The 72,089-nt window shown below is 46.4% G+C and overlaps 1 protein-coding gene across 1 annotated transcript; it reads right to left on the reverse strand.

Moving 5' to 3' along the window:
- Positions 1–24,367: 24,367 nt before the first annotated feature.
- Positions 24,368–57,268, reverse strand: HS3ST6 (heparan sulfate-glucosamine 3-sulfotransferase 6). The gene is given in 6 exon segments (XM_043979274.1): positions 24,368–24,802; positions 24,804–24,828; positions 24,830–24,980; positions 24,983–25,178; positions 25,180–25,270; positions 56,609–57,268. Coding segments are annotated over 6 exon segments (1,353 nt in total). The 5' UTR covers positions 57,148–57,268; the 3' UTR covers positions 24,368–24,451.
- Between the last annotated feature and the right edge of the window lie 14,821 nt (positions 57,269–72,089).

The raw sequence follows: 72,089 nt of genomic DNA on the forward strand, positions 1-72,089 counted from the left end.
TGGTATCTTAGCATACAGTGGCAAAGCAGATGGTGATGCCTCTTCTTTAATTTAGATTAATGTCTGTGTCTGACTTTGAACCGTTTGACACGGCCAAGGACTTTGATGTCAAAAATTTTATTTTCTGAGTCTTCAGTAGCTGTGGTTACTAAGGAGGTGGAGGCTTTGGCACCTGCAGAAGCAGTTGCCAGGTTGTATCTCCATCAGAGGCCTATATTACTAGGGCCTTCACTTGCCCTTCAGAGGCAGTCAGTGGTTAGTGCAAGTAGTGGTGGCCAGGCAGAAAGGAAGCAGGGCTGGGGAGTATGGGTGGGGAAGAGAGGATGCTCCCATTCCCAGCCTTGGGCTCAGGGTCCTGAGCTGTTTCCACGAAAGGTGTGAAGGGAGGTGGTGGCAGGGATTTGACTTGCAAGGCACATGGTGTCTCTCCCTCCTTGGGGGGCGGTGGAGGTAGGGGTCTAGCTGCTTCAGCTTCCCCGTGCCCCCAAGTCTAGCCCAGTCATGTGTCTCAGACTGGTGCCCTGTTCTGGGAATCATCCACTGTGTAGCTCACCAACTGACAGAGTATAAAGGCTCAGGGTTTGGACTGGGGAGCCTGGCAGTGTGGGCAGGGACGTTGGGCTGGGTGTCCCAGGAAATAAGGAGTTGAGGAAGCCAGACTACCCTGTCCAGACCCTCGGGGGCACAGAAACCTTTGTCCCTCTGGTCCTGGGCAGCAGACCCTCGGTCCCCAACCTCTACAATTCCCGCCTCATCTCCCCACACCCTCAGCTCTCTAGAAAGCTCAGCCCCCTTGTCAATTTGGAGAACTTTCTCAGGGTGAGTTAGTTAATCTCCCTGACAGGCCCCAGGCCCTCTGTCCAAACATTTGACAAGGTCACATGACAAGACACCCAGGGAGAGGGGCCGGGGCTGGTGAATGACAAGGTCACATGATCACGGGCTGACCCTGCCAGAAAGTGTGAATGTGACTGACAGTTTCCTTCAATGTTTAAGCAGGATGATTCCCCATAGAAAACCGCGGGCCGTTTCTGGAGGCCGGCGGAGCGGGGTGGGGCAGGGAGAGGGGCCCGAGAGCCGGGCTTGGATGTGCTCCCGAACATCTGAGCCTGGCTCTGATTTGTCATCTCCCAGCCTGAGCCGGAGGGCTTTGCAGTCCGATTGTTATCTCCGAGCTAGGGCTGGCCAGCGCAGGCGGGAAGTGTCCCATTATTGTTTCTAGGGAGGGGGCAGGCGGTGCGGGCTCTTGCTTGGGGAAGGCAGTGGGCAGTCCACTTGTGGACTAGAAGTCCAGCCTGGGCAGAAGTTGGGGTTTTTTGTTCCAGAGCCTTGGGGTAGGTGAGAGTCCAGTGATCGTCCGGGGACCTGGGCTTGAAAGAATCTGATTCGTTGGGATGGGGTATTGTCTGCTGGGTGATTTGGTTGTCCAGGGGAGGAGGTAATGGGCGTCTAGTCCAGTTGTCCCTGAATCTTGGACTTGGGGAGGAAGTGCATGTGTGTTTGGGATGGAGGTGGAGGGGTGGGGGGAGGGTGGTTGTTGCCTCCCAGCTAATTGTGGGCTGAGAGCCTGGCTCCAGAATTGAGGGGAGTTGGTCGCTGTCTGGGAGCTGGGGGAAAGTTCAGGCTTTTGCAATTATCCTCCTCCCTGACAGACCTGGGAAGCGCTGGGGTTGTTCCCTGCAGATGTTTCGCCAGCCATCCCCCATTCATCCAGCTCCTCCTAAAATAAACATTATTTCCCTACTGGCCCCACCCATCTTGGTTCTGACTGAGACTCTCTCTCTACATACCCTCCAAATAGGACTCTGTCATGAGTTGAGGAATAAGCATTAGGGAGTGGGGTGGAGGGGGCCGGGCAGCAGAACACGAACCAGAGTGTAGAGACCGCAGGTTGGTCATCGACAGCCCAGGCTGGGGACAGAATCTTCTGTTCTCTCTCCTGCCCATGGGATTGGAGCTGGAGGATATGGATTTGGATCTCATACTCTGTTGCTATTTGTGGGATAGTGGGCAACCCATCGGCCAGCTAAGTAGCTCAATGGATAGACCACGGGGCCTGGAGTCAGAAAGACCTGAGTTCAAATCCAACCTCAGATACTTATCAGCTGTGTGACCCTGGGAAAGTCACTTAACCCTATCTGTCTCAGTTTCCTCATATGCAAAATGAGCTGGAGAAGGAAATGGCAACCCAATGCAGTATCCTTTCCAAGAAAACCCCAAATAGACTCATGAATAGTTGGACACGATTGAACAGCAACAGCAGGGCAAATCATTCAGTCTCTCACTGGGCCTCACTGGACTAGGTGGCCTCTAAGAGCCTTCCCATTTCTTTAGCTATGATCACACACATACCTCTGTCTTCAATTTTTCCCAATCAGAAGAGGATTACCGGGGCAGCTAGATGGCTCAGTGGATAGAGCACCGGCCCTGGAGTCAGGAGTACCTGAGTTCAGATCCAGCCTCAGACACTTAACACTTACTAGCTGTGTGACCCTGGGCAAGTCACTTAACCCCACTTGCCTCACTTTAAAAAAAAAAAAAGAAGAGGACTACCAAATTCCATCCAAATTCCCTGACCTCCATTTCTGAAGCTCCAGACTCACCTCTACCTGGGCTCAATTCAGCAAATATTTGTTGAGCATCTACTGAGCACTAAGCACTCTTCTAAGCGACTTACATTTCTTGTGCCCCTTTTAAATTCAACCAACATTTATTAAATGCCTACTGTGTTCAAGGTACCACACTAAACACCAAGAATATAATGACAAAATAGCCCACTGTCGAGCTTCCTACTTATAAGGACGTGCTTCCAAGCCCCTCTGAGGCTTTGGGCTGGCTATATCTGCATATGAAAAGGGCAAAAATGTGGCTGAGCAGGTGGAGGAGACAATGACCTTGGGAAGGGGGCACAGTTAGCTTGGCATTCTCTGCTCATTTTTTTTTCCTACCTACTAATCTACATAGAAGATTAGAAAAGGCTTAGGATTTGAAAAGCAGGGAACCCTTAATGTCAGCGCTATTTGGGAGTTACTGGATAAATAACTATTACCCTAACTTGTTGTCTAACCTTCAGAGATTAAAATGAGAAATTATATAAAATGTGCTTCATAACCTAGGGTAAGGTTTCTGCCAGAGAGACCCAAACTCCCAAGGTCCTGGGCTAGAAAGAGAAATCTAAAGAAAGATTAAACTGGAGGCATCTAACAATCTCCGTAGCTAAGACCCTGAGAGAATGAGACAGGAAAACCAAACAGGAGATTTTTTTTCTATTGGTCCCAGGACAGTTTATCTTTCTTCCAAGACATCTGTCTAACAGCAAAAAGTCTATGGGCTTCAAACTACTAGCCTGGTTTAGTGCCTGTTCTCTCCTCAAGGAAGAGATAGCTGAAGATTTCTGCCAAGCCAGAAATCAGAGATGATGGGGATGCAGAAATTTAAGCATTTAGTAAAGTGGCATCCATCCAAACAGCTTTGGACAGTTATAATTTGGCCCTCCAAATATGTGTGCCCTGGCCATAAATGTTCTCTGTATATGTTTACCTTCATATATGTACAATGGCCACTCATGTTAGCTACATGTGTGCCCTTCCTGCACTTGTCCCTTATATATGTTTCCTTCTTTCTGCTGATCTTGTGTGTACTTATTGGGAGAGAGTACCCTTTTATAGAGGAAATGCTTTGTGGCTATTTTTCTTATTATACCATTTCATTAAGTACTTTTGCTTTGCTCTGAATAAACTGTGTCCTCTGGCTGATTATTAAAGATAAACTCATTGGTGGGGGCTCATGAAGTATGTACTTAAGTGACACAAATCTACAGAATACTTTGATCTTGGAGTAGTCATTCCCAGGGTCACCTGCCTGTATGGGGATGGGAAGGGGTGCCCCAAGGCATCATAAACATGCACACAAATAAGTATGGTAATAATTTACATTTAGATATTATTTCAAAGTTTGTGAAATCCTTTATAATATTTTGCCATACTTTTAATCATCCTGTCTCTATCACCATCTGTATGACCTGGGACAAGTTATTTAATCTCTCTATATTGATTTATTTTATCTGTAAAATAAGGGGGCTGGACTAGATAGCCGGCAAGGTCTCTTCTGTCCCTAAACCTATGATCCCATTAGCTTCACAACAATCCTGTAAGATAAGTACAATGACTATTAGTATCACCCCTCCTTTGTAGATGAAGGAATTGGATCAGAAAAATACAATGATTTGCCCAAGATCACACAGCTAATAAATGCTAATAGCAGCAGCAAAGGCAGAATTAATACCAAGGTCTTTCTGAACTCCAAGTTCAGGACTCTATACATGATACCACACTGGTTTTCCAATAGAAGGTAATCCAAAGTAAACAGTAGAATGAGAGCACTGGAAACTGGGAGAATTGGGAATGTCAGGTGTCAGAGGTGACACCTGAACTACCCTAGGAGGGAGACAAATATTTTGGGAGCTAGAGATAAGGAGGCAGTACATTCTAGGTGTGACAGATGACATGTAAAACCAACAGGTCAGGAGATGGAATACCAAATTCAGGGAACAGTTAGTCATACACAGAGGTGTGCTGGAGCCAGCTCTTACCAGCCTGAGGACCAATTGTTAAATTTTCAGTGTGAGCATTTGCACTTTGGAAATCGGCAAAGACTACAAATCAAGACTTGATTTATTGTCTTATTGATTTCTAGATTTAAGAAAGCGATGGAGAAAATGTTAGTAATACAGGTTAAACTTAAAATGTATTCAGAATACATTTTTTCCAGAGAGTCAGTGGCTAAATATTTACCAGCACACCCCTAAATATAGAGTACACGAAAGGAGGAATAGAATGAAATTGAGTTGGAAAGGAAGATTGGAGCCAGATTGTGCAGGGACTTGAAAGCCATGCTAAAAGAAGAGACCTTAAAGTATGAAAATATTCACATCAATACTATTTCTAATAGCAACTAACTGTGTGCCCAGTAACTTGGGAATGGATGAACAAACTGTGGTCTAAGTATGTAATGGAATATTGTGTTGTGTACTAAAGAATGGTGACTATTCAGAGAAATATGGGAAGGCTTGGATGAAGTGATGCAGAATGAAGGAAGCAGAATCAAAAGAGGGAGGGATACAATGATTACAGCTAGATAAAAACAAAAGCAAATTTTTTTAAGTGGCAGAAAAATTTAGATCAAATACAGGCGACAACCAACCGGATTGGTGCAAACACTGAAATTAAAGCTCGCATACCCTATCTTTCTTTTAATAAATGGTAAGTTTGGGGCAGCTAGGTGGCGCAGTGGATAGAGCACCAGCCCTGGATTCAGGAGTACCTGAGTTCAAATCCAGCTTCAGACACTTGACACTTACTAGCTGTGTGACCCTGGACAAGTCACTTAACCCCAATTGCCTCACCAAAAAAAAACCCCAAAAAACCCAAATAAACAAACGAACAAAAAAATAAATAAATGGTAAGGTTGGCAACTAGTATAAGGTTGCATACAAAATGCCAGGCTAAGGAAGGAGCTGTCTTTTTTATTCTAAGGCAAGAGGATGGCAGTCAATCATCAAAGGCAATTTTTTTGTGTGTGAGGCAATTGAGGTTAAGTGACTTGCCTAGGGTCACACAGCTAGTAAGTGTGAAGTGTCTGAGGCCGGATTTGAACTCAGGTCCTCCTGAGTCCAGGGCTGGTGCGCTACCCACTGCACTCCCTAGCTGCCCCCATCAAAGGCTTTTAAGTGACATGTTGAGATCTTCACCTTAGGAAGATGATTTTAGGAGTTGTGTGAAAGATGGAACAGAGCAGAAAGAAGATGGGAGCAGGGAGAGAGAGATTAGATGACTTTAACTGGATTCCTTCTCCAGAAACCTAGCAGCTCACCTTCCTGACTTTCCAAACTCCTCAAAGACAGAACAAAATGGGGCAGCTAGGTGGCACAGTGGATAGAGCACAGGCCCTGGAGTCAGGAGGACCTGAGTTCAAATCCAGCCTCAGACACTTAACACTTACTAGGTGTGTGACCCTGGGCAAGTCACTTAACCCCAATTGTCTCACCAAAACAAAACAAAACAAAACATAGCCACCTTACAGAGTTATTTTGAGGAAAAGTTGCAAGTCCTGAATCACTATACATATGTTAACTATAATTACATATAATTCAGCCAAGACCACCACTATCCTCCCAGTTTTGGAACCTTCCAGCAATCTGACTCCTCCTTCATCTTCCTCCTCTATGCCCTCCTGGTTCTTCTTTTCAAATCTCTTCTAAATCTTTCCCACTTTTTCTTTTGTTTTGTTTTGTTTTGTTTTTTTGCGGGGCAATGAGGGATAAGAGACTTGCCCAGGGTCACACAGCTAGTAAGTGTCAAGTGTCTGAGGCTGGATTTGAAGTCAGGTCCTCCTGAATCCAGGACCTGTGCTTTATCCACTGCGCCACCTAGCTGCCCCCCTTTTTCTTTTCTTAAAAACAAAACAAAAAACTTGTTCCTGATGACTTTTGTTGTCCCCCATAGTCATACCCCACCCTAGTCAATAACTGAACCTTTCCTTGTAACAAAAAAACAAGTTGATAGAAACACCCTTGTTTATCTGTATGGTCCTACTTCTCTTTGTTCTCTGGGAGGAAGATTGGTGGTTACAATGAATCTGAGTTCACCTGCCTTCTGTTGTTGGTTTTGTTGACATTTTAATGCAATCATTGTGTATATTCTTCTGGTTCTGCTTCTTTTTTTTTTTTTTTTTTTTTTTTTTTTTTTAGGCAATGGGGGTTAAGTGACTTGCCCAGGGTCACACAGCTAGTAAGTGTCAAGTGTCTGAGGCCGGATTTGAACCCAGGTACTCCTGAATCCAGGGCCGGTGCTTTAACCACTATGCCATCTAGCTGCCCTGGTTCTGCTTCTTTTGTTCTGCATTACTTCATATGTATAGTATTCCCATATTTCTCTGAATTCCTCCCATTGGCCATTTCTTGTGGTACAAGCCAGTCCATCAAAAAACATTTATTAAGCACTTTCTATATGCTAAACACTATACTAATCATTGAGGATACCAAGAAAAACAAAAATAACCCCTGCCCTTAAGGAGTTCCCAATCTAATGGGAGAGACATTTCAATAACTATACATATACAAGATATTTACAGAGTAGATAGCAGCTAATCTCCATAGCCAAGGAGATCAGAAAATAATGTCATTACATTCATATATCACCATTTCTTCAGCTAGTCTCCAATCAGTGGGTGCCTTTCTACTCCCAAAGTACATTATGTCAGTCCCCCCATTACCTCTCATCTAGACTTTGACTGTATTTTGTAAGGAGATCTCCTGATTTCCTGAGCTGGGCCTTAAAGGATGTGGGTAAATGAAAAATCACAGAATTGCTGAGCTTATAGTCCTTAATGCTTTGCTTCAGAGACAGAACCTGTAAGTAGAGCACTTCAAATCTCAGAGGGACCCCTTGGGTAGGAGACTTGGTATCCAAGATTTGGTACAACAGGGAGTCCCCTGGGCTGAGAGTCTGGAGCCCTCCAGTCTAGTCATATCTCTGTCCCTGATTTGCTGATTGGAAGATAGGGAAATGATAAGGAAAGCCTTTGAAGCAGATGTGGATTGGCAGGGGTGGTGGTGTTGGGGGTGTGGATTGTGGACTGAGGCAGCAGATGCTTCAGCTGGGCCAGGCCAGCATGGAAGAGTAGGGAAATAACTCTCAGAAGACACCCAGGGATACATATAAGAGTCAATACGCAGGCTGAGTCAGTATACACTTTATACAGGCTCCGTATACACTGGGACTCTGGACCAAACTGAGAAAGCTTGAATTTTATCTTCAACACAACTGCCTAATGAGGATGGTCAGGAGTCACAGGACCCGTGTTCAAATTCTACCTCTGACACTTCTATGTGCCCTTGGACAAATCATTGGGATCTGGGTCTCAATTGTCTCCCTTGTGAAGTAAGAGGGTTGGACTAGTTGACCTCTCAGGTCCAGATCCCTTCTTACTCTAAATCTGGGATCATGAGTATGTGTCATTATACTCAGACCTTCTTCTGTGACTTTTCCCTTTGATAATCACTCCATTTACTACCCACAGCCCTCAAGCCTCTCCTAGCTTCCATCAGAGATGAGAGTTCTGATAACCCACCTTAAGGTGTAAAGAACTGAATGTGCAGTCCTCCAAGAGTATAAAGAGAAGATTCAGGGCAGAAGGAAGACATGCTCTCTGTCAATTATTTGAAGGGCTTTTATGGAGACCTGAGTATACCTTGTGCTACCAGGTATTGGGACCAAGAAGTCTTTCCCTCCATGTAGGAAAAAAACCCACTTCCTATCCAAAAGTGAAATGGACTGTTTTTGGAAGGGAGTGAGTTCCTCAAAGTTGAAGGTCTTTATGCAATTATTTTAGTTGGGAATGTTATAAAGAGGACTGTTATTTCAGATAGGGATTGAATTATATTCATCCTTGGGGTCCTTCCAATTCTGAGGTTCTGTGATTGTATGCAGGCCAAATTTTACCCTGCCTGTTTTTTGCAAGGCAATGAGGGGTTAAGTGACTTGCCCAGGGTCACACAGCTAGTAAGTGTCAAGTGTCAAGGCCCGTGCTTTATCCGCTGCACCCTGCCTTTTTTTAAAAAGGCAATTGGGGTTAAGTGACTTACCCAGGGACACACAGCTACTAAGTGTCTGAGGCCATATTTGAACTTGGGTCCTCCTGACTCCCACTTGGTCAAAATGAACCACCTCGCTGCCCCACTAATTTGAATTTAAAATTCCTTCATCCAAGGTCCCATTTTACCTACCAGTAGAATCAGAAAATCTCAGAATCTGAAGGGATTTCAAAGATCATTCAGCTCAGTCTCATATCCGAACAGGGTTACCTTCCACAGCATCTCTGACAGTTAACATGTCTCCAACTCCACCCCCCACACACACACCCTTATTGTAGCCTGGCAGGGCTCCTCACTGTCCTCCCCACCCCACCCCCTACATATATCAGCCTCATTCCTGCCTGTGTAGTTTGATCATACATCCCCCCACCTTGAAACAAATTCTTCCCTTCTCTCTTCCTATCTAGATCCTACTCATCTTACCCATAATTTACCCAGACACCATGCTGTCCCAGTCATACAGCTGTTCCAGTCGTTCATCTATACACATACAGAGATGTTCAGCACACTATATCAGCCTCAAGAGATGCTGTGGACAGTGAGATGGATTTTAAGTCAGAGCACTGGGCTTCAAACCCCAAAGTCCCTTCACCTTCCTAAGCCTCAAATATATGACCTCAGATCTTATCAGTTCCCAAGAGGTGGTAAATAACTGACGAGAGGCAGGGGATGAGGAAAAGGGAGACCAAAAAAATGGGAAACCACGCCAGCCATGGACCACACCAGAGACCACAGGGGCTCTGCTTGCCCTTGTAAATAGGAACACAGCTAGGTGAATTGTTTTTCAACTCAATTCAATAAGCATTTATTAAGCACCCCCTGTGTGTCAGGCACTGTGCCAAGTGCTGAAGATGCAAAAAGAGGCAAAAAACCCAGTCTCTGCCCTCAAGGAACTCATGCTGTAACATAACCTAATTACTTGTGTGCACCCACTATCTGTGGGATCTTTGGCAAGTCATTTAGCTACCCTGGGCCTCAGTTTTGTCATCTGTAAAATGGAGATTAGACCAGATAACATTCGAGATCTCCAGCTCTAAAACCCTTTATTATGAGTTGTTCAGATTCTCGCTGTTGAAGTCTCACTGTCTTTGAACTAAAAGGAAACCTCCATTTATTACCAAGGGGCTCATTGGCATGAAAACATGACATCCTGCCTGTCTGACCTTGGGCATGTTTCGTCACTTCTCTGTACCTCAGTTTCCTTCTCTGTAAAATGAAAAGGTTGGTCTAGAGGATCCTTAAGGTCCTTCATTAGACTGTAAGCTCCTAGAAGACAGGGACTGTCTTTTGCTTCCTTCTGTAGCTCTAGCACTTTGCCTGGCACATTGTAAACAAGCACTCAATAAATGTTTATTGATGGATTGGTTCTTTTTTTAAAAAAATTATTTTCATTTATTTTTGCGGGGCAATGAGGGTTAAGTGACTTGCCCAGGGTCACACAGCTAGTAAATGTCAAGTGTCAGAGGCTGAATTTGAACTCAGGTCCTCCTGAATCCAGAGCCAGTGTTTTATCCCCTGCACTGCCTAACTGCCCCCAATGGATTGATTCTAACTCAGCATCCTAGAATCTCCAAGTTGGAAAGGATTTCAGTCCCAGGACCATCTAGTCTACCCCATGCCTGAACAAGAATCCCCTCTGCAACAAATCCAGAAAGAGGCCATCCAAAAGATTTCTAAAGAGAGGAGGACCAGATACCTCCCAAGACAATCTATTTCACTTTGGGATAGGTTTTTGTTTTGTTTTGTTTTGTTTTCCTACATTGAACCTAAATCTACAAATTCTGCCCATTGCTTTGAGTTCAGCTCTTGGAAACCAAAAAGAACGAGCCTAATCAATTCCTCTTTGTTGACCTCCAAACACTAGAAGACAGTTATCACGAGCCACCCTCTCCCACCCAAAAAAGTGAGTCAGGGTGATACAGTGGAAAGAGCCCCAGGTGAGAGTTCACTTACCTACCTATGTTATACTGGGCAAGTCACTTAAACTTTGCTGAGCCTCAGTTTTCTTATTAGTGAAATGAGAAGGTTGGATTACATAATAATAACCAACATTTACATAACACTTTAAGGATTACAAATTTTATCTCATTTGATTCTCACACCGACCCTAAAGTAGGTGCTATGATTGTCCCCATTGCCCCAATGAGGAAACTGAGGCAGAGGTTAACACAACTCGTCCAGTACCACATGGTTAGTAAGTGTCCAAGGTCATATTTGAACTCAGGTCTTTTCGATTATAAGTCCAGCGCTCTTTGCATCGGGCCACGTAGCCAAGGTCCCTTCCAGTGCTTGATCTGTGAGCTTATGATCTAGATTCAAACAAAACGATCCCCTCCCAACTCTCCCCAACCAGTGCTCCTTGGAGAGGAACTAAGATTCAGTGCTCACTTTAAAAGTAGTCAGATTCTTCTCTCTGTGTTCAGAGGGACGGGGGAGTGTTTACATTCAAAAAAAATTTTTAAATTAAATTTAAATTTAAAAGAGAAAGTAGTCAGTTTCTGAGCTCTCTGGGCGTTGTCTTGCCCGCAGAAGTCGAGTTGATGCTTTCTGGAGGCAACTTCCCTCCTGCCTCCTTCTGCCCTAGCCTGCTCTCTTCCCTTTGCTTGACAGGGGGTGGGGAGTGTCAGGCTTCCTGTGCTGGCCGACCCTTGTTTGGCTTCACCTGGGAAGCCCCACAAGTGGCCCCTCTGGAGTACCATGAATACAGACACTTGACCCCTGGCCGCAGCAATTAGTTTAAGCCGGGGTTTGTGTACCACTTCACCAGCTTTAATCCTGGCTGGGCAGCTCTGAGAGCAGTGGGCCGAGAGCCTTTCAACGCATTTGGGGTCGCCTCAGATGCTCTCAATGGCCTGGCGGGGGGCATTGTGTGGCCAGAAAGGCCTGGCCGGGGGGGAAAAAAAGGCGCCCTCTCTTTCAGGGGAGACAGAGCAGCTTTAGACCTGGGGCCCTGGTGGTTTGCATATCAATATGGCCCTAGCTGAATGGGGCCACTGAGCTGAGAAATAGGATCACTATCAGCCTGTCCAGCTTTTCAGAGGTACTTGGGAAACTTTAAAGCCCCCATGTCAGCCAGAGCAAGGCGATCAAGCTGGGAAGGAGGGAGGGGAGAAGAGAGAGAGACTCGAAGGCATTCACTGGCCAGACAAGAGAGTGCGCAGGCAGACAGGCAGGCGGGCATTCCGACGGACTGGGCCAACCACAGCCAAGCTTCCAATGGCTCTGACAGCCCCCCCAAGAGGGCCTCAGAGCCATTCTGGGTGGCAGGATGGACCCTTCTCTAGACAGCAGCATGATGAGGTATTGGGGCACCCTCCTCATGCAGAAAGAGTAGGCTGGGAAGGGGGCCTGGCTCATGGGGAGATAATGGTGGTGGAGAGGTGTGAATAAAAGGGGTGCAAATATGTAGTTATCCCCCCATTTGAGGCTCATTGACCTTTGCCATACAATTCCCCAAAGCATCCTCTTGGAGAAGAGAAGAGAGATCACTGAATCTGCTGAAGTCCCTACCAACTGTTGAGCCCCCGGGGTTCTTAACCTGGGGTCCACAGATTCCCTTGGGGGTCCATGGACGGATTTCAAGGGGTCTGTGAATGTGGATGGGAAAAAATGACATCTTTATTTTCACTAACCTTTGGTTTCCTTTGTAACCCTGTGTATTGTGTTTTGGGTTTTTTTTTTCCATTTAAAAAAAGAGGTCCATAGTCTAAGGAGTTCATAGTCTGCCAGACTACCAAAGAGACAGACCCATGACAAGGTCTAAAAAGGTTTAAAACCCTGATCTAACCCAACCTATCCCCCCAACGTTATCCCTGTTGTAGCATAAAGTGATGGCAGGGGAAGTTCTAGGCACGGATTTGCAGGAGGTCTAGGTCCAGGCTCACTGCTCAGTTACAGAGATAGGCTGTCCTAGGGACATGTTTCCCTCTGAGTCTTCTTCAGGTGAAGAGCCTATCTAGTCTTTGCCATCCAAAGCTCTCGTTCTGGAATCCCAGTTCCCAAGATCCCCAAATACAGTTCTAGGGTCACTGAAGCTAGTCCTGTTCTCCAGGTTTAGTCCTAGCAGACTAGCCCACATGTCCTCATTGGGGGGGGGGGGGCAGGGCAATGAGGGTTAAGTGACTTGCCCAGGGTCACACAGTTAGCGTCAAGTGTCTGAGGTCAGATTTGAACTCAGGTCCTCCTGAATCCAGGACCAATGCTCTATCCACTGCGCCACCTAGCTGCCCCCCTCATTTTTAAAGTCTCCAAAATTCCTCTCCTGGTTTCATTTCCATTGGTTTCCAACACTTAGCACATTTCCTGACACATAGCAGGCACTTAATAAATGGTGGTTGATTTGACGATCTCTACACTACTGTTTCCTATATGTTTCTCAAGCCTACCCAACCTCCTTCCCCCTTGTCTAGAATTTCCCATCATCTATGCCTGGCTCAATTTCCCCTTCCACACAACACCACCCTCCAGCAATCTCCCCTTTCCCATCAGTGTCCTGGGCCCAGCTTCCCAACAACAAAAGAACGCCTACAAACCCCAACTTTTGCAGAAGGTGGCTCTTATCTCTCCCACAAAGGATGTCCTGGATACATCTTGGGGAGAGCTATTATTTATCCTGAGCACCTATAAGGAACAAAGAGCTTCCATGTGACAAATGAGGCTGAATTCTTCTTCCTTGGGCAACAGGGATACTTGTCCATGTTTGGCCTTTCGGTATCATTGCCACTTCTCCCTAAAGTCCTCTCCTGAGGAGACATGGAGGAGGACCCTTCAACTCTCCAAGACTGTGCTGGTTGGGGCAGCTAGGTGGTGCAGTGGATAGAGCACCAGCCCTGGAGTCAGGAGGACCTGAGTTCAAATCCGACCTCAGACACTTGACACTTACTAGCTGTATGACCTTGGGCAAGTCACTTCACCCCAATTGCCTCACCAAAAAAACAAAACAAAAAAACCTAAGACTGTACTGGTGGGGCACTGCCAGAGCCCAACAATCACCAATGGGCTCGTGATGCACTGACTCTGTATTCATTGTCACAGGAGCAACCAAACTCTGAGCAGCTTTGCTTGTCCCCAAAAGGCCAGTCCCCATTTTGGCTGCAGCAAATCATGAAGAACTACCTATTTAAGGCGTGGAAGTTGTGAGCCGAGGTAGAGGGAGTGTTCATACTCTTGAAATTATGGTTCTTTTCAGTACTTTTTGAAGGACCCAGAGATGGGGACAGACAATGGTCACTAGTTAGAACTTATGTGATAACAACAACAACAATAAAAATTAGGGTGGGACTGAGAATATGAGCCTTGATGGGATTTAAAGACTGAGAGGACGGTGACGATTAGGATAATTAGCATTTATATCATACTTTAAGGTCTGCAAAGCACTTAAGTATTATCTCATTGGATCCTCACAACAAACCTGGGTGGGGCTAAGTGTTATTATTATACCCATTTCACGGGATGAGGAAACTGAAGCAGGCATCAGTTAAATGACTTGCCCAATGTCACACAGCTAGTAAATGTCTGAGGCTGGATTTGAACTCAAGTCTCCCAGACTCTAGGTCCATCACTTTATGCACTCACTGTACTGCCTCCTTTTATGTAGGAGATGAAAGACTCAGAGAGCAGAATGAGACATTCATTTTTTAGACCTGGCCAATAGGGGAATCAGTTTTTCTTTACTATGCATATTTTTTACATGGACTTCTTTCTTCTTTTTTCCTAGTGGAAAAAAAGGGTGGGAGGGAGGAAAAAATAGATTTTTTTGCTCATTGAAAAAATTTGAATTTTTTAAAAAAATAAAATAACTTATGGGGCAGCTAGGTAGTGCAATGGATAAAGCACCAGCCCTGGATTGAGGAGGACCTGAGTTCAAATCCGGCCTCAGACACTTGACACTTACTAGCTGTGTGACCTTGGGCAAGTCACTTAACCCTCATTGCCCCAACAAAAAATATATAAATAAATAACTGATGTGAGAAGAGACTAAGGTCCTGGCTGGTTTAATGCCTGATTGTAAAAGCTGGAGACAGTCAACCTTGGCACAGTTCTGTGGATCATGACCCCTTGCCCCCTCATCTCCACTTGGATTTTCCATAGGCATTTCAAACTCAACATACCTAAAACACAATTCTTTCTCTTCCCCTTATACCTGTGCCTTCTCCAAACTTTCCTGGTTCTATCGAGGGTACCACCATCCAGGTTCATAACGTCAGAGTCATCTTTGACTCTTTCTTCTCCTTCATCTTTCATATCCAATCAGATACCAACTTCTATCCCTTATCTTCACAATATCTCTTTCTTTCTCTCTTTTTTTTTCGGGGGGGGAGGGCTGGGCAATGAGGGTTAAGTGACTTGCCCAAGGTCACACAGCTAGTGTCACGTGTCTGAGGCTGGATTTGAACTCAGGTCCTCCTGAATCCAGGGCCGGTGCTTTATTCACTGTACCACCTAGCTGCCCCACAATATCTCTTTCAATGATCCCTTTATCTCTACCCCCATGCTATTACCTCTTGTCTAACTATTATCAGAGCCTCTTCATTGATCTCCCTTGTCTCATCAGTCTTCCACACAGCTATCAATCGAATCTTGCTTTCTGACCGTGCCACTACCTTGATACCAGCCCTTCAGTAGGTGCTTATGGCATCCAGGATAAATTGCAGACTCCTCAAACTAGCACGTAAACAAGCAACACAGACACGGGCTACACCAAGCACACAGGGGCCCTGCCTGCCCATGCCTGCACCCTATAAATCTGCACCCAGCTGTATGGCTGATTTGTGTGCATCTGTGCACAGGTGAATCATCCAAGGGGTCAAACCTGGAAAGAGATGGATCTAGGGTCCTGGGTTTTGAAAGAAACAGCTTGGGGGGCAGCTAGGTGGCGCAGTAGATAAAGCACTGGCCTCGGATTCAGGAGGACCTGAGTTCAAATCCAGCCTCAGACACTTGACACTAGCTGTGTGACCCTGGGCAAGTCACTTAACCCTTGAACCCCGCAAAAAAAAAAAAAAGCCCAAAAAAAACAGCTTGCCTCTATTTCCTGCCACTACTTTTGCACTCTGGCTAGAAGTCCAGTTGGCATACTGATGTGGCCATTCCCCTCCATCTTTACCACCCCCTATTTTAGATCCAAGCCTAACGAAGGAAAATGGAAACTTGAGTGACACTTGCATTTCCTTGGGGAATGCTGAATAACTGGGGCTTGGTGGATCTCAGAGAGAGCTTCTTGAAGGAGGTGTTTAGAAGCAGGTTTGTTTTTTTTTTTTTGGCTTGTTTGGTTTTTGTGTGGTTTTTGTGTTGTTGTTTTTATGGGGCAATAGGGTTAAGTGACTTGCCCAGGGTCACACAGCCAAGTGTCAAGTGTCTGAGGCCAAATTTGAAACTCAAGTCCTCCTGAATCCAGGGCTGGTGTTTTATTCCACTGCTCCACTTTGTTGCCTCCTTAGAAGCTATTTTGACAGAAGGATGGGGGGAAAGACATGATTCAGCAGAAAGGAGGAAACAAGCACTTCAGATATAGGAATTGATCTGTGTTGGAAACTCAATGTCAGCCATGGAAAACTCTTGATAGAGCAATGGTTCCCAGCCTGGGGTGTGAGTACCATAGAGGGTGTGAGAACCTTGTCAAGGGAAAACAGGCATATTGGGTCATTTTCAACACCTTATTGGAATTAATCTCTTTATATATTCCTCACTTGCATATGCATGCTAAACTCTAGAATTTATTTCCTTTCATAAGGGGACAGAAAGGTTGGGAGCCTCTGAGATTGAGGGTCTCATACTGTAGGGTGGGGCTGAGGAATATGAGCCTGGGTGTTATATGGGAACTGAGATGTGAGGTTTCAGGGGATGTGGGAGAATGAGACACTAATTAGCACAAGCCCTTAAATCACAAGATTAGAAGTTATGGAAAGAGCCCTGGAGATCAAAGGATGTGAACAGAGAATTTTCAAAAGAAGGAAAAATAAGCTATCAACAACATATGAAAGAATGCTCCAAATCACTAATCATAAGAGAAATTCAAATTAAACCGTCTCTGAGGTTTTACCTCACATCCATCAGATTGGCAAAGATGATAGAAAACAAAAATGTTCAAGGGCCTGTGGGAAACAGGCACACTAATACCCTGCTAGAAAAGCTGTGAATTGGTCCAACTATTCTGGAAAACAATCTGGAATTTTACTTTAAAAGTCACTAAAGTATACAAACCTTTTGTGAAGCAATATACCTACTAGACGTATGGCCCAAAGAGGTAAAAGATAGAGGGGAAAGTCCCATGTAGATAAATATTTATAGCAGCATTTTTTATAATAGCAAAGACCTGGAAATAAAATGGGTGTCCTTCAATTGGAAGTGGTTGAACAAATTCTGACATATAAATGATAAGGAATATTACCATGGCAAAAGAAATGGCAATCAGGAAGAATTTAGAGAAATATGGGAAGATTTGTGTAAAATGATACATAATGAAGGAAGCAGAATCAGGGGGACAATTTACATCATAACCACAACAATGTAAAGGAAAACAACAGTGAAAGACTTTGGGACTAAGTCATGACTTTAGGAAGACTGATGGTGAAGGAAGCCTTTTGGCAGAATAGGGTAGACTACAGGGATTATACTTGTCCTGTCTTACACAGAAGGTTGTTGCGAAGATTAAATGAGATAGCATTTGTGAAAATGGGTAGTAAATTGTATATGGGCCAACTACTTTTCTCTTCCTACACTCTTTAAAATTTTTTTTTTTTGCAGGGCAGTGGGGGGTTAAGTGACTTGCCCAGGGTCACACAGCTAGTAAATGTCAAGTGTCTGAGGTTGGATTTGAACTCAGATCCTCCTGAATCCAGGGCCGGTGTTTTATCCACTGCACCACCTAGCTGCCCCTCTTCCTACACTCTTAATTCATAATTATCATTAGTTTAAACTCAACATATACAAAATGGAATTCATTATTCTGACCCTCCCCCCTCCTCTAACCCACTCTTCTCCAAATTCCCTTGTTTCTGTTGAGGAACCATCACCAGGGTTTGCAGCCTCAGTCATCCATATTTTTCCAACTCCCTTCACTATCAGCACCTATATGCAATCAACTGCAAAGACTTATCGATTTACCTCCACAGTTATCGTTTCTTCTCCCCTACAGCCAGCTACCAGTTCAGACCCTCTTTGTCTCTTGTCTAGACTATAGCAGTTTGCCTGCCAATTTATCTTCTTTCTCCCCACCCCTCTCTATTCTCTAATCAATCCATCCTCCATCCAGCAGCCAAAAAGCCAATCTTACAATCTCATTCCCAATCTTACAGGTCATTCCCAAGCACAAAAACCCTCAGTGACTTTCCATGCCTTTTGGGTAAAAGGCAAACTTCTCAGACAAGCATTTGAGGCTTTCCACAATCTGACTCCAAGCTACCTCTTCAGCTTCCTATGATTTCTCTTCATAAACTCTAGATTCCAGTCAAAGTTGACTTTCTGCTGTTGCCCAAACTCAACATTCCATGCAAGTGGGCTGAACCCTATGCCTTGAATGCATCCCTATCTCATCTCTGACTTTTAACATCCTAGTCTTTCTTCAGGTCTTTGCTTACCTGCCACCTTCTCTATGTAGTCTCCTCTGATCCTCCTCAGTTAATGGCTCTAATGTAAATTACTTTCCTTAAATTACATTCTTTTACTTATCTGCATACATTTATCCCCCTAAAAGTTTTAAGCTCTTTATGGGCAGGGCAGTGTCATTGTTTTTCTATGTCTATTTGGCCTACCTGGCACAGTACTTTTCATGCAGTAGTCCGTTTTAATGTTTGTTGAATTGATTAGAAATGGAGTCTAAAGAGACTGCTCTTTGTAATAGAACATATATTAGAAATGGAGTTAGAACACTGAAGAGCTGATTCCTCAGTCACCACCCTCATGTCTTTCAACCCTACTTTAATTCAACCTGGCCCAGGGAATTGGCTCAAGCTAGGTCACAGTACTCCAGCCTCCACCAGGTCTCCCCCATTGGTCAATGAAGTTTTCTCTGGTCCATATCCCAAGAGATGCTCCTTTTCTCCACGCATGAGCCCATTTTCCCTTGCCCTTGAAGATCCCTTAGAGGTAATCAAGCTCCCATCCTCCAATGGCCTTAGAGAAGCTATCCATTCAAGGGTTTTTTCTGACCCACTTTGGATCCAAATAACTTGGCTTATATTTCTACCCATTGATGCAAACAGGTTTTTCCTGAGATTTGAGCTCATTATCATTGAGATTTGAGGCAGTTAGGTGGCACAGTAGATAGAGTGGCTGGGCATAGAATCAGAAAGAATCACCTTCCTGAGTTCAAGTCTGGCCTCAGAACCTTACTAGCTGTGTGACCCTGGGCAAGTCATTTAACCCTGTTTGCCTCAGTTTCTTCATCTGTAAAATGAGCTGAGAAGGAAACAGCAAACCACTACAGTATCTTTGCCTAGAAAACCCCAAATGGGGTCACAAAGCATCAGACACAACTGACATGACTGAACAACAAACCATTGAAAGAAAGCAAGGGGTGGGGCAGCTAGGTGGCACAGTGGATAGAGCACCGGCCCTGAAGTCAGGAGGACCTGAGTTCAAATCCGACCTCAGACACTTAACACTTACTAGCTGTGTGACCCTAGGCAAGTCACCTAACCCCAATTACCTCGCCAAAAAAAAAAAAAAAGAAAAGAAAGAAAGAAAGAAATGGGGGCAGCTAGGTAGTGCAGTGGATAAAGCACTGGCCCTAGATTCAGGAGGACCTGAGTTCAAATCCAGTCTCAGACACTTAACACTTACTAGCTGTGTGACTCTGGGCAAGTCACTTAACCCTCATTGCCCCACCAAAAAAAAAAAGAAAAGAGAGGGAGAGAAAGAAAGCAAGGGATAATGAAGGAAAAGAATTGGGAAGAACACCAATCCTTTGAGAAATCAAAAATATTTGAGAAGTTTCTAGAATCTGCAAAAGAGCATTAAAGAAGTCGGAAGAGATAGAAGTGGCTGACAACTGAGAGTCTGCTCATTCATTCAACTTGAGAGTCTGCTCATTCCCAGGCAAAGGCAGGTGAACAATCTAGCTTCCTCTTCTAAGAAGAGGTGGAAATCTACTATAAATAAATAAAGCTTTGCAATTGAACCACCAAGTACCTTAAACAAGCATGGCCAAGAGGCAATTTGCTGGACAATTAGCCATGAGAAATAACAACAAGAATAGAGGATTGAATATCTCACTTTCAGTATGGTGTGAAAAGAAATTTTATAGTGACCTTCTGGGAGTGTGCTATGTTTGTGTTTCTGCCTCAGCTACCCATGCTTGACATGCATATGTCCTCCCTCATTGAGCAGAAGCTGAAAGGGCTATTAGAGTGTCTCTTCTCTACACTCCCAGGTTATCAGAGAAAATAAAATCTTCCTTGAAAAAAAATGGCAGAAGTCTTCAAAATAGAAACAAAGAATATAAATAATTTTAAGAAGGGAAAAATCGCAACTTGTTCTGGCAAGCTGGAGGGTAGAGGAAAGTGAAGAGATTAAGCTGGACCCTCCAAGGAAACTACTGGTGCCACCAGGAAAAAGATCATTCAACAAGAGGCAGAGGGAGCAGGAATGAACAGTAATGACTGAAGACTCCCTCCTGAGGAAGACTGGCGGCAGCCATTTGTTAACCTTCCAGTGAACAATAGAGAGGTCTGCTGTAATCTGGATCAGGTATCTAGAATATGATGGAGAACCTCAAGAATTATTAAGCCCTATGATCACTACCCACTCCAGGAAATTCATGTGGTGACAAATGAATTACCAGAAGGAACACAAAAAGAATTCCTGAGGAATGTGAGATCTAGGGCTAGAAAGTTGAAGGTCTTATGGGTACAACTGTCTTTAACTACTGTTTACTGTTTAAAAGAGGGGGATTCAGAAGGGAACAGCAGACTTGGGAAGTGAAGAACAGCTGGTTTTAAGAAGATGGCATCTGAGAATGAAATTCCAGATCTCCAAAAGGACACTTAAAATATAGGAATGAATTAGTTAATGTCCTGGTTAGTTTTCTTGAACTGTTTTTTTCTCTCTTTATTCTTTGGGTTTTTTTTTTTTTTTGGCAGGGCAATGAGGGTTAAGTGACTTGCCCAGGGGTCACACAGCTAGTAAGTGTCAAGTGTCTGAGGCTGGATTTGAACTCAGGTCCTCCTGAATCCAGGGCCGTGTTTTGGCCACTGTGCCATCTAGCTGCCACCCTCTTTTATTCTTTGTTATAAAGGATGGTTGAGAGTCAGGGAGGGGTTGGGATGGTGATAGGCTACACTGAGAAATGTGCTTTGTTTTAAACAAAATTTATCTAATTGTAGCTTACTATAAAAAAAAAAAAAGATGAGCAGGATACTATCAGAAAGACCTGGAGGGGACCTGCATGAGCCAATGCAAAAGTGAAATCTACTGTATACAAAAGAACAGTATTATTGTGAGATGTTCTGCTATGAATAACTTGGTTATTTCAGCAAATGCAATGATCCAAGACAACTCTAAAGGTCTTATGAAAAATGCAATCCATCTATAGAGAAAGAACTGATGGTATCTGAAAACAGATTGAAGCATAAATTTTTTGATAGTTCCTTAATCTGAAGTTTTGTTTTGTCTGTTTCTTCACAACCTGGCTAATGTGGAGGATGTTTTGCATGACTACTACATGTATAGGCGTATATTGAATTGCTTGAGTTCTTGGCAGGGAGAAGAAGGGAGAAAGAGAAGTTGGAACACAAAGTTTTAAAAAAAAAATTGATGTCAAAATTTTTTGTACATGTAATTTGGAAAATAAAATTCTAAACAGAAAAACCCCCCAAAATGTATTCATTAGAAATTTAAAATAGTGGGCAGCTAGGTGGTGCACATAGATAAAGCACCAGCCCTAGATTCAGGAAGACCTGAGTTCAAAATCTGAACCTCAGACACTTGACACATACTAACTGTGTGACCCTGGGCAAGTCCACTTAACCCTCATTGCTCCATAATCAATTAATCAACAAATTAATTATTAAGCAAGTAAATAAATGAGCAAATAAATAAATGAATAAAGCATAATGGTAGCTATGAAAGGAATGCACCTAATGGGAAAACTGAGTTCTGACCAGACTGATTGCTGAAAGAGGGAACAATGGAAACCTTTGGGGCATGTGGACCACCCCGTTACACTGTGGGCAGAGGAAAGCAGGTTCTTTCTGATATTGAGAGAGCAGATTTCAGAGGGTTCAGAGAGAGGATAGCTAGGATCCACTAATCTCAAACTCTGGAAGGGTTGGGGCAGGGTGGGGTAGGAAATCAACCCAAGAAGGATGATCACTTGACTTCAACAGGAACAGGTCATGCCAGACTAATCTCATTTCCTTTTTAACAGGGTCACTAGGACGTGCAAAGCAGGGGAATGCTTTAGCTATAGCACACTGAATTTCAGTGAGGCATTAATAAAATCTCTCATGTTATCCTTGTGGACACGATGGAATGATGAGTGGCTAGATGATGCTCCAGTTAAATTTATTCAGAACTGTTAAGGCGTCAGCTAGGTGGCGCAGTGGATGAAATCACTAGCCCTGGATTCAGGAGGACCTGAGTTCAAAATCCGACCTCAGAACACTTGACACTTACTAGCTGTGTGACCTGGGCAAGTCACTTTAACCTCAATTGCCACACCCCAACACAAACAAACAAACTAAACAAACAAAAAACCCAAAAAACCCCAAAGAACTAGTTTAAGTAACCAGACCCAAGGAGTCCAGTGGCTTCCTATTGCTTCTGGAATAAAACACAAGCTCCTTCGTGTTTATTTAAGGTTCTCCGTAATCTATCTACCTCTCTAGCTTATTTCCCACTACTCTCCTTCACACACTATCTTCCAGCTAAACTGAACTATTATCTGATGCTAAAATTGACATACCATCTTCCTCCCTTGGTATATTTGCACAGCCTATTCTCCATCCTTGGAAAGCACTCCCTCTTCATTCCATCTTTCAGGATCCTTAACTACCTTCAAGATTCACTCATATGGCCACCCATTCCACATACTCTTTTTTGACCCCCACAAAATCTCATCTCCCACAACACAATATCTCTCAGTAGAATAATAAGTTTCTTGAGGTTAGGGAGCTCTTTTTTTCCTTCATTCTCAGTATTTAACAGTGCCTTGCATACAGCAGGCATATAATAATTGTTTGTTAAACTGAATTGACAAAAAAAAAAATCATTAACTGGCTGATTATGCCAGAAGAAGTAGTCTGACATAGTGGATAGACAGTTAGTCTCAGACCTAGGAAGACATGGGTTCAACTTTGATACTTAACCACCTGTGTGACCCTGGGCAAGTCATCTAATATCTTTGGGTCTCAGTTTCCTCATCTATAAACTGAAGGGATTGCACTAGCTGACCTCTGAAGTCTCTGTTAGCTCTAAATCTTTGATCTCTGAAGCATGGGTTGGGGGGGGGGCGGTTCCAACAAAAGGTGAGAAATCCTGTCTCCCACAAGTCGGAAGAAGGCTATCAGGATCTTGAGGGCCCCAAAGACCATGCCGTTATGAGAGCTGGTTGAAGGGAGCAAGGATGTTTAGCCTAGAAAAAGGGAGATTTAGAGGGAACATGATAGCTGTCTTCGAGTATTTAAAAGGACTTTCCAGCAGATGGGGGATTAGATTTGTTTTTCTTGGCCTCTGAGGGCAAAATTAGAAGCAACGGGAAGAAGCTGCAGGGAGAGAGATTTAAGGTTGATGAAAGTAAAACTTCCTGAAAAGAGTTTAACCAAAGCAGAATGGGTTGCTTTGGGAGATAGTGGATTCCTTTTAATGAGGTCTTCATATGGAGGGTGGATGCCCCTGTCAGGAATATTGTAAAAGGGAATTCCTATTCAGGGATGTCTTTAAATGAATGACCTCCAAGATCCCTTCCAACTCTCAGTTTCTGTGATTCTGTGAGGAGGCGGGGCATGTAGAGGATAAAGATTAGGGAGATGAAGAGTTTGGCACAGAAGAGAGGGCTTGATAGGGGGTGAGTGACTAAGTTTGGGATGAGGTGAATGGGAGATGAAGTTTGGGAGGGAGGGGTAAAGGGTCCAGTGTGGTGAATGAAGGTTAATGAGGGATGAAGGTTTTGGTAAGGGGTCCCAGTGGTAGGTGATGACAGGAAATGAGGATTGAGTTTAGGGTGAGAAGGTTTTAGGGATAAGATTTAAGGTGAGGAATCAGCAGAGGATAAGAATTTAGAGGGGCAGCTAGGTGGCACAGTAGATAGAGCACCGGCCCTGATTCAGGAGGACCTGAGTTTCAAAATCCGGCCTCAGACACTAACACTTACTAGCTGTGTGACCCTGGGCAAGTCACTTAACCCCAATTGCCTCACCCCAAAATAATAATAATATAATAATTTAGAGGCTAATGTTTGTGGTAATAGGTTGTGTATGGGGGGGGGGCGATATGGAAATTTGGATTATTTGGGTGACATGGTCAGCTATCAGCTAGGCACCAGGGCTAGGCACTTTCTGGGGGAAGCACAGAATGAAGTTGTTTGGCTCACAGTCCAGTCCCTATCCTTCTGGCTCCTGCCAGGGCCCCCCCACCAAATTATTCTCAAAACAGGGGACTACGCTTCCAATGACCATGAGCTACACCAATATGAAAAAATTAAAATTCAGTCCTCACCATCATCCCCACTTTTCCTCCCCTCCCAAAAGCATATCCAGGCAATAGAGACCACAAGGGTTATGTGGAAGAATATTTATCTGACTGTTTTATGTTCTTAAATATCTCTCTCTACGCAGTAAGTGTACAATTGTTTGCTCTCTACTAGGAGAGCGGATATAAATTAGAACCATTGTCAAACTTTCCAATGCCTGGTGCTAGGCTTGAGTCCAAGGCAGGCCAGTATGGGTGTCTTCTGAGAGCTTCCCCTTTCTTGGCTGTGACCCTCACTGCTCTTGGCAGCCCCTGCCCCGGCTCAGGGGCTCCCCATCCTACCCCACTACCATTAGGGTACCCATAGTTGTGGCTCAGTCCACCCAAAGTCTGCCCAGTCATCTGGTAGAACTTGAGGTTGAAGGGCCGATAAAACTCTCGAAGGCGCTGGACCACGTGTTCCTCGATGTGGGGGTGGGGTCGGCCCTTGGACTTGCCCAGACATCGAGGGCGGCTGCTGCCTTTCTGGCTTCTTCAGGCAAGGAAGCCTTTGTCTCGTTGAAATAGAAGTGCTTGTCTGTTACGACCCTCTTGAGACCCAGGAAATCCTGCACTCGGCCCATCTCCCCAGCTGGGTCACTCACCAGCCTCTCACCGCTCACAAAAAGGAAGTGGGACAGGGGGAAGTACTGCAGCCATTGTCCAGGTGCTTGGCGTAGATGCCAATGCGCACAGCACTCCATGCAGTATCGACCAGCCCAGTACTGCCATTTCGGAAGGCCAGTGCCTGGAAGCTCGGAATGGATGGGTTCTTGGACAATGTCTGATGGTAGTCCGAAATGGCCCGTGTAACAGGGTTTCGTACAACCACGATCAGTTTGGTGTCCTGCGACATGTTTGTGTATGCGCCGGGGGGCCTCCTTAGTCACAAAGTAGCTGGGGGTCTTCTCCATGGTGATCTGGCCATCCAGTGTCCGTGGCATCAGGCTTCTGGGGAGACAAGAGGCAGGGCACATATGAACAAGTTGTTTTAGGATCTCCCTACACACCCTCTAGCCATCCCCCAACCAGGGCTCTCCCAAACTGCTGGGCTTCAGTTTTCTCATCTGTAAAATTTAAGGAGTTGAACTACAATAGCTCTCTAATTTTTTTGGTTCAATGTCAGGCATTATTTCTCCTTCCTTAGATCAGCCACTCCCTTAGATCAGAGCAGGCCCCCATAAAATGAGGACCATGTCTCCTCTCCAAAGCAGATCCCACAGAGCAGTCCATATTGTATAAGTAACAGGAGGGCAGCTTGGGGGGACCCTGGAGACTGGAAAGACAAACACCCAGTTAAGTCGGCTTCAGAAATCTCCTTTTAACTAATGAGGAAACATACTATCTGCCTCCAGAGAAAGAACAGATATTGATTGAATAGAGACTGGAGCATGCTATTTTTCACTTTCTCTCTCATTTTTTTTTCTTTTGAGTCTTCTCATACAATATATGGAAACGTTTTACATAACTGCATATGTATAACCTATATCTACCTTACCCTTTGGGGGCAGGGGTATAGAATTTAGAACTCAAAACTTTAATAAAAATGTTAAAAAATTGAAGAAAAAAAGGAAATCTCCTTTCAGAAGCTCCAGACAGATCATTTGCTCTAAGCCTAACCACTAGTTTTGAGATTTGGACCATCTACTTTTATCCTGGTACGGTTCATCTGAATGAGATCTAGACATCAGTTTCCTAGTCCATTCATGTGGGACTTTGTATAGAGAGGGGTCTGAGGTCAATCTTCTTTTTCTTCAAAAACAATACTGTCATTCCTCAGTAACTGTCCCGTCCTTCCAAATGGAGAATTCTCCTTTATAACAAAGTAGCTAAGCAAAACAAACCAAAAGACTGGCCACATCTTCTGGTCCCTGCAGCCCTCCCACTTCTCTACCTAGAAAAGGGAGTTATTTCAACATCCATAGTCTTCCCACACCCTTAGATCTACCACCACAGGACAGACATCCTGGCCACATTCCATCGAAATCGAACTCGTAGCTTACAAAGGGCAGTGTAAAGAGCGTTAGATTGGAAATCTGAAGGCCTAGATTCAAATCCTGACCCTGAGACTTATTACCTAAAATGCACCTCAGGGCAGCTAGGTGGGGCAGTGGATAAAACACCAGCCCTGGATTCAGGAGTACCTGAGTTCAAATCCGGCTTCAGACACTTGACACATACTAGCTGAGTGACCCTGGGCAAGTCACTTAACCCCCATTGCCCTGCTCCCCCCCCCAAATTAAAAATTTTAAATGCACCTTATCTCTTTGGGGCCTCATTTTCTCCTCTATAAAATAAGGAGATTGGAGCAGATCCTATAACCCTCAGGGGGGAGGCATCAAAGTTGCTCTCTACTTGTCTTCTGGGGCAAAGGAGGGGGGGACCCATTGCCCTAGGGGGCCAGGGCAGGGTGAAGGGTTTATCTCCTTCATGGTCTATAACTCTGTGATTAGAGTCCCCATCGAAGTGACTGATGGAGTCGTTAGGGCTTTACTACACAGATCACTAATTGGAACAGTAATAGCTGCAGCTATCACAACCATTCTTCACAGGGAGCACCAATGCTGAAGACACAGTTAATCTTCCTAAAACACTTTTTCATTCCATCATTTACCAGCTCAAAAATCTTGCCAGGTCCTCCAATGTCCAAAAGAGGAAAAAGCAACCTTCACTGCATGGTATTCCAGGTTCCCCACAATCTGGCCCCAACCTGCAGTCCAACTTACCCCCAAAAGGCTAACTCTAGACCAACTCTGGACACAGACAGAGCCCTAGCCATCATCACGAACTGACTCCACTCAGGCCAAACAGGATAGCCCAGGAGCACAGACCAGTTCCAGAACTTTCCTCCATCCCTCCCAGCTGATAATCTATGGTAGCGGCAGGCAGAGATAGATCTAAGAGAACCCCAGTGGTCAGTCAAAGTACCCAACTAAGAGCAATAAAGATATCTGGGCCCCTGGGACCAGAAAATACCCAATGAACATAACCATATGGTCACTCCTCCCCTTCAATTATATCTTCATTATCTGAGATACCTTCCAGGGTACACAACAATCACTGCATACATCCAGTCTTAGAAGCAAATATGGGGAAGGCTGGGAATGTGAAGGGAAGCATCATCACCCAGCTCTATGTCTTAGCCAGAAAGCATAGGTTCAAATCTCTGCCCAGATACTTGCTAGCTATGTCACCTCCAGACAACTAGCTTAACCTCTCTGAGCCTCAATTTCATTTATAAAGTGAAGGGGTTGGCCTAAGTGATCTCTAGAGGTTGCCTATGGCTCTAAATCTTAAAATCCAGGTCTCAGACTGAACCCCGCCTCTGGCCCCCGCCTGACCTCTAGTCTCAGTCATAGACTAACCCTTCACCCCAGCTGAAGAGCCAGCTTCCCTAGCCACTTTACAAATGCCCACCATTGATCCTAAGATGAACAGAGCCGAGAGTGTAGCTAATGCTGCCCGTTCCCACTCCTGGGGACACAGCTCAGAGCCCCTGGCCTCGTGATCGGTGGGGTAGAGGGTCAGGACCGTCCATCCATCTAGTCATTCATTTATCTGACAAGCATTTATAGAGCCTAATTCTGCAGGGGAGACAAGAGAGGGATCGGGCTGAGCTCGGGGTCTGGCCGGGGAGACAAAACTCACACAGGAAACAATTACAGAGCGCTAAAAGGTTAGGCTGCAGGAGGCACTCAGTAAATGTTTGCAGAATTTGTTGAATTGAATTATCTGGGCCAGGCTTGGAAGGGAGGCAGGGGTAGAAGTGCAGAAAGAGCTGTTTCCCAACTGCTTTGGGGACCTTGCTCATTGAGCATCAAGCAGTGGATGTATAAAAGTTGGAATGGACTCTGGCCCCTCCTGTTTCCTGCCTCGGGTCTTGTTTCCTTACAGCGTGACTGCCCCTCAGACAATGAGGCTGCCCCTCTGGGGGGCCAGAGGCTCTTCTGAAAAGCTCCTATAAACCACAGGACACCCCCCCCCATACACACACACACACACAAAACAAGCTGGTTTGGGCACTGGGCTGTCTTGAGCTGTGTCCAGTGCTCTATCTGCCAGGAACACCACGGGAACGTGTCTCCTTTTCTCTCCTCGCACCCTCTTCCCTTGCTCTTGCCTCAAAATAAAACTCCTGGAGCTAACTCATGGAGACAGAATTTCTCACCTCCTGTCAGAAAAAAACCCAACCCATGCCTCGATGATCAAAGATTTATAGCCAGAAGACTTAGGGGGCGGGATTAAGGATTATTATTATTATTATTATTATTAAGGACTAAATCATTTCATAGATTGAGAGTTGGAGATAGAGAGGGCATCTAATCCAATCCCCTCATCTTATAGATGAGGAAAAAGAAGCAGAGAAGTTAACAACACACCCAGATGCCAGTCAGATTTGAACCCTGGTCTTCAGCTTCTAAATCCAACATTCTTTCCCACTAGACGATGCTGATGGGGATTCTTCATCCGGTGTTTGCTCAGTGAGTGTTTGTGGACTTATTCTCAAGATGTTCCTGCTGGACTTCCGCCTAGGCTATGGAAGAGGGTCACAGCCAGGAGACAAGAGAACCAAGGCCTGCCTCCTTCTGGACTTCGGAAATGAAGAAAGAAGCCATTCAAGCTCTCTGCTCTTTGTACTTTATCAGACACTTACTCTCCCCACTATCCAAATGTCTGTGCCTGCTCCTTAGTTCAGCTACATTGGGAAGAGGCAGATGACAGCCTGAGGCCCAGCCCCTTTGTGAGCTTACAGGACTAACAACACAGGGAACAGTCAGGTAACAGGAGTGGGGAAAGCAGCCCAGCTTGGGAAACAACCTAAGCAAAAACCAGGGAGATGGCTAAGCAAATGGTCCAATGTCGTTTTCACAGCCATCGGACAGAACCCCAGAGGTCACCTATCCCAACTCCCTGATTTTACAGATGAGGAAACTGAGGCCAGAGACCATGACTAGTTTATGGTCTTACAGGATAGCATATTGCTAGTGCAAAGTCGTCATTTTTTGGGGGGGTGGGGGCAGGGCACTGAGGGTTAAGTGACTTGCCCAGGGTCACATAGCTAGTAAGTGTCAAGTGTCTGAGGCCGGATTTGAACTCAGGTACTCCTGACTCCAGGGCCGGTGCTCTATCCACTGCGCCACCTAGCTTCCCCGCAAAGCTGTCATTTTATAAAAGAAGAAACCAAGGCCCACAGAGGCTATCAAAGTCATAAAATGAATTAGTGGCTGGACTAGAAAACAGGTCTTGTGACCCTCCCTCCACCACCACACATTCTTTCCATTGCAAAGACTCCTAACCTTCTTGTGTGTGCCCAAGATCCCCTTGGCAATCTGGTGATGCCTTTGGACACCTTTTTGACACAAAATAAAGTGCAAACAATTACAAAGGAAATAAATCTAAATACAGTTATACCAAAAAAAAAATGAAATTCCCAGACCCTGGGTTAAAAACGTGTACTTAAGTATGTCTATTACCTAGGATCATAAGATTTAGCACTGAGAAATCCCTTTATCCTCATTTTCCAAATAAGAAAACAAAGGCCCAGAGAGATGAGCGACAGATCCAAGTTCATACTGGTAGCAAGGAGTAGATCTGGGGTCAGAACCCAGCCTACCATGTGAATTCAGTCCTTTGCTCAGTGCTCTCCAATACTTAAGGATAGCAATGAAGCTAGATTTCTCAGGCAGTTGAAGGAAGCCTAACTTCCACTTCCTTCTCCCCCAACTTAGACCCACATTCGCTTTCTCCTCTCCTTCCCTTTCTCTCCCCCAACTACGCAACACTTTAAAATGAGAAAGCTGGGGCAAAGGTAATTTCTCTTTTACCCTAGCCTAGCACTTACCCCACACCAACCACGCCCTCAGCACAGCCCCACCTTTGAGTAGGAGGAACCTGGGATGACCAGTTTGGGACAGGTGGGGTGTAGGGGAATCTCTCTGATGTTCAACAGGGATTTCCAATCCCCCTCAATAAGGTGGGGAGAGCAGATATAGTAGGAAAGAGGAAGGGAAAAAAAGATAAGAGATAGCTCTTAGTGACATGAGGCTGTGAAAGTTGGGAGTTTTTCCTTGGCAATCAATCCTCTCTGAACTACTCAACCGAAGCCATCCTGGGCCTGTGCTGGTTCTCCCCCTACACAAAGGCTCCCACCATGCTCTGTAATTACTCTGCTGTACATTTTCATTAACTCATACCTTGCCCTAAATTACCACCATTAATTACTGATAGCCCTCCTCCTTCCCATAAGGGACATCTTCCTGGACTCCTCCACTCCACTGACAGACTCCCTTTAATTACGATCCTGCTAATTCTCATTAACCTTTGCCAGGTGGCTCCGCAATACTAAGCAGAACCCTCTGTGTGCCCAATGGAGTGCTGAGTGGATGCACTCAACTGGTCCAAGGATCCCAGGGACCCTCCTTGGACAGTTTTCATTTCCTCACCTAAGATTCTGTGGATGCTCACAATCCTCCCTCAGCCCGGGGAACCACATCCCCAAGACCACAAAGAACTCATCTTGGACATCTAAAGGGCCCACCCTGGTCATCAATGTCTGAAACTGATGGCTCCCTGATGATCAAGTCACGCCAAAACAGCAGAGAAGGTAGCAGGAGCGGGGGCAGCCAGGTGGCACAGTGGATAAAGCACCAGCCCTGGATTCAGGGGGACCTGAGTTCAAATCTGGCCTCAGACACTTGACACTTACTAGCCATGTCACCCTGGGCAAATCACTTAACTCTCATTGCCCTGCGAAGAAGGAGAAGGAGAAGGAGAAGGAGGAGGAGGAGGAGGAGGAGGAGGAGAAGGAGAAGGAGAAGGAGAAGGCAGGATGTAGCAAAAAGTCCTGAACTTACAGTTGGCCAGTTAGGTAATTTACTGGCTCTGTGATCAGCCTCAGGCTTCCCATATTTAAAGTGAGGACAATACCATTTGCAACTACTTCCATTTCAAAGTTGTTGTGAGGACAGCACTTTGAAAATGACAAAGTACTAAAGCAGTGTGAGGTTTTATTTATTATATGGTGATGTTGGCAATGGGGCAAAGGATACCAGTTACAAGGTGGCAGCCCCCCAGAGTCATGGGGTTTGGGAAGAGCTAGGGTGATACACCTATAGGGTGATCCCAGATGGCCAAATGACGAGGTGATGACATTGGGTGCCAGGGTGATGGGATCACCCTGGGAACCAGGCAGGCACTCTCTTAACAGCTCTCAAAATGCCTCTGAGTCTGCCTGCTTTATTGACTCAGGCATGGCAGGGGAATGGAAGAACGGGAAAGGAGTTAACAAGCTCAGACTCCCAGACCCTCTAATTGCCATCCCTGTAGATGAATTTCCAAAGCCCAAAACAAGCCAGCAAGCAGGGTTTCTGCTCATTCCTGAGAGCCCTCGTATTTTATTCCAAGGAAATTTCAGATCTCAGTGGCGTCTGCCATCCTGGAAGCATGCAGCGTTGCCCCTCTCCTTGGGCCAAATAAGCCTGATGGGGCAGGCGCACCCTGCAGCCCCTGCCTTTCTGTTTCAGGTTGGCATTCGGGTTCTCCCATCAACCCCACCCTGGGACCAATTCCAGCCTGTGAAACCTATCACCCAGAACTAAGAATCCAGAACCCTGTAAATTCCTCCCACTGATCCCTCTTCTCCCCTCTGAGAGAGCAACCCTAATCCTTCTACCCCGTGGAGAGACCTTCAGATATTTGAAGACAGCTGCTGCATACACTCTAAGCTAAAAAACGCCCTGAGCGTCTTCAAATGATCTTCCTTTGGTGTGATCTTAAGACTCCTCCCTCATCACCCTGGTTACACTCCCCATCAGACACATCCTTCCACTTGTCCATGTCTCTCTAAAGTGGGACTCTCAGCACTGTGTACAATACCCCCAGGTAAGGTCTTCTCCTATTAGAAGATACTGGGATAATCACATTCCCTCTCTCATCCTGCACATTTACATACATACATACATACTCGAGCGCACTCGCACACACACACACACCCCTAAGATTAAAAGCCATATCCCACTTTTGGTTCATGTTGGGCATGTGATCACTGAAGACCTCTTAGGTCTTCACATGAGTTATGGTACTGGTGTGGTGAGTTGGTTGTCAACATCTCAAAAAGTGCTTTCGCAGGGAATTCTCAATATATCATCCTGGGTAGAGCTCAGTAACTGTGCTTTAGAACTGAGGCTGCTCAGGAGAAAAGTCCCTCCGGTTTCCCCTCTGGTAGTTCCTGGCAGAAAGCTTGTTCAGTGGGTGTGAGAAGTAGATGACAATACTGGCACATCCTTCTACGCTAACCCCAATCGGCTAAATAGGCAAAAAAAAAAAGGAACCAAGAGCCACTCAAGCAGACATACACACAACTGTCACCCACTCCTACCAACTGGATCATAGGATTTCTGGATTGCAAGCTGAAAGGGAACTTAGAACACTATTTCCAATTCCCTCACTTTACAAAGGTGGAAACTGAGGCACACAACAGTTAAAGGACCTTCTCAGGATCACATAATAAAAAGCAAGCTGGTATTTGAACCCCAGTTCTCAAGATTCTGAACCCAGTGTTCCTTCTACACTGTTATAACACTGCTTTAGGCTCCTCAGTAATTAAACAAAGAGGGGTAGGCAATTAGGTAATTAGGGGGAGGGGGAAGGGAAGAAGTGAGGGATCCCACAGAGTGATAAGCACACTCCCTCCTACCCCGGGGAAGGACAGGTGCAGCCTCATGGTGTCTGCCATTTGAAATCCTGTCATTGCTCACCTGCCCTCCCACTCAGTGTCTGAGTCAGACACAGGTCCCCAGGGGGCCTGTGACAGGTGTCCTGCCTGTGACTTCATCGGCCCCAGTAGGCAGGCTATAGTCTCCTGTTGACCCCCTCCCCTTTTCCCTTCAATTATTCAAAGCAGAGGAGACTCAGAGTTCCCCCTGGACAAGAGCCTCCAACCAAGGAACGTGGGGTACAGTGAGATGAGTGCTAATGTTGGAGTCAGAAGTCCCGGGGTTCAAATCCTGCTTCTACCATTGTGTGACCATCGGCAAGTCACTTAATCACTTATGACCTCAGTTTCCTTTTCTATAAAATTAAATTGGAAGGGAATAACCTGTAAGGACCCTTCCAAATCTAATCTTAAAATAGATGTAAGGTCTTGGAACTTTGGTCACCCACAGCTGAGGGGTGAGGGAGAACAGAGAGAGGTTTGTTCCTGTCACCTACTTCCTTGTGTCTACTGCAAAATAAGAGAGCAAGTCACTAGATTAATCCATACCCCCAGTGCATGTGCGTGCGTTCTCTCTGTCTCTCTCTGTGTGTCTGTGTCTGTCTCTCTGTCTCTTTCTGTCTCTGTCTGTCTCTCTCTCCCCCTAGGAATGTATAAGAGCAGCTGCCTTCCTCGGCTGAGTCATCAGGGGACAGGGCAAGGGGCTCGAACCTCCAAAGGCTCAACCCTCACAAGTGATCCTGCCCTGGGAGCCAAGAAGGATCACTTCAGAGTCACAGTTGCCGAAGATGGAATTGGAGATCATCCACTCTCTTTCATTTTGCAGATGACACTCTAGCCATCTGAACCCATGTTCAAAGGTGATAGATTACTTTCTTTCCCTTTACTGCCCCCAAATTTCTGAGCGGCAGAGAGTGGACCTGGAAGTCAGGGAGAAATGTGGAGGTCCACCCCCTCTATACACACAGATTCCCACTGAGCTGGGAGGCCGGTGAGTCCTGGTGGCCGCACCTGCCCGTTACTATTACAAAGGGGTTGGGGGGAGGTAACACTCCTGAAAAGGTGTGGGACAAATTATCCAACACGTCTTTCTTGAGTTCCTCTCCGATCCAACCCTGACCAAGAGGCCATTCAAGACCATCAGTTGACAGGCATTTATTAAGAATTTACTGAGGGACAGCTAGGTGGCCCAGTGAATAAAACACTGGCCCTGGATTCAGGAGGGCCTGAGTTCAAATCCAGCCTCAGACACCTGACACTAGCTGTGTGACCCTGGGTAAGTCACTTAACCCTCACTGCCCCGGGGGGGGGGGGGGGGGGCGCGGGCCCCAGAGATTTACTGTGTGCTCTAAAGTCTGGACAAGGACTTTAACCTGACACACTCGGTTTCACCACCTATAAAATAGGGCAGATTGGGGGAGATGATCTCTGAAGTCTCTTGCAGCTCTAAAATCTAAAATCCTAAATTCTCCCTCTTCTTCTTCCTTTTTTTTTGGGGGGGGCGGGGGGAGAAGATTGGCAGCTTCAAGGCTTCCAGCATAGGAAATTTCCTAAATCAAGCTTTGAGAACGGGAGGTATCCCTCACTGAGACCCCCAACTGTTCTTTCAAGCTCAGCACACTCCCTGCCCAGAGAACAAAGAACTTCAGCTATTAAATTCACACAACAGGGTAACCACTGGCAGCCCTGCCCAGGAACCAGGATGGGATACTGTTGAAAAATGCCCTGTTTTGAGCAAGACTTCAATCCTAATCCTGTCTCTGCAACTAGGTTACTGTGTATATAGCCTCAGGCAAACTTATTCCCTGCTCTGGGTCTCAGTGTCTACGTCTATATAATGAAGAACTGGGTTGTTTGTTTTTTTTTAAAAATCAAACAAAGAGGAAGATGACCCATATACAACAATATTTATATCAGCTCTTTTTGTAGTGGCAAAGAGCTGGAAATTGGGAGGGGGAGTGCCCATCTACTGGGGAATGACTGAATAAATTACGCTATATGAATGAAATGGAATATTACTACATGGTAAGAAATGACAAAAGGGATGGCTTGGGAGAAATTGGGGAAGAGTTACAAGAACCAGTGCAGAGAGAAATGAAAACAATCTAAAGAAAAACACATTCAAAAGATTTAAGAACTCTGATCAATGTAATGATCAGTGTAGAAATGATCAATGCCAAAGGACCACCTCCTGACCTAGGCAGACTCAAGAGGGAGAATGAAATAAACATTCTGGTTATACCCAACATAGAAATTTGTTTTGCTTGACTATGTATTTGTTAAAATATTTTTTCTTCTTTTTCCACTGGGAGGAGAAGGATTGGGATAAGAATATTACTAGGGGAAGAAGAGAAAAGAAGATCATTGAAGATTTTTTTAAATACACAGAGGAAAACATAAGGAAGACCAGAAGGAATCACAGACAAGCAGGGCAGCTCTGAAAGTTATGTTGAATTGATTATATACTTTAAAAGAAAAATAAACTGCATATGATGGAGATAAACAATCCTTTCCTCTTGTTCTAGCCTGTATACAGAAATGCTCTCTTTATTTGATGTTTGTTAAGTACAGAATTTTTTTTTAAATCTAAAGGAAAAAAATGAGGGGGTTGTGCTGGATGATCTATGAGGTTCTTTGATTCTTTCCCTACCTCCCAGTGCCAGCCTCTAGGGCTGAGCTGTCTAACTGAGCCATTGACATTGTATTTGCTGTAAACCATCCTCTCACCAAGCTGCAGATGTTGCTACAGATGTTCCCTTATGATCACACTCTGGTTCTTCTCAACTCTGGAGTTGCCATACCCAGCCAGGCCCATAGCCTGTAAACCCAAATGAGGACAGAAGAAAAACTCCCCTAAGTCTGTTCGACCTAATTCCCATCAGATGGAGAGGCTCAGGCTGCCTTTGGCCCAGGTCCAACACAAGGGCTTCCTGAAGAGGGAGGGTGGGGCCCGGCCATAGGCCCAGGCCCAACCCTGCAGGTCTCCATCTAATTGCATCCCTTCTTAGGTTGGCTGGCATGAGCATGCCTCAGGGCACCCAGGTAGCCCCAGCCTGTTTAATTATTTAGCACCTACTTGACCCTTTCTAATTGGGGCTCATGGGACAGTGGGAGAAGAGAAAAGGAAAAAATACGCCCTAATACCAGCTCAGATTTCTATGGCGTTTCGCAATGTACAAAACACTTTTCCCCCCATCAATACCAGGAAGAAGTAGGTAATGTGAATATCATTCCCATTTTACAGAAGAGAGAGGAGGGAAAACTTAACTCAAAAGCCACAGATTGAATACACTTTGGTTTTCCTCACCTGTAAAGATGGTCCCCATCCCTGCCTGTCTCCTACTAGATAATGGGAAAATTAACCAACACATCTCTATCAAACTCATGAGTGCCTAGCACTGTGCTGGGCCATACAAGAGATAGAAGTAAGAAACACAGGAACTAAGGCCTCTGAATGTCTCAGGTGACTACACCCTGCCTGGCTGGTCAACCTCAGGGCTGCCAGCACAGGAAGTTTCCAATCAAAGGCAGGCTCTGCAAACTGGAGGTGTCCATAGCCAAGACCCCAACAGCTCTTCCCAGCCCAGCACTCACCCTTCTGAAAGAGCAGGGAACTTCAACTGTTAAACTCACACAACAGGGTAACCATGGGCAGCCCTGCCCAGGGAGCCAGGCAGTGCCAAGGGGCTGGTACCCTAAACCCACCCATGCCCATTCAAGAAGGTGGCCCAGGGGGTGAGGAGAGCAAGCTGGCTCTCAGATGCACACTCCCTCTCCCTCCACAGTCCTGTGGAGTTTCCCGGCCTGTGTTCATCGACACAGCAAAACAGTTCCATGTGCAGCCCCCGCGCCAGCCGGGCCAGGCGGGCGCTGAGATGGCTGATTCCAAACATGCTTGTGGCTTCATTCCCACCTTGGGTTTCAGGCTTTGGGAGCTGCTCAGCAGAGACCCGCCAGAGTAAACAGGCAGGATCCACATGGCAACGGAGAGTCCCTGCTACCACTCCATCCTTCCCTCCCCGCCCCCCCCCACCCCCCGCCCCCCCACCTAAGGCAAGTTAGCAGGGAAAATCCAAAGACTATGGTAGGAGAGTCCCCCAGCTCAGTCTCTCCCCAACACACAGGGGCCAACGGGGCTTCTTAACCTTTTGTGTGCCATGAGCCCCTTCTCAAAATAATGTTTTTAAATGCATAAAATAAGACACATAGGGAAACCAATTACATTTGCAAACCAGTTATCAAAATGTTTTAAAAACCAAGTTCACTGGCCTCAGGTGAAGAACCCCTGCCAGACAGTGGAAATATCCTTATTTGCTCACTTGGAGTCTAAATTCTGAGTATCTTCTAATTTTCTTCTTACTTCAGCTAACTTTGGTATAAAAATAAAAATAATAATAATAATAACAACAACAACAAGACCAGGGAGTCTAGGTGGCGCAGTGGATAGAGCACTGGCCCTGGAGTCAGGAGTACCTGAGTTCAAATCCAGCCTCAGACACTTAACACTTACTAGCTGTGTGACCTTGGGCAAGTCACTTAACCCCAATTGCCTCACAAAAAACAAAACAAAACAAAATAACAAGACCTAGACCCCCTGACTTCTAGGAAAAGGAAACCGAGAGACCCAGAAAGGAGAGGGAGGATAAATGATGCTGGGAGTGTCTTGCATAACCCACAAGGCCAGCCCTTGGCTTCCAGTATTGGGGAATCCCAAAATGCCCTAGGAACAGTCTCACATAGATCACAATCAGAGCTACTGGTGAAGTTCACATGACCTCCTTATAGAGAGAGAGGAAACTGACTGTGGAGCCAGTAAATGACTTGCCCGAAGTCCCACATCTCTTAAGGGCTCCCTCCCTTCTTGATGCCAAGCCCTTGCCTACACCCTCTCTACCCAATCCCGCAGCTTTCCCCATAGCTTGAATCCAGGGCCATCTCCAGTCACCCTGATATCTATCCTGCCACTGGACCCAGATGGTTCTGGGGGAGAGAGTGAGATTGGTGACCTTGCACAGCCCTCCCTCGCTTAAATCCAAGTCACTGCAAGTCATGACATCACCCCGATGTCATGGTCCTCTTGGAGAATGAAGAACAAACAAAACAACCACCACCACAATAGCTTGAACAGGAACAGCACAGCTGTATGAGTGCATATACATCTCTGCAGGTATGTATGTTTGTGTCCATATGCACCTGCATGCTCCTGTTTATGTCACCCAGATCAATCCATAAACAAGCATTTATTAAATGGCTCTGGTTCATCCCTCACTATGATAAGTGCTAGGGATACAGAGACAAAAAAAATGAAACAGTCCCAGACCCCAAGGAGATGCTGTTCTAGCAGGAGAGATGACATAGGCGTGCAGAAGTACATCTGAGATACATATGAGGCAAGACACAAGATAACCTTGGGTGGGAAGGTACCAGCAACTGCTGAGGGGATTGGAGTAATGTGAAGAGGGGGGAGGAAGCAGGAAAGACCTCCTCTGGGAAGTGGTGCTTGAGTAGAGTCATGGAAGAAATGGAAGTGGGGGAATCCGAGCCACAAAGATGAGGAGGGAGAACATTGGGGGGGGGGGCAACTGGTACAAAGGCACAGAGATGAGAGATGGAGCATCTGGTAGGAGGGAAAAGTGCGTGAGCCAGTATGGTCTAACTAGAGACTCTATGGAGAGGGGTGATGGGTAAGAAGAGACATAGGGAAGACACATTAGTGTGAGGAGAATCTAAAGCCACCCCTGCTGCCCTTGACAGTGTCCAACATTGTTCTCCTTCTTTTGGGGGGGGGGGTTGGTGGGGCAATGGGGGTTAAGTGACCTGCCCAGGGCCACACAGCTAGTAAGTGTCAAGTGTCTAAGGCTGGATTTGAACTCAGGTCCTCCTGAATCCAGGGCCAGTGCTTTATTCACTGCACCACTGAGCTGCCCTCACATTGTTCTCTTCTAAGAGTGTCTCCTCTTTCCTCCCAGGACATGAACATCCTAAGGGATGCGTATAAGTCTCCTCCTCCTCCTCCTTCTGCCCCACCCCAAACTGAGACTCCCAGAGACAGGACATGGGTCTGCTTCTTGGTCTCATCCCATGCTATGAGTTTGTCTTGATTCCCCTGGGCAGACATTTACTAGTTGTGTGACCCCGGGCAAGTCACTTAACCCTCATTGCCCCACCAAAAATAAAAAAAGTTAATGACAGATTTAGAGCTAGAACCCAGGTCTCCTGGAACCCAGGAAAACATTTGTTCCACAGCATCACAAAGCCTCCTCAACTCTGTTGGACCAACACTCAACCTTCCCAAAGTGCTCCCAAAGAGCCCAGCAGAAAATTCTAAAACATTTACCCCAGGCTAGTCTGTCTATAGGGCTTTCCACATGTCAGTAACCACATTTGGAGATGGAGGCTGGAAGGGGGGGGGGGTGATCCTGTTAGAATTCACAGAGAACTTCTATGAGCATTTCTCCCTCCCTCCCTCCCTCCTTCTCTCTGTCTCTGTCTCTGTCTCTCTCTCTCACACACACACACACACACACACACACACACACACACACACACACACACACACACTCACAATCCTAGGGTGGGCACCAAGCATGGCTCAGACCAGGCACCCCCCACCCAGGTCAGGGAAGACCATGTCTCTACCTCCCTGCCTCCCTCCATTCTGGGAGCTTCCCCAAGGGTGTTAGCCAAGGCTCCTGCTTTCTCTATTTACCTCTGGAAAGTCTGTCTATACATACATACCACTTTCTAGTTGCCAGTGACCACAGCTGGCCTATGTCCTACTCAGTCTATGATCTAAGAGGCAGCTAACTCTAGTGGAAAGTCACAGAACCTGAGGGAGCTCACAGAGGAAGGAAGGGAGGAAGGAAGGAAGAAAGGATGGAGGGAGGGTGGATTTATGGAAGACCTACTATGTGCCAGGCATTGTGCCAAGCACTTTCTAAATATTATTTCATTTGATCCTTATTTGAGAATAACGTGAGGAGACAGCACAGAAACAACTATGTCTATAGAAAAAATATATACAGGATATATTGGGGATAATCACAGAGGAAAGGTCCTAGCATAAAGGGGAACTGTGAAAGACATCCTAGAGAAGGTGAGACTTTAGCTGAGAGCAGGACGAGGAAGCGAGGAGGGAGGGCACTCCAGGTTGGGGGCCAGGAGATAGAACATTTTATATGAGGGGCATTGAGGCCAGTGTTACTGGACTGTGGAGTATGTGGGGGGAGCAAAATGTAAGAAGACTGAAAAGGTAGCAAGGGTCTGTCTGGGCTATGGAGGGCCTTGAAAGTCAAATAGAGGATTTTATATTTGACCCTAGAAAGTTATAAGGAGCCACCGGAGTTGCTTGAATGAGGGGGTGTGGCATGAAAAGAGGACTAGATTTGGGGGTATGAGAGAACTGGAGAGGAAGCCCCCCTCAAACACCTTCGAGCTGTGTGACAATGGGCGAGTCACTTCACCTGAGTCTCAATTTCTTCACCTGTAAAATGAAAAGAGCGAGACCTGTAGTAATGTACTTACTCGTTGAAAGGAGCAAACGAGAAAATGCATGCAGGAGACATTTGACAAACCTTGAGGTACAAGATACATGTCAGCTACTGCATACATTTGCTCCCGGTCCCTCCTAGCCCAGGCTGCTGCTCTTCCCTGACCCATAGCAAGATGTTGGGGAGAAGAGGAGCAGGGAATATCCACAAGCTCCCAAGGACCTCCGAAATCATCTCATCCAACCCTCCCATTTTACAGATGAGAAAAGTGAGGCCAAGAAAAGTTAAGTGACTCATCTAAGATCCCACAGATAGTAAGTAACAAAGCAGGGATCTGAACCCAGGTCCTTTAGAATCCTAAAGCCATCATACACTTTCCACTATAGGATCTGGTCTTCTCTCTGGTGGGGTTAAGACTCCTGCTCCTACAGAAGCTGCTATCACTGGAAAAGCAGCAGCCTGGGGAGGGGGGAGGCCTGGGTTCTAATCTCAGCTCTGCCACTTGATAGATGTGCTGCTTTGGGCAAAGCACTTCATTTCTCCAGGCCTGTTTTCTCATTTGTAAAACTGGGACAGTAATCGTCACCACTACCTGCTTTGTAGTAAGCGAAGTGCTCTATGAACCCTAAAGAGCAGCTACTCATGTTGTCTGAGTTGTGTCCGGTAGTGAGGGAACAGTCCAGAACCTTTTCTGTCTTGGGAGTGATAGGACTCAGTTGGCTCTAACACCACATTTTCCAGACTAATTTTTACTTTTATAAAGCCATGCTGCTGGTGATCCGTCTTCCTCCTCCAAATTGTTTCACAAATATGGTTCAGTGGATAGAGCATTGGACCTGGAATCAAGACCTGAGTTCAAATCCAGTCTCAGGATACTTACCAGCTGCAGCTGCATGACCTTGGATAAGTCACTTAAGTTCTGTCTGACTCAGTTTCCTCATCTGTAAAATGGGGGAGGGGGAATAATAGCACCTACCTCCTAGTGGTGTAAGAATTAAATGGGATAATATTTATAAAAGTATTATATAAACTTTAAAGCTCTGTATAAATGACATTAGTAGTAGTAGTAGCAGCAGCAGCAGCAGCAGCAGCAGCAATATTAGTATTAAATTGGTGCTGCCTCTGCTGTCATGCCTCTCTGCTGGGCAAGGATGGACACATTTGCAGCCTGGGGCATTTTCTAGGCACTTTTTTTACTTCCTCATTGGAGAGCTTGATTTATATGAGTTAAACTTTTACAGAAAATAGCCATAGTCAAGATCAAGCTCTTTGCCGCCCCCTTATTGTTTATATTGACTCTTCTTTGAAGAGCTAGGTTGATGCTTTTGCAATCACTCAGGGTATCTTCTCATTTTTGTCCCTTTTCCTGATTTGGTGTTGATTTTGACCCTTACTCAGACTAATCAATGGACTAAATGAGACAGCACTAAGTGATCATTTCCCGTCTCTCAAGGTGGAGTCGATTTCATTTTCTGTGTCACTGTTCAGAGCTCATCATTTTCATCCTTGACTTCTTCTGGAAGAAAGCATTAATGGGACTGAGATGTATCAGAGGCTTTGAGGCATCACTGCTCAAACCTGAGTGATATTTTCTAACATTTGGGGGGGGGCATCCTCCTCTGTGCCCCACCTCCACTCTGCAGTCGCCAAGTCCTAAACTCTATTGCTTAACTTGGTTTCAAGGATCTCATGAAGTTCATTGCAGAATCTCTTCATCCATTAAGTGAGGTTGGCATAGAAGTTGCAGTTATCTTCCAGGTGGTCTTTTTTACTCATGGTCATCAAGAGCACAGCAACAAGATAATCTAAGTGTGGGGGCAGCTAGGTGGCGCAGTGGATAAAGCACCGGCCCTGGATTCAGGAGTACCTGAGTTCAAATCCAGCCGCAGATACTTGACACTTACTAGTTGTGTGACCTTGGGCAAGTCACTTAACCCTCATTGCCCTGCAAAAAACAAAAACAACAACAAAAAAAAAGATAATCTAAGTGTCCCCCAAAATGACGGTTCTCATTTCCTCCGGGGGCCTGATGAAACCAGCTCTTTGTCTCTCTCCAGGGACAGCCTGGGAGCCATATTTCCTTTCATTAGTTACAACTTCCTTGTCTTCTGGTTTTGTTTATCACAAGAATAGCAATACTGATGTGGTTCAGTTCTCTTGGAGGTATTTCAGCACTGACCCTTGGACAATAATCTCTGTACCTATAGTTAAACTGGTCTAAAAAGCATGCTTTTTTTTTTTTAAGTATCTTCTGTCATCTTCTCCTCTCCTCTGCCCTTGAAACTATAGAAGAGCCTGGGATTGCATAGGACTAAGGGCCATTTTGTATTTTGTTCCATGGGTTACCATGGTGGCCAGTCCCATCATGATGAGCTCCTTTATACCTGGCTAGATGCATTTCTATGCCAGCAAACTCATTCTGTCATTGAGAGAGATTTCCTTGAAGATTTCTCAGCATGGTAGAATTTGTCAGAACTTACCCTCTACTGGAAGAGCCTTTGAGAAGCTAGAATCACCTCCATGCCACAATGAGGCCTGCCATTGCCTCCCAACTGGAGTTCAAATTCCTTTGCCCAGGCTAGCCCTCAAAGTCTGCCATGGTCGGAAGTTACCTTACTTTTCCAGCCTTATATAATTCCACTTTCTGCACTCTATGCTCTTGTTAAACTGGTCCATTCTCTAGTATCCCAACAGGCCCCGTGCCTTTCGCCTCCTTGCCTTTGCTTATATATCCCTCCCTCTTTATCTCCCTATCCTTTAAAGCCTAACTCAAATGCCACCTCCTCCATGAAGCCTCTCCTGCTGTCCCATCTGTAGTGACCTTCCCCTCCACCTCCAAACCTCACATAGAGCTCTGTTCTGCAAATTTTTTTTTTTAGCGAGGCAATTGGGGTTAAATGACTTGCCCAGGGTCACACAGCTAGTAAGTGTTAAGTGTCTGAGGCCGGATTTGAACTCAGGTACTCCTGACTCCAGGGCCGGTGCTCTATCCACTGTTGCCACCTAGCTGCCCCTCTACAATTTTTTAATGCACTTATATTAATATACATTATCTGGGGCAGTTAGGTGGCAACAGTGGATAGAGCACCGGCCCTGGAGTCAGGAGTACCTGAGTTCAAATCCGGCCTCAGACACTTAACACTTACTAGCTGTGTGACCCTGGGCAAGTCATTTAACCCCAATTGCCTCGCTAAAAAAAAAAATACATTATCTGCATTGGTGTCTTATCTCCATTCAAGGAGAAGCTTCACTAGGTAAATGTTTCACTTTTTTTGCACAAAAACATGATTAATGAATATTTCACAAATAAAGTTACCAAATAAGCTTCAATATATCAGGGTCCAGTTATACAATGGCTGACCAATGGTGGGACTTAGCCAAGTGAGGGAACCCAAGGACTGAGGACCAGGGTGAGAATAGAGTCTCCCTTCATGACTAAAACTTCCCTCTAAGCCCTCCTCCCACCGCCCAGAGTCCTGGGAGCCCTTCCTATTAGGGGCTGGGTGGGGGCCATGGGCCCAGAAAGAACAACTGCTTTTGGTATTCTTAATCTAAACCAGAGAGCTAGTGAGCAAATGTGTGTGCCTGTCTCTCCATTCCCCCCGCCCCCCCCCCCCCCCCCAGCAAACGCCGGATTCAGCAGCAGCCCCAGTGCTCACAGGGAATGCTTTCTAACAGGACTGGAATACAGCACAAGGGATGGGGGGGGGGGCAGGGATAGTGACAGAAGAGGCATTTCTGTACTCTGGCTCTAAACAACCCTCCCGGAGGAGGCCAGAAGGGATTTGTTTCCAATCCAATTTAGCACCATTGTTTCAGGAGAGGGTTGGGAGTGGGGGTAGGCTTCCTTAGATCCAGGGGCCCAGGACAGCTGGGGGCTTCCTTGCAGCTCAAGGTTCTCCCACAGCAGACAAACAGCACTGGTTATCTGATCTAATCCTACTCCCTTTTCAGTCAAGCATTGGGTTAAACCTCACAACTCTGGGAATGGGCTGTGGGAAGAGTTTCCCTTCTGGATCCTGGGGGGGAGGGGGGAGCAGGATACCAGAGGCTGACTTTGGGAGAAACTGAGTCTTCTCTACCCTCAGTCTGGGCACGTGGGGGATTAACAGAAGAAAGAAAGGGTGGTGGGAAGCCTGGAGGAACTCTGGATGTTCAGACACTAAACAAATCATTAGGGTCACCAGCTTCAACCCTTGAGATAAAAGAAGAGCCCAGCTGCTAAGGAAGAGGTGTGGGAATGCACAGCCAGGGATCTTAGCTCTGTCCTGGTTGATTCCCTGGACTATCTACCTCTAGGTTGGCATCTGCAAAATGGGCCAATTTTTGTGTGGGGGTGGTTTTTTTTGGGGGGGGGGGTTCATCAACTTTTTTTTTTTAAAGCACCTCAGTGATTCCTCTTGTCTTTATTATCACAGTCATTTTAACCCTCCCCCCAAGATAGAATTCCCTCATCTGACAGAGGAAAATAATTAAGAGACCACATCTGACAGTGTACACCAAATTCTGCCCTAGTAGTCTCTGGCCTCTGCCATGAGGTGGGAGGTATGTTTCATTATCTGTTCTCTGGGGACCTTCATTGGTTTTTCAATTACTTCGAGTGCAACTTCCTTCTACTGATCAAAAAATAGAAGACAACCACAGTCATGTGGTTGACAAGGCTGCTACTAGGCTGACCTCAGGGGCAGGAGAGGTAGAGTGAAACCAGGGACAAAAACAGCTAAAGCGCCCAGGGAGGCTCCCCTGGAGGCATTGCTGGTGACTTTCCGGGACATTCATTTTTACCCAGACTTGGTTTCTCCAGGACTCATCCCAAACCAGCATAACTACCCCAAGCCCAAGTGGACTAAACTAAATGCCCCACAATCAGACTATCTGGATGTGCTACTGTGATCTGGCTCTCTCCACCTCTTTCCTTCCCTGTGGAGTCACGCAAGGCTGACCCAGTCTGAAAGAATTCCTGCTTGGGTTCTGCCCAGGTAAGTCCAAACTTAGGGGGTGGGGATGTGGGAAGCAATTCAGTTTCCCCTGCTCTATTTATTCCCCCATCCATACAAGCTTGCCCATCCCAGCATCATAGATTTTGAGCGAGAAGGGACCTCAGAGTCTATCATTTTACAGATGAGGAAACTGAGACCAAGGGATGTTAAGTGATTTGCCAAAGGTCACAAGAGTAAGACAGTGAGTTAGCAGGATTTGAACACAGAGCTAGTGTTTTATTCCACTGTACCAAAACTGTCTTTAAAAGTGTGAATTCTCAACTTTTTCCACCCATCACACATCCCTATTGGGCACTCTACCTTTTAGGTCAGTCCCATCTTCAACCTGGGCTCTGTGTATCTAGAGTGACACTGAGTCTGGAAGCAGCCCTCGAGGGGTTGGTTCACCTTCCCATCCTGCATCTGAAGCAGTACTCAGGAAGACACCCTTCCCCCAACCCCACCCCCAGTGGAAAAGTCTGTCTCGGTAGAGAGAGATCCAGGGAATACTTGGCCCCAGAACAGGAAACAAAGCAGCATCTCCCCAGAGCCACCTTCCCCTCCCCTCTCCCCAATCCTGGGGGTCAGGGGAAGAATTCAAGGGAGAAAAACTGACTCCAAAACTTTGAGATCAGAAAATCGCTTTGCTAAATCCTTCTCTTCCGGACAAAGGGCCAGCCTCAGCAGCAGCTAGGCTCCCAGCTCCAGGAAGCCCTGCAGGATTTCAGGGTCGGCTACAACTTGAAACTGGCTGGGGATTTCCTTTCCGTTCCCCGCCTATTTGAAAACCGATTACCCTCTTCAAACCCGGATAGATTACCAACTCCCCCCTTCTCCCATTCCCCCTTCTTTTCTGGAAAGAAAAATCGACAAGAAAGGGGAAATTAATCAGAAACAGCTTCTGAAGTTTCCTAGTCTGCTGCTCTGTTTCCAGTCTCCCCAGCACAGTCACGGCTCGGTTCTTTGAGGGATGGCTTTAAGGGTTGGAGGGAGAAAAAGATGGACCCTTGGGTTAGTGAAGAACAATCACCCAGAACCAAATGTTTATGGTTCCTGATCCATTAAGACTAATTCATAGCGTCCTAAATTTGGGAGACTAATACTGCTCCTCCCAAAATCTACTTCCATCCCCTACCCTACTCTTTGCTCATGGAACACCCTGCCCTGGACAAGAAGAGCAGTACTAGCCGTGGGTCCCTTCCTTCACACTCAGACCCCTAGAACTGAAAATGACCAGGGAGATCTATTCAAAACTTCTCATTTTATAGATGAGCAAAATGAAGGTAAAGCGATTTGTCCAACCTGCTTCGTAAAACTTGGCCTCAGCCCGAATCGCCAAGATATTTCCCTTTCCAGATCCCTCCTGGTTCTTTTGTGGTGTGATTAATCACCTAAGTGGGATGGAGCACCAGAGTCCAGAGATGGTCCCCCCAAAGTAATTCCTGATTCCCACTCCAATCCAACTACTACTCCCAGAAGGGAGGGGATAGGATCAGCAGGAGAAACTAACCACACACTATTCTATTCTTTTACCATTGTAATAATACTGAGACTCAGAGTACTCTGTAAAACCTTAAAAACTACTTTTTATAGGTTTCAGCATTCTTATCAGATGCATGCTGGTCCATGGCCTGCTTTCTTTTAGGCTTCCCAGAAAAGGGCTCTAATTCCAAATGGGGCCTCCTCCATCCAGAGGAATACCCCCCCTTGGGGGTATCTAGAGTGGGCAGCAGGCTGGAGAGGGGCACAGCTAATCCTGACCAATCACAAGAGCACTTGGGGTACCTTCTGTGTACCCTCCCCCTGGTAGGGCCCCAGTTAAGAGGCTTCTATGGACTAGTAGAAAAGGGACATAGCCACCTCCCATCACACCTCACACCGTTGTGCACATGGTTCTCTGCCCGTGGGGGATAGAAGTAGCACCAAAATTTTCGCCTAAGACCCTAGCAGGTACCTCCCCCAGATACTGTCCCATATGCTCCTTTCTCCCCTTTGAGGAGGGGGCCAGGGTCTGAGTCCAGGGGACTGAGGGGGAACCACACCCCCATACAACCAGCATCTTACAAATTGTCTAACAAATTATCTCTGCTGATCCACATCTGGTATGCATTTCCCTGTGGCTTTCATCAAGCCCCAGGCGACCAACTGCTCCCTCAGTCTCGCCTGACTGTCCAGATAAGTTCCCCAGACAGGCAGTAGAATGGACGGTCCCTCCCTCAAAAGACTCATAGACAACTAGAGCTGAAAGAGACCCCAGAGATCTAGTCCCAAACGCCTCATTTTACACATGAGCAAACTGAAGCCCTCAGAGGTAAACTGACTCGCCCAACGTCATACAGCTAATAAACAGCAGAGCCAAGCTTCAAACCCTTCACTCCAAGTCCAGCAAGCTTTCTTACATCCTTCTGTAGGTATCAACACTACAAGGGCCCAATTGGGATAATGCTCTTGAACCCCAACTCGGTTAACTCTGGGACCACAGTAATTAATATCATTTTAACAAATGTCCCTTATCCCCAGGGACTGAAGGGAACCCAGGGATGCGGGTGGGACCTGGATTACCATCCTCATTACAGATAAATAGCCCTGTCTCCCCCATCATCTCCCCTCCCCCTAGCCTGGGCTTTGGGCTGAGACTCCGAGAGAGACTTGAATAGCAAAGAAAACCCTATAATACCAGAGGAGTTGCATCTGCATAAGGTCCCCCTAGAGGGGTGTGGCCTGTATTTCAGGGAACAAAGCAACAGAAAGGGAGGGTACTCTCATATCCCCTCCTCCACTGTGAATCATCCAATCATACTATTTAGAGTACAAAAATCTACTCCATAGCTCTGCAAAAGAACTTCAGGTAAATTGGATTAGCAGGTTAGAGGTGCCCCACTTGGTCAAAGATCCCACTTGGCTCCAGGCCAACTCGGCAATCCCTCTAAGAGTTTGGGGGTGTCAGGTCCTTTCTGGCAGGGCTCCAGGAGCCTTTGTACCCAACCTGAGGGAGGTGGGGACTGAGTAAATCTGAGGCTCGGAGATGCCGTCACCCCACACCCACCCTTCTAGAGCCTGGTTAACGGCCACAGTGTTGTAGCCATGCCCCTCCCCTCCCTTCCAGTTTTAGGGATAGGGGCAGCAGGGAGAAGAAAGGAGAGAAGAGGAAAAATGGTCCTTGGGTGAGGATGGGGAGCGGGGGAAGGGTGTGAGGGGGAAGGGCAGCTTTCCACCCTAGTCCGGTCTGAATTCAAATATACCCTAGTCCCTTCTCTAAGTAGAAAGCCCTGCCCCCACAAGCTGGGCTAAGGAACCCCACTCTGTTCCCCACCCCCAGAAGCTCTGAATAACTGAAAATAAAGGACAGAAAGAAGGATGGAGGGAAGGTCACTGCACACAGAAAAAGCAGTTCCCCAGGAAAGGATGGGGGTGGGGGGGTGGGAAGGGAAGGAGAGGAATGAGAGGGGAAGTTCGCCTTTTAGGCAGGGGACCAAGGACTGGTATTCAGGGGTCCTACCCTCCACCGATGATATGCTGGGTACCTGAGACTATGTGCCTCCTCCCTTTCACCCCTATCCCCCACCCCCTTGACCCCAGTCCCCTCCCCTAAAGGTCTCAAGGGTTGTAACTCATTGCTGTGAGGAGAGAGAGAGAGCCCAGGGCTATCTCTGTTGCATGTGGCCCAGTGGCTCTACCATATGGTGCCCATCCAGAAGGATTGCTCCCTGGGGGGCCATCCCCCCCCACCCCGCCTCACTCAACAGCTGCCCCCTCTGAAGCTGTTCCAATTAGCCAAGGGTCACAGAGCAGAAGATTACAATGGTGACTTCAGAGCAGGCAGCAGCCACAGGCGTGTGCTCAGGGAGCACTGAGAGTCAACGTACGAAAGTCATAGGTTTACACATACATACATAAACTCTCCAATATGTAGACAGGCCCAAGGCATCCTCGGGTACCACATCTACATGCATTAGCATCCACATACAGCTGCCTCCAAGAGTCAAAATTCTGCTACCTGGGCTGACTCTGAGGTAAGGAGGGCAGGAGATGACCTCCAGACTGCTCAATGAATCAATAAGGCCCTGGTCATCGGGAAGGGCATTTAATGAGGTCACATGTCTCTGCTCCCTGCAGACTAATGCATGCTGATTACTAATAAGACCCCAGTGACCAGTGACTATATTAATGCCATTCTTCTTCCTCCCCCTCATCAATTCCCTGAAGTTTGGATTCCCCAGGACCCCCTTGGGTCTGACCCTGATGCTGCAGGTTGTAGACAAAGGCACAAGATTGGCCTCCAGGGACTTGGGGACTTCCTACCATCTCTGCTTAGAGTGGCCCACTCTATCAGCAAAATTCTGCCCATCATCTACTCTATGGGGATATCCACACCAGGTAGACCCCCGTTCTAAGACAGCACAGGGCAGGGGAGGGTCTGCAGGCAGGGAAGCAGACAAGAAAGAACTGTCAGTCAGTCCAGCTAAACCCAAGAACTCAGGTCCTTGCAGCTACTCCTCTCTTTCCTCTACCCTACCCCACCTATCTCCAGTCTACTGGATGACTGCTAGGTGGAGGAGCAGTAGATACAGTTCTGATCTTGGAGTCAGGAAGACAGGAGTTCAAATCTACCCAGACACTTGTGTTACCCTGGACAAGTCTCAACCTCACAGTCTCACTTCCCACGCAGGGCTGTGGTGAGAATCCAATGAAATAACACCTATCGAGCACTTGGAAAACTTCAATATAAATCACTATATAAATGCTTGATATTATTATTATTACAAGGTGAAAATATCTCAAGTCTGTTGAACGCACTAAAAAAACTACACTTTTCCAACCACAAACACCGATCCTGCCAACAAGTACATTCACACCCACATACAAACACCCTACTATGAACTCACGGTCCCATATAAACACATTAAGGAAAAAAACAACACCCACACAACACCTTCACACCCTCACATACCTACAATTACACACACTCCTATTCTTCCCACTCGAACAAACACAAAGAAAACAAATTTCTTGGAAGCTCCAAAGAGATGGTCTGTATTCCCCTGCTCAACTGTAAGGCTGAGCTCTGGTTAATGACTGAGCCAGGCAGCCCTAGCCCTAGCCCTGCCCCCTCACCCCTAGGACCTTCCTTCCTGGGCGGGCAACCCTCGGGTCCAAGGCAGGCTACCCTTCCAAATGGCTCCCAGCAAGACAGCAGGGTGAGGCAGTCGGATTCTAAGGGCTCTTTGAAAACTGTTTTAGGGCTAAACCCTGGTATTAAGGCGCCTTTGCTCAACCCTTTCATTAGCCAAGTTCTCAATCCCCACCCAAGCTTAATACAGTCAAAACTTCTCAAAGGTCAGTAATAAGCTCTTAAATATGGGCTCCAATTAACATTCAGGCTTCCCTGTCGCTTCCTGCTCTATCCTACTTCCTCCTCAGGGTGAGCAGCTATAATTATTTGCTTCAGGATTCCTGGGCAGAGCTAAGTAGCAAAATCCACTTTAGCTCAGGCATCTAAAGACCCTATTAGACTAGCCAGGGCTCTTGGAAATTAGGACAGCCATTGAGATTTTCTTAACTTGGGGCGGGGGTGGGGGGGTGGGGTGGAGAATGACCTGGAGAGACAACAGGATTATTTCAGAATGGGACAAAGATCATTAGAGACAGGACTAATCCCTGGGGGGCTGGAGTGGTTATTGACACTGTGTTTCAATCAATAAATGAGGGCCTGGCCCAGTCCCTTCTCACTGACTGCCAGAGCTGGCAGGCTTGAATTTCTTCACTGGAACCAACAGAGAATCGTGGCAGAAATTTCAGACATTCATTCATCCATCCATATGTAAGAGGTAGCAACTCCTGAACCTTTGGTGTGTGGATTCCTCTCTTCAAATTATCCCCAGTTATATGCTTATTGTTTAAATTAAAGTGGCCCAGGTTCCATTCCTCCTTTCCTAATTAATTACTACCTAAGGAAGCCACTTGACCTCTCAGCCTCAGTTTTTTCATCTATAAAATAAGAAGGTTGGATTAGAGGATCTCAAAGGTCCCTTACAACTCTATGGTACTACAGCTGATGGGAAGGAGGGGGAGGAAGGTATAGAGAACATCAGTACATCTGGATATTACCAGAGACTTCCTGGGGAGTTTTAGAGGCTGGGACTGAGACTTCTAGTTCCAACTTTCTCTCATTTTTGGTGTGACCTGCTAATAAATCCCTTTTCAGTTTCACCATCTGTAAACTGAGGGAATTAGACCAGATGACCCCAAAGGACCCTCCAGATCTGCCATCCTGGAAGTCTAGAATATATATAGAGGGCTTTGTTTCTCAGGAACCATCTCTTCATTATGCAGAAGCTACCTACCCGACATAAAAGACTCCCCAAGAATTTGTTTTGCATGACTATACATATTTGTAACGGTTTTGTTTTTCTAGTTTCCTCAATTGGTGGGGGAGGTGGAGGGAGAGGAAAGAAGGAGAGAATTCACAATTGAAAATAAAATTGAATTAAAAAAAAAAGACTCCGCAAGATGATCTTCACCAGTATCTTCAAGCAGAAATATTTACTTCCAAACTTCCTCCTACCCAGTTCCAGGGAAACCCAGGTTACTTCTGAGAATAGACAACTGATTCCTCCCATAAACACGGGTCACTAGGAATGTAGGGGGGAACATAGCTGTTCCCTCCTGAACAGACATACCTGCTTCCTGCAAGCTAAAACTGTCTCCTCTGACCCTCTCTTCCGCCTAAAAGAGGTCCCAGAGAGGCCCCTGCTCAGGGACACCCCTTAGGAGATTGATTGGGCTGTGATACATGAACCCAGAACCACTAAAAAAAAAGAAAAGGTTTCTATATCACTATCAGTATAAACTCAAGGGCTAAAGGGTTAGGGGGGAAAAACTAGTCATTTATCTTGGGGGGGGGGGGAAGGAAGGGAGGAAGAAGGGCAGACAGTCTACAAATCAGACTGTCAGAGTTGGAAGGGACCTTAAAGATCATCTGGTCCAAATTCCTCCTTTGCTATATGGGGAGACGGAAACCCAAGAGGGGAATTGACTAGCCCAAGGTCACAGAGTGAAGCAGAACTGCAGTCCGGATGGATGCCCAGACTCCCCAGCCAGAGAGCTTTCTACCACTCATAGCCTCCACGCCCCGCCCCCCCCTCCCCGCCCAATCTCAGTCTGAAATGCCCAAAAGGAAGCCTCATTGTTCCTCTCAGGGTAATTATCATCAGAAATGCTTTCAATTCAATTCAATTCAATAAACTTTTCTTAAGCACCGACCGAGTGCAAGGCGCAATGCATTCAAATGAAGTCATTCCTCCCCTCCAGGAGTTTCCATTCAACTGTGAGGAAATGGGTCTAAGCATGGCACAAAACATCTTCTTTACCCAGGTCTGCAGGAACCAGACCGTGGGACCACTAGGCAGGCACAGGAGGGAAACTAGGCTGGAACTGGTGTGAGGGAAAGAATACCAGACTGGGTGTTAGGAAACCTAACATTTACTGTGTGACACTAGCAAGTCACTGAACTTCACCTCTAAGCCTCAGTTTTCTCAATCAATCGATCATTAAGCACCTATTACTGGGTCAGGTACTGTACTAGGTGCTGGAGATACAAACATTAAAAAGAAAAGAAACAATCCTTACTCCCAAAGATGCTCACAGCGTCATGTGGAAAATGGAGACAATGAGGGTATATACCCCAACCTCAGAAAGTTCTGAGGAGTTTTGTAAATTGCAAAGTGTTAAGACATATATGAGTTACCTTCACGATTATAAATCCGATCTTGGATAAGATGGTCCAACCTCTAAGATAAATTGGAGTTAATGTCATATAGCCCCATGGTCTGACCATAAGAAAAGTATGAGGGAAGGAAACTCGTGGTGGGGCGGCCCAGTTCTCAGAGAGATGACTATCACCAGATCACAGTGCATCTTGGCAGATAGACAGTGCGCTAGTAGAGCCCAGGCTAACCAGGAGATAGCTAGCAGCTATAAAGGTGGACACCAAAATGTCTACTGTCTGAGCCTCCATCTCAGAGATCACAAGGCTTCAGTTTCCCTCCCTCCTGAAGGCATCTCCTTAATTCCACTTTCCAGCTGCCAATAACACTAAATCCTGAAGCTAATGGAGTAACCCTATAATTGGAGCGGGGGCTCACCCGGATGCGCGCGCACAGGCGCGCGCGCGCACACACACACACACACACACACACACACACACTCCTTCAAATCCACATCAGCTCCTTCATTCACTTCATTCTGTGGGTTGGGTCACAACATTCAGAACAACCAAGTCAGGCCTCTAGTCCTCCCAAGACAGACAAATGGTTGGACGGACAGAAAGACACACACATTTCTAAACCGAAGCAGAGAAAAAGGGAAAAACCAAACATCTGTAAGGTCTATGGGTGTCTGACAGTTACAGACACTCTACCCACCTCTTTCTTTCCTGTTAATTAAAACACCAGGCAATAAGCTCATCACTGAAATGGGAGCTGGAAGGAATCTTAGAAGCCATCTAGCACAGCCGACTCATTTTACATATAAGAAACTTGAGGCTCAGATAAGTGAAATACCCAAGGCCTCCTTACTAGTAAGTGGAGGCAGATCTACAATTCAAGCCCAGGTTATCTTGATGCCAACGCCACTCTTCTTTCTGCTAATACCTAGATACCTTCTGAGTCCTTCCCAGGATGTATTCCCTGTAACTCTTCTCCTCTCACCCGTGGCCCAATGCCCATAGGCTTCTAAGGCCCCAGGACCTAAAATGTGCTGGATTTAGGACTATGTGCCTGACATCCAGATCCAAGATTAGAAGACAGGAAAGCAAGAGGGCAAATTCCAGGGTTAGCCAGCCCGGGCTAAGGCCAAGAGCCACAGACCGGCCATTTCTGTGACATTAGTTCCAGGACCATATAAACTCATTCGTTCGATGCTGGGCCAGCTGCTTCCTCCAGCAGCAGTACTTAATTTTTGCATGTGTCAAAGTAGCCAGCAGGGGAGTTGTGGGACCCTTTCCTGTTCAGAGCCATGAGACAGAGATTTTACCTCATGTCACAGTGATATTGCCCCAAGATCCTCTTTTGGGGAAAAGGATTCAGGGTGAGAAGAGGAAACGGGGTGCTAAAGGCACTAGCAATTTGTGTACACAAACTGTTCTTACAGCGCCAAGTTCATTTCTCCCCTCCCCACTCCCCCCCAAAATGCCAAAGGGCTTTGCTTGCCCCCAAAACAAGTTCCCATCCTTGCAACGCCCTGATGGAGTTTGTTAGGAGTGAATATAGAGAAGACACATTTCCCAAACATTCCTCACATGTCCACCAGGACCCTGAAACCTCTAGAGCTGCCTGTCTGTGTGGTTCACAAAGCCTGAATCCCTGAGAGCTGGCAAACAGGGAGGGCGGCTCCCTGCAGGCTTAGCACAAGAGGGAAGGTCTTTAAGCTTTGTGAGTCTATTCTATTTCCCCAACACAATGTCTTTCCCCATTGGAAAGGGTTAGTTAAGACTTCCAGTCATGGGAAGACTCTTCCTTTGGGCTGCTTCCTGGTCCCTGATAAGCTACCAACTGACAGCAACAAAGATAAGGTAACTACAATTACAGTCAAAAGGGAAGATTCACCCCCAATCTGAGAGCACAAAATTACAGATCATCTAGTAAAATCATCTCACTTTATAGGAGGAATCGTAATTGAGATCCAAAGAAATTAAGTGATTTATCCAAAGTCAAGCAGGTCATAAGTGCCAAAGAACTATCATTGGAAACTCAGACACCGCCCCCCCCAAACAATTCAGTGCCCATTGGACTGCACTATACCCCCAAGTTCCACCCAAGAAAACTGAGTAACTGTTAGAGACAACTCCTGGCCAGTCATTTTGCCTATCGTGGATTTACTAGACCCTTGACTTTCCAAACTTGGGGGTTTCCCGGCTAATAGGGAACATGTTTATACCACCCTAACATATAAAAGACCATCTTCAGTTCCTATTAACCTCCCTAAGCCTTCAGCCAGTTCCTTGGCCTAACTTTAAAGAAAACACAAAACTCACTAGATTTAATTCTGGTCACCAGCTCGATACAGAAGCTGAGATCTTTTTCTGTGTTTCAAGTCTTGGCTACCTTTCCTTACAAACTGATTTGGTTCCCTGAGCCCCGATCTTACAGGACTCTGTTGTTGTCATGGATCCCCCCCCCCTTTACTTACTCATATCCCTTCTTGCATCTTCAGTGACCTTCTCTAGGCTCCTACCAAAGATAGAGAGGTGGAGGGCTCCTGAGACTACATCCCTACATAATTCTCCTAAGGGACACTCTGAGCTAGTTTCAAAGGTTCGACAGCACCCCGCCCCTACCCCCCCAACACACATACATAAATCACTCCAAAACCCAAATCTGCGGAGATTGTACCGTTCCCCTACTTTTCACAGGGGCCTAATTAGAGATTGGACCACAGTCCCCAAGGACAGTTCTTCCTTCCTCCCCGAGAAAGACAATCCTTTCTAGAGGACCTGGCCCGGTAGGGTGGGGTCTTGAAGGATACCATACTACTCCAGGCCATTCGCTAAAAGTCATTCCGGAACTGCTGGAACCCACTTCTCTCCAAGCTGCTGAAAGTTTCTGGGAAACACCCTCCCCCTACACACCCTCCCCCCAGCCCCCTCAATGCCTGTGACAGACCCTGGAAACTGTTTTAAGTAGCCTTAGTTACAAAGGAGACTACGATCGAGGACAGGCAGGGGAAGGAGGGTGTCGAAAAATGACATGAGAGGCAAAAGCCCTCCTGGGTGCCCAGAGGTGACTTTTCCAGAATTTATAAAGGGAAAACCAGGAGGCCTCAGTTCTCCATGGATCTGGTTGGGAGGAGGAAAGAAGATCCTAGGCTGGGGTGGAAGAGGAATTGTACCAAAGTGAAAAGAAATGTACCAGGTTGAAGAGAAGTGGTCATCATCTCATCCTCTTCCCAGAGGAGAGAGGAGGGAGAAAGGGTCCCAAATGGGGTAAAGCTCCCAGGGAAGCAGGGAGTCAGGGGATTCCAGCTGCCTTCACGGGTGACTCTACCCCTCGTCAGCCTCGGGCTAAGATGACTACCCCAGGCTTGCAGAGGAGCAGGGAGGTGTGCTTACCTGTACCAGGCAAGCCCCTTGTTGTAGCACCTGTCGAAGAAGTGGGGCTCGGCGCCTAGCGCTCGGACGTCGGGGTGCACCCTCAGAAACTCGAGCAAGGCTCGCGTGCCGCCCTTCTTCACGCCCACGATGAGCGCCTGCGGGAAGCGCCGGCTCCCGAAGCTGCTGGCTAGGGGCAGCCCGCCCCCGCCGGGTGGCCCGGGGCTTCGCGGAGCCCCGGCTCCGCCGCGCTCTGTCTCGGGCTCCGGGGGATCCTCAGGCTCAGCTGCCGCTGCTGGGAGGAGCCGTCCGGGCCGTGGCGCCCAGGACGGCTGCTGCGGGGTGCGGGTGGCCGGGGGAGCGGCGGGCTGCGACGGGGGGCGGGCAGCGGCACAGGGGCCGGATAGGCAATAGAAAAAGTAGGTGCCGAGCAGGAGCACAGAGAGCAGCAGCGGCGCGCGGGGCGGCGCGCGGAGCAGCGCCCCGAGGTGCGCCCGGAGCCCCGGCCCCGGGCCCCCCGCGCCGCTGCCTTCGCCGCCGCCGCCGCCGCTACGTCCCATGAAGCCTCGTTGCGCCCGGAGCCCGGAGCGGGGGCCGTGGAGCGCCGCGCGGGGCGTGCATCCCGGCCCTGGCCGCGCTCCCTCAGCCGGGCGTCTCGGCTTCTGCACGGCCGCCGGCCGGCCCAGGCTGAGGCAGCGGGGCGAGGGGGAGGAGAAGAGAGGAGGGGGAGGGCGGGGAGGGGCCCAGCAGCCCCCGCCCCTGCCTGCCCCGCCCCTCCCCAACCCGGCCTGAGCCCGCCCCGCCCCGCCTCGCCCAGCCGGAGTGCTCTTCCCCTTCTCCACCTCCCGCTACCTACCCAATCCTTCCCCGCCACCTCCTCCAGGGATAGCCCCTGCCGCCCGGGGGGCGAGGAGCTGCGAACTCGGCCCCGGCCGGGTCCCGAGCGCGCCACCTCCTCCTGTACGACTGCCGCAAAGCCGGGGCAGTCACTCGAACACAGGCCTCGTAGACACGCGTAGATACGTGACCCGAACAAACCTAGCCCAGATGTACCCCTTCTTGGGAGGGCAAAAACGCACACGGGACCCTAAGCAGACACACGTTATGGGACACTCGGACACACAAACCAGGAGTACAGGAGGACACTCGAAAAGACCCTGGAAAGATTCCTGGTGCTTTCCCAATTCAGAGAGCTGGGGATTCCCGGCCAAACTCTGCCACCCTAGTGCCAGTGCCCGGCTGGTTCCTTAAGCCCTTCACGCCCTCGCCCCGCAGAGTCCCGCTCCCCCAGAGTCCCGATTAACTCCTGCCACCTCTTTCAACTCAGGCCCGGACCAAATGGGAGCGGGGTACAGGATGGGGGTCCTTGAAGAGCGGGAGCGGTGACTAGTTGTCCTAGGTAAGTGAGTAGACATTGAACGCTTCAAGGGGGCACAAATGCGCGAGGAACGTCCCTGTTTGCTCTCCCAGAGGGGTCTGAACGTGCCGATTGTAATTTTAGGAGTCCAAGTCCGAGTGCAGCCTCGGGCAGGGCTAAACTGGCTCCAGCTCTGGAGCGACAGACTGGGCTGCCTGCTCTCCCGGGCGCCGGAGCGGGACAGAGAAGAAGGCAAGGGTGACACTTCTAAAGGTTTATGAGACCGCTTCTCAAAGCCAGCATCGGCCACTGCGGCCTTTCACTTGGGTTTGCATTTAGGGCTTCTCCCGGAGCCGTTTTACCTCTCTTGCCTCTTTGGTGCTTCGTCCCCCTTGCTGGGACTTCTCTTCCCCCCATTCACAGTGCCTCCCCCCCCCCCCCCGCCTCCTGGTGTCCCCTCTTCCCTATCTCCTCCCTTCCCTCTTTCATGACCTGGCCCTGGCCCCTCGTTCCTGCCTTCCCATCCCCGTTCCCCTGCCTCATCCTTTCCCTTTTCTCGGTCCCAGATTCCCTACCTCCAGTATTCTTTCCCCATGTTCCTAGTCTTTTGCTTCATCCTTTTTTTCTTTCCCCTTACCACGCTTGTCCCCACCCTTATTTTCCTCCTCTCCACAGCTTCCTTTCCTTCCTCCTCTACTCTTTGCATTCCTTCCTTTTTCCTTCACCCCTTTCCTCCCTATCCCACCCCATGCCCTTTCCTCCCAGTACCATCTCCTATACTCCCCTCTTTCCCTCCTCCTTTGCCTCACCTGACTCCCCGCCTCCCCCGCTCCTCTGTTTCTTCCACAGTCTCCCGGTGTAAACCATGACTTTCTTCCCCCATCTGTCCCCACTTCCCTGACTGCCCCCCTCCCATCTCTCCCTCCCACATCTGGAAAATTTGCCCAGTGACCTGGCATGAGGGGGGGTGTCTGGTTTGTGGTCTACAGCTGGGCAACCCAACTACCTACCCCCAGGCCTCTACCTCCGGAGTCTCGTTTCCATGGCATCCCTCTCCCGGGAGCCCTTTCCCCCACCCCCGAACTCCCCAATGTCTGGTTGACTCTGAAGGAAGGTGGCAGGCCTACCTGTCCCCATCTCTCTCTCTCTCTCTCTCTCTCTCTCTCTCTCTCTCTCTCTCTCTCACTCACTCACACACACACACACACACAGAGTCTCAGCAGTGTGGGATGTTTATCCTTTGTTTGAAACTTCAAGATTCCACACCATAGTGGCTCTCTGCTTGGAAGGGAGCTGGTACAAACCCCTAATAATTAGTTATGACTCCCCGAAGACAAATTTAGTTGAGGTAGGGAAGACAAAGTGGAAGACAGGCTCAGAGGACAGCCCCAACTTGGGTTATAGTTGCACTGAGAAAGGAACAGTCTGACCCTCACTTCCCTCCTACCCCCAACATAGATGGGAAGGTTGTTCTGAGAGAAGGACCCTTGGCTATGGGACCCTGGGCAGTTGAACTACTCATCTGAGGATTTTAAGGCTAAGCCTTTGGGGATGGGGGCACCAGTTTTTACCAAGGTGGGGAAAGATGTGCTCCTCCATGTCACATACATTTGAGAAATGCCTGTTTGTCCCCACTCTAGTAATGACTCTGGAGTGATGTAACTAACTCCTGGGCTGAGATCAGAGCTTTGTCTCTGTGAATACCTAGTGGCTAAGTATAGATGGGAGGTGACTTGAACATGTACATGGAATGGTTCCAGACCTCACACCCTCTAGGAATGAATGAATGAAATGGGGGAAAATATTTATTAAGTGCATACTATGTACAAAGCACTGTGCTAAGTTCTGGAGCCACAAATAGAAAATCTATACAGTCTCTGCTATCAAAGAGCTCACGTTCTAATGGAACTCTAATGAGGGACAGCATATAGAAAGTTTTAGCTGCAAATTGGATGGAAAGGCTCCATGATCATTTGGGTAGAATATCAAAGCAGGTAGTAATGATCTTTTAAAATATCATTTCCACTGGGGGGGGGCTATTTTTTTGTGGGACAATGAGGGTTAAGTGATTTGCCCAGGGTCACACAGCTAGAAAGTGTCAAGTGTCTGAGACTGGATTTGAACTCTGGTCCTCCTGAATCCAGGGCCAGTGCTTTATCCACTGTGCCACTTACCTGCCCCCTCAATTTATTTCTAACGTTGAATTATTTTCCAGTACCAAGGATTTGGGGTGGCAAGAACTTTCTTTTCTAGGTCTTCAGCAGCTGTGGTCGTTAGGGGCTAAGGTCCTGCCTGCAGAAGGACCTGCAGAAACAGTTTGTCTTTATAAAGGTTGATTTCTTCCTGGGGAACTGGGCTGGAAGAAGAGCCAGTGGTCTGGGGATTACTGCTAGCTCCTTGTTCTTGGAGTCTAGGTCCCGGGCTATCTCCATTGAGGTGGGAGAGGTGGTGAAGATGGTGATGGTAGTTTGTCTTGCCTGACATATGCCACCTTCTGTATTTTCCTCAGGGTACCTTACTGCTTCAGCTAGGCTGGCTTAGGGTAGTAGCTGGTGGGGATAGCCTGACCCTTCACCAAAGGGACTGCTCCCCAGATTGTAGTCATGGGGGGTTGCTGGAAGCAGGGCCAGTAGTATGGGGGAGTACTGCTTTTTCAGTAGTATGGGGGGACTTTAGGGATTATCCACCCATCCATGGTGGCTGGTCAGCTGGTGATATTAATAGTGCTAAGAATGGTGAGTTGGTCCCCTTGATGATGACTGCAGAGGCCCAGCTCAAAGCAGGACTGGTGGTTTGAGTGGGACGTGGAGTTTTACTACTCCCAGGACTCTTGGGCTCAAGGTTCTGAGCTATCTCTGTCCATGTCTGAAGGGAGGTGGTGATTGAGGTCTTGGCAGAGGTTTGACTTGGCTGACACACGTGTCCTTCAGGGTGCTTTGCTGCTTCAGCTGGGCTGACTTGCCTGCTAGGAGTGTCCTCAGACTTCATACTTGCTACCTCCACCTAGACATTGTATATGGCATAAAAAGAAGTACCAGAAAGAAGGTAGCTGGAACCAGGTGAATTCCAGAACTGCTTGCCAAGGCATTTTTATTTCTAAGAGTTTCTCCAGCATTTAGGGGGCTGTCATAATATTGCTGCCCTCAGAGTGGGTTCAGTGACCCTACCAGATACTCAGTTACCCCCTAGTTCCTCTGACCTGGTAAGGAAGGAACCCCTTATTTTTACTCTTATCCCATGGAGACCAGATTGGATAAAAAATAAATAAAAATCATATGCTTATACACACACCCATATGTTGTGTGAGGAGGAGGGGGGTGTCCTCCCACTACCAGTTTATATATTGACTGAGGTAACCAAGTGTTAATGAATTAAACAAAGTGTAGTACAAAGGCTCTCTATTTCCCAGTATCCCTTTAGGAAGTGTGAAAAAGTTTCCCTGATGGAATTGAAAGGGAAGCTTGCCAAAGATTGGTCATGTCCCTGGGGACCTTTAAAAAAATAAACTTGCCAGCCCTGGAGGCAGCAAAAACATTTGAAGCAGGAAGTGGCTTTGCAGAGTATGACTCCTTCCTCTTGTAGGGTGGGTGGATTTCTTGCAGTTGAACTGCTCACTCAGTAGACACATTGCATTCAGGAGAGAGACAGAGAGACAGAGAGAGAGAGGAAAAAGAAGGAAAAGGAGGAGGGAGGGAGAGGGAGGAGAGGGAGAGATGGAGGAGAGAATTGGGGCAAGCAAGACTTTTAAGGAGGAATATGACCCCTGGAAGCAGAGAAGAGAGTCATTTGTGAATTCAAAGGGGAAATTAGCCCTAGCAAATAGGAGATGAGATCTGAAGGGGAACCAACCAATCCAGAAAGTCTGACTGAGTGACCTGCTCAACACAAATACTGCACCCAAAGTGGAGCATCAGAAAAAGGGAAAGCATATTAGAACCCATCAGAGCTAGAGGTATGAGTTGCCTCCTTGGGTCTCAGTACTCACATACTCTTAAGTCTATGCCTACTCTTCCTTCCCTCAGACAGTGACCATATTTGTGAGGGAGTATGCCCCAAATTTATCGGGGGAATATTATGGAGCTACTGTTCTTATCATACCATCTTGATAAGTGTTTTTGCTTTGAGCTAATTGCGGCTCATTATTAAAAATAACTTCACTGAAAGCTCATAAAAATCCAACCTGCAACCTGTGAGTGCTGACTTAGGGAAGTACTTCTAAGAAGGGAATATTACATATATACACGGAAATGGCTTTAGTATTCAAATATTAATAATAAATTAATTTTAATTGAGCATTTAACAAATTTATGCTTTTTTCTTTTCTTTCCTTTTTTTTCTTTCTTTCTTCTTCTTCTTTTTTTTTTTTTTTGGTGAGGCAATTGGGGTTAAGTCACTTGCCCAGGGTCATAGCTAGTGTCAAGTGTCTGAGTCCAGATTTGAACTCAGGTCCTCCTGACTCCAGGGCCAGTGCTCTATCCACTGCACCACTTAGCTGCCCCCAATAAATTTATTCTGGTTGGTAATTTAATAATAAGGCTAATATGGTCATATGTTTTGCATTATTTCATATATATATATAATGGATATATTGCTTGCCTTCTCAGTGGGTGGGGAGCAAAATAGAGAGAGATTTTGGAATTTGAAAATTTTTTAAATGTTAAAAATAAATCAATTGTTTTTGGTGCTGTTGTTTTTCTATTTTGAGGTTTTTCCTCATTGCTCTGATTTTTCTCTTATAACATGACATGCAGAAATAGGTTTAATGTTATTATATGTGTATGTGTATGTATATGTATATGTGTGTGTGTATATATACACACACACTATATATATAGTGTGTATATATATATTATATATATATAATGCCTATATCAGATTACCTGCTGTCGAGGGGAGGGGGGGAGGGAGGGGAGGGAGAAAAAATCTGAAATTGGAAAGTTGAGAACTATCTTTACATGTAATGGGAAAAAATAAATAAAATACTTTATTTAAAAAAGTTTGATAGACAAAGGAATGAATGTCCATCAATTGGGGAATGGCTAAATAAACTGTGGTATATGATGGTGATGGAATATTATTGTGCTATAAGAAATGACAAGCAGGATGATTTCAGAAAAGGCCTGGAAAGATTTGTATGAACTGATGTATAGTGAAGTGAGCAGAACCAAGAGAACATTATGCACAGAGACAGCAATATTGTTTGATGAAGAACTGTGACAGACCTAACTATTCTCAATAATACAATGATCCAAGCCAATCCCAAAGGACTAATGATGAAGCATACCATCCACCTCCAAATAAAGAACTGATATTGATGCAACACTGACTGAAGCATGGTATTTTTCACTTTCATTTTTTCTTTTATTCCAGTCTTCTTGTACAAAATGACTAATATGGTAATATTTTATATAATCATACATGTACAAGCCATATCTGATTGCTTACTGCCTCAGGGAGGGGGGAGGTTTTTGTTTTAAATTTATCAATTTTCCCTCTAATTTTAATATTTCCATTTTTGTACTTATTTTGTGTTATTTGTTGGAGTTCTAATTTTTAAATGTTTATTGCTTGATAACCCTCTCTTTTTTATTTTGTTAATAAATGCTTGTTATTGAGCTGTTACAAAAATAAATAAATAAATCAGTGACAAATATTTTGTGACAATAAAATAAAATAAAATAATCTTAGCTTAACATTTTTTTGGTGCTGTGATTTGAAGAACTAATTTGTTCCAGGTCCTATTTCTTTCCATTATACATTTGAATAGCAGTCATAGTTGAAGTTATCACAACTGGATATCCACATGGAAGAAGTCCATCATTGGCTGTGCTTACTAAATCATTATATTCAGTTTTAAGTTGGATCCACCTTTTTATGCAAAGTGTTTTGTTGCAGTTTGGTTAGGAAATTCCCATCTCCCCAAGGTCAGTTAACTGTTCCTGGAAGTAAGTTTCCTCGTGTCTTCTACAAGGATAGGTTGCATCATTTGAGTAAGCTTTTGAGGTCTGCACCTGCATCAGACAGCCATTGTAACAAAAGGAGAGGAGATGGGAGTTTAGAAATGAGGGCAATGGGATCAGATTGAGTGTTCCAATCCTAAACCAGTAAAATAATGAAATATAATATGCAAGGAACTTCATAATAATAAATGTTTAATACCAAATATTTATTAAGCACTTACTGAAAGGCCCTGGGCTGGGTACCTGGGGGAGATACAAAGTCCCCAAAGGACCTTGAACTTCAGAAAATTATAATCTAGCTTTCTTAGATAAGTAAGGGAATTCACCAATTAGGGCATGTTTGGTACAGACTAAGATTCCAAAGGAACAAAGTTATTTGCTCTTACTTATGCCCTGACTAGAGGGGTCCATCAGAAACCCTGCCATCTCCTTTAATAAAACAACCACACTATTTCCCCCCAACTCCTTCCTACTGAATAAAGAGTGCGTCGGGGAGGAGAGAGACCTAACTCCAGGTACCCTTACCACTGGATAATATAGGAATCATTACAACTAAGGACCCTAGTCCTTTCACACACCCCCAAGAAATGAACCCATCCCATAGATATATGAAACTGCAGTCTGCAGAGCTCCCCAAGAAAGTGTGACTCCTTGAAAGTATCTGGAGCAAATCCCCCCTCCCCCAAGGGAAAGGTCTTCCCTCCTGAAGGAAAGCTGTAGACATAGTATACCAGGCTGGCTGTCAGCTAGGCCTTTGTCAAAGTCTCTCCTGACATCCCTGTCGACAGGATGGAGAGATGTGGGCTGGATGATAGTTGTTAAGTGAATTCAGAACTGATTGAATGACTCGATCCAAAGAGTGGTGATTAGCAGATCGATGTCAACCTGGAGGGAGTAGAAAGCCCTAGGGATTTCTATCCTTGGCCCTGTGCTGTTCAAAATTTTTTTTATCAATGGCTTGAATGAAGGCATAGTTGGCATACTTGTCAAATTTACAGATGACTTGAAGCTGGGAGGGAGGGAAGGAGGGATAGCCAACCCACCAGATAATAGTCAGGATCCAAAAATATCTCCTCAGGTTAGAAGAATAAGTGAAATCTGATAAAATAAATTTAAATAAGGATAAACGCAAAGTGCTATACTTGGAGTCAAAAAATCAACCACTGAAGTATAAAGTGAAAGAGATGAGGTAAGACTAAAGCTTGTGTGGAAAACCCCTGGGAGTGTTAGTGGACCACAAACTTGAGTCAGCACAGTGACATGGCAGCCAAGGAAATTAATGCCATCTTAAACGAAATTAACAGAAGTCTAGTGTCTGAGGGCAGCTAGGTACCAAAGTGGATAGAATGCCAGGTCTGGAGCTGGGAAGACTTATCTTCCTGAGTTCAAATCTAGACTCTGACACTAGCTGTGTAACCCTGGGCAAGTCACTTCACCCTCTTTGCCTCAGTTTCCTCATCTGTCAAATGAGCTGGAGAAGGAAATGGCAAACCACTCCAGTAGTATCTCTGCCAAGAAAACCCCAAATGGGGTCATGAACAGTCAACAGAAATGACTAAATGACAGCAACAAATAGTATCCAAGACAAAGCAAGTAAGAATGTCTACTCTGCCCTGGTCCAGTGAGGTCTAGAATATTGTATTCTATACTGGATGTGACATTTTGGAAAGGTCATTGAAAGCATCTGAAGAGAAAGGCAATCAGAATAGTGAAAAGACTGGAAAGTCTTATTATATAAAGATCAGCTGAGGGAACTAGGGACCTTCGTCTCTGATGGGTAAGCTATCACTTTATGTTACCTTACCTGGTCCCCAGACAACCACTACACTCATTTAATGTCTGTACTGAGTCTTCCTGTATGTCCATCCCTGACTCAGCTACACTGAGCACCAACCAGAAAGAGGCTAGTACTCTGCCCTTGGAGAGCTCCCAGGAACTTTTGCTAGGGAAAGAGGACGACTCAGACATGGAACAGTTAAAGTCTTGACTTGATGGTATGTGATCAAGGGCCAGAGTGTGTCACTCAAATTCTAAATGCCCTTTCTAGAGTTCAGAGAAGAGAGAGATCTTTGTGAGCTAGAAGGATAAGGATAACTCGCATGCTATACAGAGCTTCACAGTTTACAGATCACTCTCCTCACAACAGTCCTCTGATGGATGTAGCACAACTATTTTTATCACTGTTTGACAGAAGGGACCAAGGTCCAGATAAGGGAAGTAACTTGTCCAAGGTCGCAGAGTGAAAAAGTGGAAGAGCTGGGAATCGAGTCAAGCCCAGAGCTCTGGGCTGTCCCTTATTCCTTTCCACAGGGTAAGCATTCATACATCTCTCTACTGAGCCCCACTGTGTGCCCACTCCTGATTCAACTGTCCCGAGAACCAGATGGGAAGAGGCCAGGGTTCTGCCCACAACCCCTTTATGTCAGTGCCTGTGTCTGCTATTATGTATAGTCAGGGCGGAATCACTAGAGGTGTTAGGATTTGAAGAGGACCAAAGAGAAAGGGCAGGATTTGAATAGGCATAAAAGAAGGGGGCAAGAGTGAAGGAGAACAGGCAAACAGCCCAGGTATCCCTGGCAATGTCAGGCGAAAGTAAGAGAGGTCTCCAGGAGGCTGGTGGCAAACTCTGGGCAGTACATGAGGATGCCTGGCAAACTCTAGGAAGGACCTGGACAAGAATCCCACAAGGTGGACAGTCATGGGTGACAGGTTTTGATCCATATTGTTAGAAAGGACTTCCTAATCCAGAAGACCTCAGACCCATTTGAGTGGGAGAGGGGGAAGCACAGCCTACTCAAACCAAATTAGAAGGAAGGGAGGAGACTCTAGGCTGAGCCAGAGGCCAGCCGGCTAGAAGGCTGAGGCCCAGGACCTGGAGAGAGAACCACTCCGCTGTGTGTGAGGGGCATGTCCAGCCCTCTGGGAAGGCTATGAACAGGAGGGGACTGGATCTAAGGGGACAGGAGATGGCGCTAGAGCAGGAGGAGACCCATCCCCTGCAGACGTGTGGGGCGCTGCTGGGGCAGAGATTGGATTGGGGATCTCTGTGTGTTCCAGACTAATTACTATTTTAAACGAGTTGCTTCTTCTGGGGAGCCTTACGGAAACAAAAGCCAAACGTGGCTCTCGAGGCAGAGCGTTTAATCAGAGGGGACAGGGGATTGTAAACACTGTTGAGGCTGAGACACTGCCACATGACAGGAATTAACCACCTGCCCCCTAAAGGCAGCGGAAGGAGGTCCTGGCTGGCTCCAAGCCTCCAGGTGGGGATCCTTCCCAGACAGACAGACAGGCAACCTCAATTCAGCCCCAGGCCTGCAGGAAGTTTACATTCCAGACAAGTCCCCCCCCCCCCCCCCCCCCCCCCCCCCCCCCCCCCCCCCCCGCTTTCCTTAAGAAATGTAAGAAACACAAAGTAGAAAGAACACTCTCTCTCTCTCTGGAGTCAGAAGACCTGGGTTCAAATTCTGCCTTGGCCTTGGGCAAGTCACTTAACTTTTCTGAGACTCAGTTTATTCATCTGTAAAGTAGGCAGTTGAATTAGATCACTTTCCAAGTACATTACAGCTCCGAATCCATGATCCTACTAAGTCCCCCATGAGATATGGTTGGTACCAACTCGATATTGCTTTCTACTTTGTATCTCTATATTATACTCTATATCTATGTATGTATGTATGCACCATGTATCTGTAGAGATACAGATAGAGATTTGAGTTTGCACTCACTCACCAATCAAGACAGCCTTGCCTAGGGTATTAGTTCCCAAACAGAGGGGATTGATTACCTGAGGAATCAGGGGCATCTTTTCTGGAAGTCTAGTCTAGAAGTACTGTTTCACAGAAATGAAGTGGAGCAGCAGCAAGGTAGGTGACAAGCTGACTAAGATGGGTTGAATGTCCAGATCTTCCAGCCAAACGGTCCTTTTAGGTCAATATGATTCCTAAGGTACTATCAACTCTAAATCCCAAATTGGGGAAACTTGAGAGGAAACCAGAACTTTGAGCCAAGTGGGAGCCTAAGGTGTGATTGGGAACACAAGACACCTACTCTTGAAACCATTATAGAGCATCATGTTACACACATGAGGAAGGACCGTGGCCAGTCTAAGGTTGATAAGAGAGATGGCCTTAGGCTGGAATAGTCTGAGAATTCCTTCCCAGGCTTCCTAGAGAAGGTGGGGCTTGGATTAGTTCTTGAAGGCCTTGGAAAGGCAGAAAGGAGGGAGAAGGACATTCCAGGAGCTGGGATAGCCCAAGCCAAGACACAGACTGGAGTGAATCCCAGATCACTTCCCCACCCTCCCTTCCTCCATTCTGCACCTGTCAGACCTTGGGTAGACTGACCTTCAACGCCCTCCAGGAGGTTTTCTTGAAATGTCCCAGCCTTCTCTTTGCCTGTCCCAGGCTTGCTGAGGTCTGCACCCACAGGCCCTTTTGCTTAGGATCAGCATTCTGTTAATTAGTCAGTTAATACAATTATCTAGACCTAATTACATCTCTAGAGTTTCCAAGAGGAGCAAGAGCCTATGGAGGAGGGAACTACAGGCAGAATTCTGGCTTCCATGAGCACCTTTCCTCTTAGTATCATGGGATTTAGAGCTAGGAAGGACCTTAGAAGACTTCCACCTCTCCCCCACCTCACCTTACAAGTGAAGAAGAATCTTCAGACTCTCAATCCTCTCTCATTCTCCCAATACCCAGAGCAGGGGCCTGCATGGATGACGGAAATATGGATTCCCTAAGTGTGGAGGGGCATCCTAACCAGGCTGGACCATTTAGGTTACTAAGACATCATCTTCCTAACCCCTTTATTTTACAGAGAAGAAAACCGAGGCTCACAAAAATGAAGTGACTTGCCCAACATCACACAGAAAGGAACAGTGTCAGGATTTGAACCCAAATCCTCTGACTCCAAATACAGTACTCTTTCATTATACATTGCATTTCTGATGAAAGGAAATCACTGCTGTTTATTCCAGGTCCCTCCAAGCAGAGTGGAGCACCAGATGTGTAAGAGGATCTGTCTCCTTCCTCGTTCTGGACATTTGTGTCTCTCTATGTGCAACCTAACATTATTATTAGCTCTTTGATTTCTGTAGCACACTATTTGTTTGTTTTTGGTGGGGCAATGAGGGTTAAGTGACTTGCCCAGGGTCATACAGATAGTAAGTGTCAAGTGTCTGAGGCCGAATTTGAACTCAGGTTCTCCTGAATCCAAGGCTGATGCTTTATCCACTGTGCTACCTAGCTGCCCCCATATCACACTATTGACTCAAAGTTAGCTTGCAGTCCACTAAAGAGCTCTTGTCTAGCCATGACTTCTCCATTATGCCTACCAATTCTCTCTTATTCACAATGAACCAAAGACTCAGCCCCTGGTCTGTCTCTCTTCTTTTTTCTGCCTGACCTCAATCCTTCCATCCTTCTCCCAGTGATCAAGTTCTGACTCCATGATCTTGACTGGTCTGTAGTTGTTTGCTTTCTTCTTCTTCCCCCTGAACAGTGCAATCAAGTTTTCTATACCCTGATCTCAGGCCTAGAGTCTTCAACAAAGATAATTCTATCCAGGGAATGTGGTGTGATTTAATCTTTCTAATATTAACAGGGAAAAGGTATGTAGGGAGAAAAAATTTTTTTCATAAAAAGTCTAGGCAGATTAATTATCACCCAGTCTCTCCAGGTCCTCCCAGGTACTAGCTCCTTCCTTTCTGGGATTAACTGCCATCTACTCTGGATATATATTATACAGACCTAGTTATTACATGTTTTCTCTCTCATTGGAATGTAAGCTCCCTGAGGGCAATGACTATTGTTTTTTTTTGCCTTTCTTTGTCTCCCCAGCAGCAGGCCCAATGTCTGGCACACTGTAAGTGCTTAATTTTTTTCTTATCATTGAATGATTGATAGCTACATATAACAGCAATAAATTGGGTTATAGATATAACCATGCCACACTATAGGAGAAGCAACTGGGCATGACTGAACAAATGCCAGGGCATGTCTGGATGGGTAAACTTCTGGGGAAAGATCCAGATGAAGGAGATTTCAGAGCTAGGAAATGGTCGAAGCTGAGAGAGCAGTCATGCCAATCCTGTGCAGTAGAAAAACAAAAAAACAGAACCCTGAAAAGAGTCTCTATGACCTCAGGCAATACTTCATCCCTTCAGGTCTCTGTCTCCTTCTCTGCAAGGCCAGGATATGGCCCTGGATCAAGGGCCATGCAAGGACCCCTTTGGCAACTTGGACAAGCCTACCCTTGTTCAATTTGTCTAGAGCACAAAGCATATATTTGGGGCCTACATGAGATATTGTTGGAAAAGTAAGTAAGTAATACATGAGGACAGCTTAGGTAGCACAGTAAATAGAGTGCCAGGCCTGGAGTGAGGAAGAACTGAGTTCAAATCCAAGCTCAGATACTTATTAGCTATGTGACCCTGGGCAAGTTGCTTAACCCGGTTTGCCTCAGTTTCCTTATCTGTAAAATGAGCTGGAAAAGAAAATGGCAAATCACTTCATATCTTTGTCAAGAAAACCCCAAAGGGGGTCACAAAGAGTCAGACACAACTGAAAAAATGACTGAACAACAATTAATACATACTTGATTGTGAAGGGTTTTGAATGTTAGTGTTATGGACCCAGAGCACCCCAGCAGTTCTCTGGGGCACATCAAGGAACCTTCTCCTTGAGAAGCTAAACCAAAGGACAGACACACCTAAAGAGATAAGTGGAACCAGATTGGACTGAGATAGCTTCCGGACTGCTACCCTTCATTCTAGTCTCCCTCAACCCTGGGGAGATAGGATTAGGTGTGGCTGCTGCCTTTGTGTCCTGAGGAGATGCAGCCACCCCTCACCCAACTCCTCCAGCCACCACCAGTGGGGGATGGTCCTCCCTCACTAAGGGAACTCTCCACAGTCAGATGGTCACCCCCATCAGTTCTCTATAAAAGTACCTGCCTGTCTCCTGCTCGAGGAGATTGGTATCTCAGAGCCATGCTCTGTGCCATGCCTTTCTCCCCATGAAAAGAAGTCCAATGATTTCTCTTTTGGTTTCCCTTTTCTTCCCCTGCTCTAAATATACTACCATCTTATTCTAATTGCTTTTGTGTGCAAGAGGGTATAATTATTATTTTGGGGGGATGAGGCAATTGGGGTTAAGTGACTTGCCCAGGGTCACACAGCTAGTAGGTGTTAAGTGTCTGAGGCCGGATTTGAACTCAGGTCTTCCTGAATCCAGGGCCGGTGCTCTATCCACTTCGCCACCTAGCTGCCCCGGGTCTAATTCTTTAAAGAGGAATTCCTAAGGACCCCAAACCCCTACCCCTACCCAATTTTCCCCATGACATTAGAATGAGGGGTTTAGACTTTCTCCCAGTCAATGGGAAGCTACTGAAGATTCTTGAGTAGGGGAGTGACATGATCAGAGCTTTATATGAAAAAGATCAATCTGGTGGGTTTAGAATTGAATATGGGAGAACAAGTTGGATTGCCATTAGGAAACCTTTCGGTACCTTCTATGGTCCCAAGTTTACCCCTGAAACAAAAATCCATCTCTTTTAACATTATTTTCCAAGTGTGTGTGGTTTTTTTTTGGGGGGGGAGGCGATGAGGGTTAAGTGACTTGCCCAGGGTCACACAGCTAGTAAGTGTCAAGTGTCTGAGGCCAGATTTGAATTCAGGTACTCCTGAATCCAGGGCAAGTGCTTTTATCCACTGTGACAACTAGCTGCCCTTCCAAGTTGCTTTTTATAGTACCAAGAATCAAAAAATGAGAATCTTCCAAAGGGTGATGAAGAGACATAATAGTGAGCATTAATGGGCTCATTAGTAGCATGTAATTCATGTCATCAAAGAACTGAGCAGAAAAATTTGTATAAAGCAAGTCATCGGAGAGTATGTGATTGAGAAAGGAGGTGGACCAGCCATCTAAGGAGAACAAGGTATAATCGATGGATAGCCAGTCTGACCCATCCATAAAGTAAAGAGATCCAGGAAGGTTCCCAATCCATTGGGACCTTCTAATATGGGATTTAGTCAATTCATCCTCAGTGACATGTAATGGGTCAACAAATACTGAGGCATATATTTTTTCTACCACCTTATTTTATGTATGAGAAAATGAAGACCCTTAGAGGGGAGGGAGTTTATCCCAAACCAGCAAGGAGTAGGTTTGGTCTCTTGATC

The sequence above is a fragment of the Dromiciops gliroides genome, chromosome 1, assembly GCF_019393635.1.
Source record: "Dromiciops gliroides isolate mDroGli1 chromosome 1, mDroGli1.pri, whole genome shotgun sequence".
NCBI lineage: Eukaryota > Metazoa > Chordata > Mammalia > Microbiotheria > Microbiotheriidae > Dromiciops > Dromiciops gliroides.